The 68,014-nt window shown below is 55.5% G+C and overlaps 8 protein-coding genes across 8 annotated transcripts; 3 read left to right on the top strand and 5 right to left on the bottom strand.

Moving 5' to 3' along the window:
• Positions 1-20,689: 20,689 nt before the first annotated feature.
• Positions 20,690-21,949, bottom strand: LOC126159908 (uncharacterized). The gene is made up of 2 exons (XM_049916714.1): positions 21,552-21,949; positions 20,690-21,470 (listed from the first exon to the last, which is right to left on the bottom strand). The coding sequence occupies exons 1-2, from the start codon at positions 21,947-21,949 to the stop codon at positions 20,690-20,692; spliced, it is 1,179 nt and encodes a 392-aa protein (XP_049772671.1).
• Positions 21,950-21,976: 27 nt separating this feature from the next.
• LOC126159907 (G2/mitotic-specific cyclin-B3-like) lies at positions 21,977-23,227 on the bottom strand. The gene is made up of 2 exons (XM_049916713.1): positions 22,881-23,227; positions 21,977-22,838 (listed from the first exon to the last, which is right to left on the bottom strand). Exons 1-2 carry the CDS (start codon positions 23,225-23,227, stop codon positions 21,977-21,979), a joined length of 1,209 nt encoding a protein of 402 aa, XP_049772670.1.
• A 399-nt stretch (positions 23,228-23,626) lies between these two features.
• On the top strand, positions 23,627-24,133 carry LOC126159906 (60S ribosomal protein L22-like). The gene has a single exon (XM_049916712.1). The coding sequence runs from the start codon at positions 23,627-23,629 to the stop codon at positions 24,131-24,133; it is 507 nt and encodes a 168-aa protein (XP_049772669.1).
• Positions 24,134-29,336: 5,203 nt separating this feature from the next.
• LOC126159905 (G2/mitotic-specific cyclin-B3-like) lies at positions 29,337-30,587 on the bottom strand. The gene is made up of 2 exons (XM_049916711.1): positions 30,241-30,587; positions 29,337-30,198 (listed from the first exon to the last, which is right to left on the bottom strand). Exons 1-2 carry the CDS (start codon positions 30,585-30,587, stop codon positions 29,337-29,339), a joined length of 1,209 nt encoding a protein of 402 aa, XP_049772668.1.
• A 399-nt stretch (positions 30,588-30,986) lies between these two features.
• Positions 30,987-31,493, top strand: LOC126159904 (60S ribosomal protein L22-like). Its single transcript, XM_049916710.1, has one exon. It carries the CDS (start codon positions 30,987-30,989, stop codon positions 31,491-31,493), a length of 507 nt encoding a protein of 168 aa, XP_049772667.1.
• Positions 31,494-40,812: 9,319 nt separating this feature from the next.
• Positions 40,813-43,317, top strand: LOC126159903 (uncharacterized). Its single transcript, XM_049916709.1, has one exon. The coding sequence runs from the start codon at positions 40,813-40,815 to the stop codon at positions 43,315-43,317; it is 2,505 nt and encodes an 834-aa protein (XP_049772666.1).
• LOC126159902 (uncharacterized) lies at positions 43,314-48,494 on the bottom strand. The gene has a single exon (XM_049916708.1). The coding sequence runs from the start codon at positions 48,492-48,494 to the stop codon at positions 43,314-43,316; it is 5,181 nt and encodes a 1,726-aa protein (XP_049772665.1).
• A 3,969-nt stretch (positions 48,495-52,463) lies between these two features.
• LOC126159901 (keratin-associated protein 4-6-like) lies at positions 52,464-53,282 on the bottom strand. Its single transcript, XM_049916706.1, has 2 exons — positions 53,100-53,282; positions 52,464-53,063 (listed from the first exon to the last, which is right to left on the bottom strand). The coding sequence occupies exons 1-2, from the start codon at positions 53,280-53,282 to the stop codon at positions 52,464-52,466; spliced, it is 783 nt and encodes a 260-aa protein (XP_049772663.1).
• Positions 53,283-68,014: the final 14,732 nt, after the last annotated feature.

The raw sequence follows: 68,014 nt of genomic DNA, 5'->3' as shown, positions 1-68,014 counted from the left end.
ACTACGAAACTATATATGATTCTTAAGTGAGAACTAATTCTATGTAAGACATTTTGTCTGGGCGGGTTTTGTGCTCGTACTGGTCGGTGGAGAAAGGAAAGTTTCTTAATCGATGTATGTAATGTGAATGTATAAAGGCTATAAAAAGGAGAGAGAGACAGAGAGAGAGAGAGAGAGAGAGAGAGAGAGAGAGAGAGAGAGATAATTTTCGCGGACAATGACCATATTGTATAAGAAAAGGTAAATGCAAGTGATTCAAAACAAATATCTCTGAAGCGTATCGTACTGTGATTTAAAAAGACTGAAAATTGCGGTGTTTAATCTAAACCTGTCCTGAATGACAGCGAAGAACATTTATGTCATCATATATTTTCTTCGTTTGACCACGGTTGTGATTCGCATGTTACTTTTTGTTACGCGACGTGTTAGGAACATTTTCATTATACGCGCAAAAGCGCACACAGATTTGATCGAACCTGCATCTTTCGGAAACGATAACTCTTAATCAGTACAAGTACGCGAATACCGTCTGAATCGCAACCGTGATCACAAAAGTGTTTCCTGGACCCGATTTTTAGAAATGTGTGGACTTGAAAGCGAACAATATTGCACCGTCGCTGGCTCACAACAATTGAAAGAAAACAAAACAGGGACTGAACAACTTTAAATTTTAAGGCCGTCAGCGTTACGAAATCTGAACGACGTAAGTTAATTAATTAAATATTAACAGGAAGAGAATTATTAAATTTTAAAGATTAAATGATAGCAAGAATTTAAAGCATTTTGGCATCAGTACGTTTCTTTGCATTAGTAGTTGGGTATCAGATACCATCATATCTGTTTAAAAGATAGTGCGTAAATAACATTGCCACCTTTTATAATTATTGTTCTAGCAATTCAACGTGAGACGCTTTCCTATGTAAAGACAGTGTATTGGAGACATATTAAACATTTTATTAGTACACACTAGTTTTAGCTTAGCAACTGTGCTCCCCGGTTTTTAAAAATTATCAACATACACAATGCGTGCCATTTTGTAGTGCGGTTTCCTGGTATGGACTATTGCGACACGTCGGAGAGCGGACACCACACTTCGTACGAGCACCTAGTAATGTCAAATTTCTTCTCTATTCTCATTATGGCAACTTTCATGCTGATTTGATACGTGGATGGAATGTGTAAGAAATCACAGCACTACTTCGCAGAGGAGGAAGCAAACCACAACGAAAACTCTTTGGCAACAAAGGCTGTGCGATCCGATTGTCGATGCAGAAAATAAAGCGATGGAAATTTGTGCGTTTGGAACTTGTAATCCCCGTTTTCCTAACGATCGATTTGATGTGCGGCTTTTATATATTTAGAGAACATATTAAAGCAGTAGCAGAACAGACAGTACACCATTTAAACGCTAAAACTTAATAATAGGACAAATCTTTCGCAATACTAAACGCATCGTCTTAGTGAGAAGACTGTAAGGCCGAGCTCTGTGGAAGGCAGGGGCTGCACGTGTGGCGCTGCAGAGTCGGCCGTAATAAACAGGGCGAGTGTGTCCGTGTTGTGACGTCACGGTTGTGTACCACGTAACGGGGCCTGCCGCGATGGGTACAGAATGTGCGTCCACTTTCCAAAGGAGGTGTCTACATCTGCATATTGTGCGTTTTCCGGGCTGGGTGGACGGCAGTGAATTACCAGCACTGCTTACTGTGCAAGTGCTTGCAGACCGGCACAAACGCACGTGAAACAAAAGTCGTTACAGTCTGCCCAGTGACGGAGCACTGAGTAACGGTTGGACACTCTTCTTTCAAAAGGGAGGATTTTAACCCAACTGGCTCCACAAGCTACGCACCAAACCTGCTTCAGAATCCTTCCATGGGTTGAAAGCAGGGATGCGTGTCGGTCGTCAGGTGTAAAACGCTACGAATGACGAAGATTTTGAGACGACGGGATGTTCATCTCTAACTCGGTATACGGGCGTCCTCCATCAGTAACGTATTCGGTTCTTCACGCTTCATATCTCGATACTGTGTCGCTATCTGTACTGGAGTATGCAGGGACCATAGCCTCTTATTCTGAGTAAATTCGGACATCACAGATGTCAGTTCTTAAAGCATAACAACACACATCACACGTACTCCCGATGAAACGGCCAGAAAACTGTATGCTTCCCGGCAGGCCGATATTTGCTCTTCTGTAGAAGCGGCCAGCTAAAGGAGCCACAGTCCATAGTGAACGGGAATTCTGTCGTTCGTGAAAATAAAGAATTGTCAGGACAGTGTGTGAAACGTTTGCTGTCGTCCCACCTGACCAAACGCAACAAGGAGAGATACCGGATTAGCACTGCGAGTCTTGGGGAAATTAGCTTAACGGAATTGCTACACGTGTGACGCTAATACGACACGGAGATCCGTCGTTGAAATGAGTGCTTAATACTGCAACTGTCGTATCCACCTGGTTTCGAACCTCGACACGGCAAGGATAGATGCACGGTCTAAAGTATGAAACGCTGTGTGTGTCCAAAGTTCCACGTGCGCCAACGAGCGCCGTACAACGCAAACAGGCGCCGTAAAATAAAATAAAGCTTTGGTGGCGTTCGTTCTCGCGTTCGGCGCTGCCCAGACGCGACAGAATAATATCGCTGACGCAAGATTTTTTTTTATTTTTATCAACTTTCCAGTAAATTACTTGTTAGTTTCCATACGGTGCTCCTCTTCACACGAGCAGTGTGTTAGGGCCGATTATAGATCTTTTTCCTTATCCGTTACCAGATACGAATGCAGTCTGTAGAAATACAGAAGGGCAACAGCTGGACACATTGCCACGAAGTAAGACAGGTTCTCACACTGCGATTATGTTCCGCCTCGATGCGAAACAGACGACGCTGTCAACTTGTTTATTAAACCTTCACAATCGATGGGTGCTGACGACATATCTGCTAATCCTGTGTACCTGTTTAAGGTTTCGCCTCGACTCGACAGGAATTTTTCTAGCCATCACACGTCTTCAAAGCCGTGGAGTGTAAATAACTTCCATCCCTTACCGCTACGCATATTCTGCACCACGTGTGTCATTAAAGTGAGCATAATATAAGTAGCACAAGCGGTAACTGGCTTGGATAGAAAGGTTCTGAAGGTATTTTTTGACAATTTCTATACGTGTTTTCCTGAACATTTTCTCACAGAATCGTCTGCTTCTTAGGAGTGTAGGATACCATCAGCTGGACGCAGCTGAGACACAAGTCCATCCATGTAGGTGCGGTGTGCGAAAGAGCACACTTGGAATGCATTACAATGTTACAACTGCCAGCGACTGGGGGTGCGACTCACGTGTCGGAATGGACACGCATCTCGCAACTGGACGGCTACGCCAGCCTCTGATGCTCGTAAATATTAAAAATTAAGTCGCTGTGCCAATTATGGATTCACTCTCGATCAGATGATGCATATACATTTTTCTCCCGTTTTCGTATGTTTCAGAAAACCGCCATTACTTAATTTTGAAATCGTTCCGCGTGGTAGCAGCAACAATCAGTCGCTGAGGCAGCGACAAAGCTCTGTCGGTTGCAGGACGCGGAAGACTAACGGAAAAAGAAATTCATCTTACACATTACTGCTATCTGCATTTGTGATTAACGTTTAAATATGCACATAATCGGTACAGTGTAATTACGCGGATCTGATACTGGTTTCGTGATTTTATGTGTCGCGTGCTAGCGTTCTAGTGACGCGGCAGAATATGGGTGGCAGTCACCCAGCGTTCGTAAAAAAAGAAAAATTTAAGCTGTTGTGATTCAGCGAAGTTTGCCATCCGGCGTGGTCATACAGGGTGCATAGAAACAATCTGAGCAAAAGTGTATCGTGGAAACGCAGCATGAAACACAAAAATTTGAGTATAGCAACTAGGCTTCGCGATTGAATATTTTCGGCGGCACCGGATCGTAATTAAAATCCCACACACGAGCGTCTTGGCTCTAAATGATTGGTAGTTTACAGAAAATGTATACGTAAACACAGGCTGTGTGAACTAACCAACCGCCACCATGAGAACAAGAGAAATTTAAAGCGCCACTTACACGTGTATCGCACTTGGCTGACTTAGGACACTGCACGTTTTTAGAGATGAAGAGAATCAGATGTCCATGTCTCATGTTTCAATATGTCTTAAAAAGGTGAAAATGAGTAAAAAACGATCCGCCACTTATTATAAGTATGTCATAGCAAAAGTGACCACAGTTGCCATGTTGGCATAGCACCCGAAATATTCAACTGACACTTGCAATACCGAAATTCCTTCATTTGATGCTGCCTTCTTGCTCTGCACTTTCGGTCAAATTGTTTTTCCCCACCCTGTTTCTTCTTGACGTGACGCGACAGTAATGGTCGAATTCTCAGCCATCCAATACACTTCGTCTATGGTAGAAAGTGCTAAATACGGCAAAATGACGGAATGCGTTACGAGCGATTTATAACTTTGATGTTCAGTACACAGTAACTACGTAAAAGCCCATGTGATTCATTTACCCAAACCGTTACGAAGCAAGATTTAAATACGTTTCCTGATTAGAATGGGCAATGATTTCTGAAGAGTATGTAGATACACAAATCGTGCCAATCTGTGGTACAACTGTGCAATTTCGGTCATTTAAACGCGACGGATAGCACACTTCACAAGAAGAAATAAAAATGATAATCTCGTTTTTCGTAGTACAAAAAAAAAAAAAAAAAAAAAAAATTGCGGTATTTTTTTAACGTACAGCAAAAATGTGAAACAGACTACTGTAGAATTTCGAGGTGGAAGACGTGACGGGAACAATGTCAGCATGTTGTCAACAGAGGACAGGAGATTCGTTTGTCGAGGCGAAGACGATGCCTTAAAAAAGTATTTTTGCGCTTATCGCCCAGTCGAACAGATATCCGCCATTTCCACGTTTTCAAACTGTTTTACACTTACAGTAGAACAAATTTGAGACGCTTTGAAATAGCGAAGAATTTACTTTTTTCAAAAAACCATAATGTGTCAGAGCACTCACTGTATTATTTTAGTGAAGAGAATGTGAGGCCAGCCACACTGCATTACAGAGCTAGCATATGTGGCAGTGCAGAGCCATTCGTAATGAATGAGTCGCGTGTGTGGATGTTATGACGTCACCATAGTGTATCAGCAAGAGGCGCCTGCCCTGATCTTTAGATAATAAAGTACTGTCGCAAAGAAACTGCATAGGTACTCACTAAGCTCTTGATAGTACGAGACACAATAAGAACTACTTTCTCTTTTCCATCATCATTGTCATCAGGACAATCATAACAGTCTCTTAATATGTGGCCGGAATATGTAAAGGGCCACAGCCCCACTTCGCAATGGAAAATGCTGTAATAAGGAAAACATGTCACCAGTCAGCTAGTAGAAACACGGGTAAGGCGAGAAAAATAATATGTAAGGTGCAGAGATGCAAACGGTTACACATACACGACTAAATGTTTTTATGGCGTTTTAAAGCTAGAGCCAAACAAAAAGTGCGCCCTTGACATTCCCTAAGTTCCTAAACAGACAGAATTTTTCGAGTGCTAATTTTATTTTCTTAGTGTGGCCAATACCAGAGTAAGCTGTGTAGGTTCCAGAATACATGTAAACTCTCGTAAGTAGCTACCTTTCCAGGTACGGAAATTCGTCTCCGATGCCGGTTTGACAACGATCAGTTTTCTGCGCTGGTAATGATGCATTTGCTTGCCGACGACCACAAGCACATACGAAAACAGTTAAGGTATTACGAAACCTGTATAGATTTAAGATGAGTATGGTTCAAATGGCTCTGAGCACTATGGGACTCAACTGCTGAGGTCATTAGTCCCCTAGAACTTAGAACTAGTTAAACCTAACTAACCTAAGGACATCACAAACATCCATGCCCGAGGCAGGATTCGAACCTGCGACCGTAGCGGCCTTGCGGTTCCAGACTGCAGCGCCTTTAACCGCACGGCCACTTCGGCTGGCTTAACATGAGTAATGCGAAAAAGCAGTTACTAGTAACTGTAAATATTGGCTGTGGTGTTGTACGCAAAAATAGTTACGTTACTTATATTCACGTAATACCGAGCCCCATCACTTGTGTGAAAAGACAGGCCGCAGAGAGGAGAATGTACAGCAGCAACTTGTAGCCGCACGGCGGCTGTTGCCGTAGCATCGTCAGATGACAGAGGAGTCTCAGACTCGTTTACGTTTTAAGCACGGGGGAAGCAGCGTCGCAGACGTCGACACCTCGTTTGGCAGCACGGCTGGTGTCAGCTGGTCCAGGAAGAGGCGGTGGAGACATTCATCCGAACCTCGATTTGTTACTAACGTCTAAGCCGGCCAAGAACGCCGGAAGTGTGTGTCGGAAGAATGTCGCTGCGACACACTCCGTCCACAGTCGTAACGGAATTTTCGGCGCAGTGCTGTTTCAGTGGCATTTCGTAAATATCTCGTCTTTGAAACTGTTGCTTTATGTATTGCTGAAGAACTGAAAACCCTTGAACTAAGAAGAATGCAATTATCAGTTGCCGAAACATTTAGCTATGGAAAGAGAACGGTTACGGAAATTACTGTCGCTTTTATAAATAAGTACTGTTTTCTAGAGACGAATACGATAGTTAACTCATGTTCGGATGAACGACGAGTTTGGTGATTCGGTTTCGACATGTGCTGTTTGATGACACTAAATCATCATCTCTCCGTGTGAGCAAACCGGTGGTCGACGCTCACATAACATATGTGAATACTGACGTGATAATTAAGAGGACCAAAGGTGACAGCTTTGAGTATCTCCTAAATTACTATTGCGGAAATATTGAAGTGCTTCTACATCGGACAGAATGTGTAATAGAGCTCACAGCCGTTTATTGTAGTGAGGTAGAAGTGTTATGAAGACATTACGCCACAAGTGATTAGTGGAAGTCAGTGGCATTTTTCATCGAAGAATACGATGCGTAATTTCGTTTGGACATAACGGTAACTTTTGCGACATTGTGCGTGGAAGGCCCAACTCTGAATGTGGATTTATGCAATAACGGTTATGTGTGCCCCATTGTCGTAATTTTTGGCTTAAGGCTTTGCTCGCCTATAACTTCGCTAAACGTTACGTTTGACTGGTGGTTTTGCAATTATTATCATTTTCCTCCGTTTTCATTTACTTAATAAAATCGACATTACTAGCTAGAAAGTTTAACTGCCGACGTTGCAGATGGCTAGCACCAACAATCAATGGCTGGGGCACTGGCAAAGCTCTGTGGGCTGCAGAAGAGGGAGAATCAACAGAAAAATACATTCGGCCTCTACGTTACTAAGATCTGCAAGCGTAATTAAATGCGTTCAAAGTGAATACAATGTCAGTATTTGGCGATTTCGTGTAACCAGTGCTGGTATTCGAGTCACGTGGCGGAACATGGGGGGACGACCCGTTTGGAAGTCATCCAGAGACGTATGTGCCACGCATGTGAAAGAAGGCATAACTTAAGCAGTGCTGTTTAAGCGAGATTTTGTCATCGTGCACCGTCGTTCACGCCAGAGATGAGCCGACTTGAGCGCCCTAAACCGATATGATAGTGTTTACATGACGAACCACAAGTGGTGGTGGAGGATCGGTTTGTGAGAAACACACTTGGTAGACATATGTAGAACTGCTAAGGAATGTTTTACTTTTTGTTTCACGCAATGAAAGTAAATATTAACATACCTTCCCTGTTACAAAACGGAAACACAGAGAAGCAAAGATTTTATTTTTACGCTTAACATTTCTCCCGCTTTCGATATTTACAATTCTCAACTAAAGGCTATCAGAATTTTCGTGTGCACTATTATATACAATGTCCTTGATCGCCGCGTGTCACAAGATGCCCAATAGATATGTTACTCTTTTCCGTGCTGTTTATTTCTTTTTAGCATCTTATTGTTTATATCACTGTCGGACACTGCAAGTCGCCTACTGCCATCTGTCGACCAACGGCTGCACTGCGTCCTCGAAACTCCTTTCGCAGTCAACGTCTTCCGCCACGCGAGGCGCCAATAGAACGTGTCTTTCCATATCGCTGGTTCGGCGCGAATCACGCATTTTCGTGAAATCAAAAAAAAAAAAAAAAATAATTAGAAATCTGTTTTTGTGTGCGTGGAGAGAAGGCTGCGGTCTTTTCGCATGAAAGGAGGTAACACGAAATATGAAATAACTGTGAGCGAACAAGACTGCCACGTCACAGAGACAGGCGGCTGCGATTTCAAATCCGTCAGCACACAGCGCCAGAGAGTATCGCATAACGCAGTCTGGCGGTGTGGAATAAACTTTGGATTGCCTTCGTACGACCGTAGCGATGGCCAGCGCTTTCAAATAAATTTGTATTACAGATATGGGATAAGTTGATTTTTTTGTACTGCCTTTCTAGAGAATGGAAATAAATAGATTCCTTTTTTCGTCACAGCTTTCAACACTACACAGAACATTTTTTTTCGTCCGAGGTAAACTCTGAATTGAATATCGGGTTCGAAGCTACTCGCTAAGAACTGTTACTTCCAAGAGTTTAAAATAATAGTCTACGTTGCATTAATTTTCATTTAGCTCTTCGGAATGCAGATAACCATTCATGGCACGGAGTAACAAGAGGCATCAGTCATTAGAACCAACATTGGAAGATACGTCATGTGACTGGAAAAGGAGCTAAGTTCACAATCGGCGGCAGACTACAAAGAAAGCGGTCGTGAAACACGGACTGGGAGCGACTGCCATTTGGCAAACCTTGAAACGGAAAGTTTAAAATACATAAACGGGATATAAAAGCCGTGCACGTTCTGTAATAATCTGTGGACGGCGAAACAGCTCAGTCTGGACAGATTACAATGGCGTAACTGATCAGTGACTACTGGGCGCGCACGTTGCAATCGGCAGTATATGCGGGGATGAGCTATGGGCGGAGTTTCGGACATACGTTCGCCGCTTCAAGTAGGGAGAGATTCCGACGCGTATCTTAAACAGAGATAAGGATTGACGTCTGTCTTTTTCGTAGAAGATTAAGTTCTGCGTGTAAATTACAAAGACATGTTATGTACCTAATACTTCTAGAGATGTACCTGGTAAAAAGGTCCAAGTTTCGAAGGTACGCGTGATTTGCTTGACGCTAACTGAGCGTAGAAAGAGGAAATGGGGTAACTAGCAAATAAGCTATTGATAAAAATTGAATGTAAAATTGTTAATAGTAATGCCCCTCGTAGGGGAGTATTATACAACACGTTTCATTTTTTTTATACCGATCACAAAAAAAAACTTACTAACGTTTCAGGTATGAGCAAATAGTGAATTGATCAAATGTAGCGAAACACGTTGTGGGTGGTCAACCGAGACAGGGGTGCCGTGTGACGTCACACCTCAGTGTGGGCTGCTGTGCGGCTGCTACGGCTGTAGACGCGCCTCAGCCGCTGTGGTCACGGCCAGGGTTTCATGAACCACTCGGCTGCAACGGTAGCTCTGTGTTGCCACTATTCTACAGCCAAATCTCGGCACTGACTGGTTGTTTGTTGTTGTTGCCACCAAAATTGCAGCAATTATTCACACTGTGCAGTATGTAATTCGGTTGGCCCTCTTACTAAACATTGAGTTCATAAAGTTACAGATGAATTCCATATAGAAGTAATCACAAAATCATTCCTATGCCGCAACAGAAAATGCTCTGACTGTAGAAATTGTATCCTGGATGATTGCATGCTAAACGCAAAACTGCTATTTTGCTCGTTCTTTACCTAAGAAAGATACGATAGTAGTAATACAAACAGACAACTTCGACATGAGTTATGGCCTCAGTTCAGTTCATAAGAGGTAGTCACAATCAGTTGTCTGTAAAATGAGAAGTGGAAAGGACGAAAACTTTAATCAGTTTGTCCATCGAGGGTATATTGCAGATTTCTGTGATAGCTCTTAGTTCCACTGCATAGTTTATTGTTTAAAATTGTCATAGCATTAAACCACCAGGATCGTTGAGTTTGACTGCTAGTTGCCGCTTTCGTTACTTCTTTCCATTTTCATTTATATCGTAGAATCCCTTATACTTGGAGGAAATTTGAATTTTAACTGCCATCATTCCGTGGCGGCAACAATCGACCGCTGATGCAGCGATAGAGCTCTGTGGGTCGCACAGTACGGGAAACGACCGGACAAACGAGACGAGACATATTCATTGCTGCTTTCTGCAATTGCGGTTAATATCGAAAGTAGCACACGATTAATACAATAGCTTTACAAGAATGTGATGCATGTATCGTAATCAAAGTCTTAACTGTATTGTTCGCCGAAACTTTCAAAAATGACCATTCTACGTGAATCTATTGTGAAACGAATCAAAATTATATACACCTCTTAACCGAGCCAGTCAATTTACTTCCTCGCATCGTCAGTCAGGATGACCATGTGTGTCTTTGCATTAAGCTTTTGGAAGATGTTCACTACAACAACAACTTGCAATGTCATTTTACTTACGAAATTTATATTATCTCAGCAAACAAGAAGTGAATGATGTCGATGTGTGTAGGTTACCTGGCCCCATAAACTGAGTAGCTCTGACGTAAAGTCTTTATGTTATCTCGTTATATGCATACGACAGAGTAACGAATCTGCCCCTTGGATGGGACAGTGTACCGATACGAATTGTTAAGCTCTGTCTGTGGAAACAAATAATCGCTTTTAGTTACTCCTGACCAGAGACTACTTTCATTCTACTTACTAACAATGACAACAATATCGGAAGGTGGTAAATGTTTCCCATTTTCCTTAATGTAGGTGAGCGACAAGAATAAAATACTTGCTGTAAGTTACACGATGGCGATATCGGGACATCAGTATGAACCATGCAACAGAATTCTTTGCGGAGGTTTAAAACACATGGTGGCATTACACTAGGCCCTGAATCACAGCTATCGAACTGATTCGGTCAATTTAAGAGTTTCACATGTGTGTGTGTGCACGATTTTCGCTGGATGCTTACTAAGATTGCAAGGGGGGGGGGGGCGGGAATGGTCACCTCATCCAAACCAAGCGACAGAGGTGGATACGTATGTGACACTTATCCATAGCTTTCATACTGACTGCATGCGATGAAAGAGTAGAGTTTATAAAATGTGATACATTATGAATCCATAAACAGCATAGGGAGCTCCCTAAAAGCAAGTAGGTTGAAAGACTTTATGTATGAGGCAAACACTGATATTATTCTAGTTACAGAAGTAAAGGATACTGCACTACACGATGTATTGGGATATAGTGCTGTAATTAATGCTGGAACTGGAGATGAATTAGAGACCGTGATACTCGCGAAAGAGGGCATAATAGTGGATCACGTTGAAAACTCACATGTAATACAGTTGTAGCTTGTACTGTTTACAACACCTGGCTATTTAATATATATGTTCCACCTGGTAGCAGTAAACGAGGTAAACGAGCAGAGTTTCTTTAAATACGAAATTGTCCCTCTCTTCAGATTTCATTAAGGTAATATCATTTTGGCAGAAGATTTCAAAGGCGCCCGTCCATTGTCTTCTGCTTTTCTAGTGTTTCCAGCCTTTCAGTGTGTGCTGCCTATCCACATTGTGACACTTTACAGTGTGTTGTTATTTCATTGTATGCTTGCTTCCCAGTGAGTGCTGGCTTTCCAGTGTGCAGTACCTTGCCATTGTGTGATGCCTTTCCAATATGTGCTGAGTTTTCAGTTTGTGCTGCATTTCTCAGCGTGGGCTGCCTTTGCAGTGTGTGCTGCCTAGTATTGTGCGCCGCCTTTGTAGCATGTGCTGCCTTCGTAGTGTGTGCTGCCATTGCAGCATGTGCTGCTGTTGCAGCATTTGCACCCTTTGCATGGTGTGCAGCCTTTGTGGCCTATCCAGCCTTTTTGGCATATGCAGCCATTGCAGCATGTGCTGCCTTTGCAGCTTGTGCTGCCATTCCATTGTGTGCTGTTTTATAGTGCATATTGCCTTTATAGTGCATGCTGCCTTTCCAAGACAGCGAAGACAGTACGATTTCCAAAGGCAGTACACCGTGTGAAGATAGCACACCTTGTGTAGACAGCACGACTTGCAAAGATGGCACACCTTGTGAGGACAGCATGTCTTGCCAAGACAGCATGTCATGGCAACACAGCACGACTTGCATTGGCAGCACAACTGGTAAAGGCAGCATGACTTACAAAATCAGCTCACCTTATGAGGACAGCACACCTTGCGAATGCAGAACTCCAGAACTCGTAGTGACAAAGCTCGCCTTGTGAAGACAAATAGCCTTACAAAGGCAGCGCGGCTTGGAAAGACAGCGCGCCTTGTGATGGAGGAACGCTTAGCAAAAGCAGGACTCCGTGTCAAGGCAGCCAACCTCAAGAAGGCAGCATACCTTGCGAAGGCAGCACGCCTTGCGAAGGCAGCACGTCATATGAAGGCAGCACACCTTGCGAAGGCAGCACACCTTGCGAAGGAAGGACGCCTTTTAAAGACAGCATGCCTTGTGAATTCATCATGCCTTGTAGGGCAGCATGCCATGTGAAGGCAGCACTGCTTGTGAAGGCAGCACATCTTGCAAAAACAGCACACCTTGCAAAGAAAGCACGCCTTGCAAAGACAGCACACGTTTCAAAGATAGCATGCATTGCAGAGACAGCAGAATTTAAAGAGACGGCACGACTTGCAAAGACAGAACAACTTGCAAAGACAGCAAACCATGCAAATACAGCATGCCTTGCAAAGAATTCACAGCTTGCAAAGAATTCACACCTTGCAAAGATGGCACACATTTGAAAGATGGCACACCTTGCCAAGATGGAACACAATTCCCAGACAAAACACCTTGCATAGCCAGAACAGCATGCCTTGACAAGGCAGGACACCTTGACAAGACAGCATGCCTTGAGAAGACAGCACGCATTGCCAAAACAGCACACCTTGCCAAGAAAGCATGCCTTGCCAAGACAGCATGCATTGCCAAGACAGCACACCTTGCCGAGACAGCATGCCTTGACAAGACAGCACATGTTGCGAAGCATGACTTGCAATGATGGCACACCTTGTGAAGACAGCTCACTTTGCGAAGACAGAACACCTTACGAAGAGAGCATGCCTTGCCAAGACAGCACGCCTTGCCAAGACAGCATGCCTTGCCAAGACAGCACACCTTGCGAAGCATGACTTGCAATGATGGCACACCTTGTGAAGACAGCTCATCTTGCGAAGACAGCACACCTTATGAAGAGAGCACGCCTTGTCAAGACAGCACGCCTTGCTAAGACAGCATGCCTTGCCAAGACAGCACACCTTGCTAAGAAAGCATGCCTTGGTAAGAGATCATGGCTTGCTAAAACAGCACGGCTTTCTAAGACAGCAAACCTTGAGAAAACAGCACACCTTGTGAAAACAGTATGCCTTGCCAAGACAGCATGCCTTGCCAAGACATCACAACTTGCTAAAGCAGCATGCCTTGTGAAAACAGGATGGCTAGCGAAGACAGCACGCCGTCAAAAGATGCCATGGCATGCGAAAGCAGCATGCCTTGTGAAGACAGCACACCTTGTGTAGACAGCACGCCTTTTGCAGACAGCCATCCTTAAGTAGACAGCTCGCCTTGTGTAGGCAGCATGTCTTATGTAGACAGCACACCTTGTGTAGACAGAACACATTGTGTAGACAGAATGTCTTCCAAAGACATATGTAGACAGTACGCCATGTGTAGACAGCATGTCATGTGTAGACTGAACGAAATCTGCAGCCAGCATGCCATGTGTAGATAGCACGCCATCTGTAGAAAGCACACAATGTGTAGACAGCACGCCTTGATAAGACAGTATGCGTAGCGAAGATATTATGCATAGCCAAGACAGCACACCTTGCCCAGAGAGCACACATAGCCAAGAAAGCATGCCTTGCCAAGACAGCACGCCTTGCTGAGAAAGCATGCCTTGCTGAGACAGCAGGCCTTAATAAATCAGCACTCCTTGCAAAGGCAGCACACCTTGCCAAGACAGCAAACCTTGCCAAGACAGCAAACCTTGCCAAGACAGCACACCTTGCCAAGACAGCACACCTTGCCAAGATGGCACACCTTGCCAAGACAGCACAACCTTGCCAAGACAGCACACCTTGCCAAGACTGCATACCTTGCCAAGAGAGCACACCTTGCCAACACAGCACTCCTTGCAAAGACTGCACCCCTTGCACAGACAGAAGGCTTGCAAAGACACCACGGCTTGTCAAGACAGTACGACTCGCGAAGACAGCATGCCTTGCCAAAACAGCATGGCTTGCAAAGACAGCATGCCATACCAAGGCAGCATGCCTTGCAGAAACTGGATGGCTTGCAAAGACAGCATGTTTTGAAAAGATGGCATGGCATGTGAAGGCAGCATGCCTTGCGAAGACAGCACCTCTTGTTTAGACTGCACGCCTTTTTCAGACAGTAATCATTGTGTAGATAGCTCGCCTTGTGTATATAGCATGCCTCGTGTAGGCAGGATGCCTTGTGTAGACAACTCGCCGAGTGTAGATAGATCACATTGTATAGAGAGCACATCTTCCATAAATGAAACGATCGTAAGGCATTGTTGGCTGGGAGGCCGCATTCGGGGAAGTTCGGCCGCCGTATTAAAAGTCCTTTTTAGTTGGCGCCACTTAGGCGACTTCCGAGTCAATGATGATGAAATGATGATGAAAGAGACACAACACCGAGTCATCACGAGGCAGAGAAAATCCCTAACCCCACCGGGAATCGAACCCGGGACCTCATGCGCAGGAAGCGAGAACGCTACCACACGACCAAGAGCTGTGGACACATCTTCCATAGACATGTACAGACAGTATGCCATGTGTATATAGTATGCCATGTGTAGACAGCATGTCATGTGTAGACTGCACGAAATCTGCAGACAGCACGACATGTTTAGATACCACGCCATGTGTAGAAAGAGCACCATGAGTAGACAGCATGAATTGCCAAGACAGCACGCTTCACCATGACAGCACCCCTTACCAAGACAGCACACCTTGCCAAGACAGCACACCTTGCCAAGACAGCACTCCTTGCAAAGACAGCACGCCTTGCCAAGGCAGCACACCTTGCGAAGACAGCACACCTTGCCAAGACAGCACGCCTTGACAAGACAGCATGCCTTGACAAGAATGTACACCTTGACAAGACAGCATGCATTGCCATGACAGCACGCCTCGCCAAAACTACACGCCTTGCGAAGACAGCACACCTTGTGAAGAACACACGCCTTGCCAAGACAGCACACTTTGCCAAGACAGCATTCCTTGTGAAGACAGCACTCCTTGTGAAGACAGGACGCCTTGCGAAGACACCACACCTTGCCAAGACAGCACGCCCTGATAAGGCAGCACGCTTTGCAAAGATGGCATGCTTTGCAGAGACAGCATGTGTGAAGGCAGCTGCCATTGCGAATACAACTCGCCTTGCGAAGACAGCACGCCTTGTGAACACAGCACGCCTTGTGAAGACAGCACGCCTTGCAAAGTCAGCACACCTTGTGGAGACAGCATGCCTTCCCGAGACAGCATGCCTTGTGGATACAGCACGCCTTGCGAAGGCAGCATGGCTTGGGAAGACAACACGGCTTGATAGGACAGTACTTCTTGCAAAAACAGGATGCCTTGCAAAGACAGTAGGCTTGCAAAGACACCACAGATAGCCAAGACAGTAAAACTTGCCAAAACAGCATGCCTTGCCAAGAGAGCACGCCTTGCAAAGACGGCACGCCTTGCGAAAACAGGACTATTTGCGAAGACAGCACGTCTTGAAATGGTGGCATGGCATGCGAAGGCAGAATGCCTTGCAAAGACAGCACCTCTTTTGTAGACTGCACGCCCTTTTGAGACAGCATCCACTGTGTAGGCAACTCGCCTTGGGTAGACAGCACGCCTTGTGTAGGCAGGATGCTTTGTGTAGACAGCGCGCCTTGTGTAGATAGAACACATTGTATAGACAGTATGCCATGTGTAGATAGTATGCCATGTGGAGGCAGCACATGTTGCCAAGACAACTCATCTTGCCAACACAGCACAACTTTCCAAGACAGCACACTTCGTGAAGACAGCACGCCCTGCCAAGACAGCGCAACCTACAAAGACAGCACACCTTGCCAAGACAGCACGACTTGCCAAGGCAGCATGCCTTCCCAAGACAGCACGCGTAGCCGAGGCAGCACACCTTGCCAATGCAGCATGTCTTGCCAGGACACCATGCATTGCCGAGACAGCACACCTAGCCAAGACAGCACAACTAGCCAAGACAGCACGCCTTACCAACACAGCATGCCTTCCCAAGACAGCACGCCTAGCCAAGACAGCACGCCTTGCCAAGACAGCATGCCTTGCTGAGCACACCTTGCCAAGGAAGCACACCTTGCCAAGACAGCACACCTTGCCAAGACAGCACGCCTTGCCAAGACAGATCGCCTTGCCAAGACAGATCGCCTTGCCAAGGCAGGACGCCTTGCCAAGACAGCATGACTTGTAAAGCCAGGATGCATTCCCAAGAAAACGCCTTGCCAAGACAGCACGCCTTGTCAAGACCGCACGACTTGCCAAGACAGCACACCTTGCCAAGGCAACACGCATTTCCCAGACAGTAGGCACTGCCAGGAAAACACTCCTTGCCAAGACAGCACTCCTTGCAAAGACAGCACACCTTGCGAAGGCTGCACGCCTTGCAAAGACAGCATGCCTTGCGAAGACAGATGGCTAGAAATGACAGCACACCTTGCAAAGAAAGAAGGCTTGCAAAGACAGCATGCCTTGCGAAGGCAGACGGCTTGAAAAGACAGCACACCTTGCAAAGAAAGAAGGCTTGTGAAGACAGCACGCCTCGCCAAGGCAGCGCGCCTTGCCATGGCACCACCTCGCCAAGACAGAAGGATTGTCCAAGATGGCATGAATTGCCAAGATGATGAGCCTCGCCTATACAGCATGTCTTGCCAAGACAGCATGTCTTGCCAAGATGGCACACGTACCCAAAACAGCACATTATGTCAAGACAGCACACCTTGCAAACGCAGCACACCTTGCAAAGGTAGCACACTATGCCAAGAGGGTACACCTACCCAAAACAGCACACCTTGTGAAGACAGCACACCTTGCAAAGGCAGCACGCTTTGCCACAACAGCACACCTTAACAAGACAGCACACCCTATCAATACAGCACGCCTTGTAAAGACAGCACACCTTGCGAAGACAGCACACCTGAAGACAGCATGCCTTGCGAAGGCAGCACGCCTTGCAAAGACAGCATGCCTTGCAAAGACAGCACACCTTGCAAAGACAGACAGCTTACTAAGACAGCAAACCTTGCAAAGAAAGAAGGCTTGTGAAGACAGCACACCTTGCAAAGAATGAAGGATTGCGAAGACAGCACTGCTTGTTAAGGCAGCACACCAAGCGAAGACAGCATGCCTTGCCAAGACAGCACACCTTGCGAAGACAGCGCGCCTTGTGAAGACAGCCTGCCTTGTGATGACATCACGCCGTCTCAAGACAGGACGCCCTGTCAAGACAGCGAGCTCTGTCAAGATAGCAGCCTTGCCAAGAAAGAACGACATACCTAGACAGCACGCCTTGCCAAGACAGCTTCCCTTGCCGAGACAGCAAGCCTTGCAAAGATGGCACGTGTTGCCAAGACGGCATGCCTTGCGTTAGCAGCACACCTTGCAAATACAGCATGCCTTATGAAGACAGCACACCTTACAATGACAGCACGCCTTGCAAAGACAGCATATCTTTCTAAGTCAGCGTGCCTTGAAAAGAGAGAAGGCAAGCGAAGACAGAATACCTTACCAAGGCACCACGCCTTGCCAAGACAGCATCCCTTGCCGAGACAGCACACCTTGCCATGACAGCACGCATTGTCAAGACAGAACGCATTACAATGACAGGACGCCTTGCCAAGACAGCACGCCCTGCGAAGACAGCACGCCTTGTGAAGACAGCACGCCTTGCGAAGAAAGCAACCATTCTCAAGACAGCAAGCATTGTCAAGATAGCACGCACTGTCGAGACAGTATGCCTTGTAAAGACAGCACGCCTTGCCAAGACAGCACGCATTGTGAACACAGCACATCTTTCCAAGACAGCACGCCTAGCGAACGCACCACACCTTGCCAAGACAGCACGCCTTGCCAAGACAGCACACCTTGCCAAAACAGCATTCGTTGTAAAGGCAGCACAGCTTGCGAAGATAGCACGCCTGGTGAAGATGGCACGCCTTGCTAAGGAAGCATGGCTTGCTAAGACAGCACACCTTGCCAAGACAGAACGCCCTGCCAAGGATGCAGACATTGCCAAAACAGCACGCATTAAGAAAGCAGCACAGCTTGCAAAGACAGCTCACCTTGAAAAGACAGCACACCTTCAAAGACCGCACGCCTTGCCAAGACAGCACGCTTTGCCGAAACAGCACGACTTGATAAGTGAGCACGCCTTGCAAAGACAACACACATTGCAAAGACAGCGAAGGCAGCACTCCTTGCAAAGACAGCACCCCGTGCGAAAGCTGCACTCCTTGCGAAGGAAGCACTCCTTGCGAAGGCAGCACTCCTTGCGAAGGCAGCACTCCTTGCGAAGGCTGCACTCCGTGCGAAGGCTGCACTCCGTGCTAAGGCTGCACTCCTTGGGAAGGCTGCACTCCTTGCGAAGGCAGCACTCCGTGCGAAGGCAGCACTCCTTGCGAAGGATGCACTCCGTGCGAAGGCAGCACTCCTTGCGAAGGCAGCACTCCTTGCGAAGGCAGCACTCCTTGCGAAGGCAGCACTCCTTGCGAAGGCAGCACTCCTTGCGAAGGCAGCACTCCTTGCGAAGGCAGCACTCCTTGCGAAGGCTGCACTCCTTGCGAAGGCTGCACTCCTTGCGAAGGCTGCACTCCTTGCGAAGGCTGCACTCCTTGCGAAGGCTGAACTCCTTGCGAAGACTGCACTCCTTGCGAAGGCTGCACTCCTTGCGAAGGCTGCACTCCTTGCGAAGGCTGCACACCTTGCAAAGGCTGTATTCCGTGTGAAGGCTGCATTCCATGCGAATGCTGCACTCCTTGCGAAGGCTGCACTCCTTGCGAAGGCAGCACTCTTTGCGAAGGCTGCACTCCTTGCGAAGGCTGCACTCCTTGCGAAGGCTGCACTCCTTGCGAAGGCTGCACTCCTTGTGAAGGATGCACTCCTTGCGAAGGCTGCACTCCTTGCGAAGGCTGCATTCCTTGCGAAGGCTGCACTCCTTGCGAAGGCTGCACTCCTTGCGAAGGCTGCACTCCTTGCGAAGGCTGCACTCCTTGCGAAGGCTGCACACCTTGCGAAGGCTACACTCCTTGCGAAGGCTGCACTCCTTGCAAAGGCTGCACCCCTTGCGAAGGCTGCACTCCTTGCGAAGGCTGCACTCCGTGCGAAGGCTGCACTCCGTGCGAAGGCTGCACTCCGTGCGACGGCTGCACTCCGTGCGAAGGCTGCACTCCGTGCGAAGGCTGCACTCCTTGCGAAGGCTGCACTCCTTGCGAAGGCTGCACTCCTTGCGAAGGCTGCACTCCTTGCGAAGGCTGCACTCCTTGCGAAGGCTGCACTCCTTGCGAAGGCTGCACTCCTTGCGAAGGCTGTACTCCTTGCGAGGGCTGCACTCCTTGCGAAGGCTGCACTACTTGCGAAGGCTGCACTCCTTGCGAAGGCTCTACTCCTTGCGAAGGCTGCACTCCTTGCAAAGGCTGCATTCCTTGCGAAGGCTGCACTCCTTGCGAAGGCTGCACTCCTTGCGAAGGCTGCTCTCCTTGCGAAGGCTGCACTCCTTGCGAAGGCTGCACTCCTTGCGAAGGCTGCACTCCTTGCGAAGGCTGCACTCCTTGCGAAGGCTGCACTCCTTGCGAAGGCTGCACTCATTGCGAAGGCTGCACTCCTTGCGAAGGCTGCACTCCTTGCGAAGGCTGAACTCCTTGCGAGGGCTGCACTCCTTGCGAAGGCTGCTCTCCATGCGAAGGCTGCACCCCATGCGAAGGCTGCACTCCATGCGAAGGCTGCACTCCTTGCGATGGCTGCACTTCGTGGGATGGCTGCACTCCTTGCGAAGGCAGCACTCCTTGCGAAGGCAGCACTCTTTGCGAAGGCAGCACTCCTTGCTAAGGCAGCACTCCTTGCGAAGGGCGCACTCCTTGCGAAGGCAGCACTGCCTGCAAAGGCAGCACTCCGTGCGAAGGCAGTGCTACGTGCGAAGGATGCACTCCATGCTAAGGCTGCACTCCTTGCGAAAGCTGCACTCCTTGCGGAGGCACCACCCATTGCTAAGGCAGCACTCCTTGCGAAAGCAGCGCTCCTAGCAAAGGCTGCACCCTTTGTGAAGGCAGCACTTCTTACGAAGGCAGCATTCCCTGTGAAGGCAGCACTCTGTGCGAAGGCATCACTACTTGCGAAGGCAGCATTCCTTGCGAAGGCACCTCCCATTGGGAAGGCAGCACTCCCTGCGAAGACAGCACCCCTAGCGAAGGCAGCACTCCCTGCGACGCCAGCAGTCTGTGCTTAGGCAGCACTCCGTGCGAAGGCAGCACAACGTGTGAAGGCTGCACTGCATGCGAAGGCAGCAATCCTTGCCAAGGCAGTAACCCTTGCGAAGGCAGCAACCCTTGCGAAGGCAGCACTCCTTGCGAAGGAAGCACTCCTTGCGAAGGAAGCACTACGTGCGAAGGCTGCACTCTGTGCGAAGGCAGCACTCCGTGCGAAGGCAGCACTCCTTGCGAATGATGCACTCTGTGCGAAGGCAGCACTCCGTGCGAAGGCAGCACTCCTTGCGAAGGATGCACTCCATGTGAAGGCAGCACTCCGTGCAAAGGCAGCACCCCTTGCGAAAGCAGCACTCCTTGCGTAGGCACTTGCGAAGGAAGTAATCTTTGCGAATGCAGCACTCCTTGCGAATGCAGCACTCCTTGCGAAGGTAGCACTCCTTGCGAAGGCAGCACTCCATGTGAAGGCAGCACTCCATGAAAAGGCAGCACACCATGCAAAGGCAGCACTCCATGCAAAGGCAGCACTCCATGCGAAGGCAGCACTCCTTGCGAAGGATGCACTCCATGCGAAGGCAGCACTCCATGCGAAGGCAGCACTCCATGCGAAGGCAGCACTCCATGCGAAGGCAGCACTCCTTGCGAAGGCAGCACTCCTTGCGAAGGCAGCACTCCTTGCGGAGGCAGCACTCCTTGCGGAGGCAGCACTCCTTGCGAAGGCAGCAATCCTTGCGAAGGCAGCACTCCTTGCGAAGGATGCACTCCTTGCTTAGGCTGCACTCCTTGCGAAGGCTGCACTCCTTGCGAAGGCTGCACACCTTGCGAAGGCTGCACTCCTTGCGAAGGCTGCACTCCTTGCGAAGGCTGCACTCCTTGCGAAGGCTGCACTCCTTGCGAAGGCTGCACTCCTTGCGAAGGCTGCACCCCTTGCGAAGGCTGCACTCCTTGCGAAGGCTGCACACCTTGCGAAGGCTGCACTCCTTGTGAAGGCTGTACTCCTTGCGAGGGCTGCACTCCTTGCGAAGGCTGCACTACTTGCGAAGGCTGCACTCCTTGCGAAGGCTCCACTCCTTGCGAAGGCTGCAGTCCTTGCGAAGGCTGCATTCCTTGCGAAGGCTGAACTCCTTGCGAAGGCTGCACTCCGAGCGAAGGCTGCACTCCTTGCGAAGGCTGCACTCTTTGCGAAGGCTGCACTCCTTGCGGAGGCTGCACTCCTTGCGAAGGTTGCACTCCTTGCGAAGGCTGCACTCCTTGCGAAGGCTGCACTCCTTGCGAAGGCTGCACTCCTTGCGAAGGCTGCACTCCTTGCGAAGGCTGCACTCCATGCGAAGGCTGCACTCCATGCGAAGGCTGCACTCCATGCGAAGGCTGCACGCCATGCGAAGGCTGCACTCCATGCGAAGGCTGCTCTCCATGCGAAGGCTGCACTCCATGCGAAGGCTGCCCTCCTCGCAAAGGCTTCACTCTGTTCGAAGGCTGCACTCCATGCGAAGGCTGAACTCCTTGCGAAGGCTGCACTCCTTGCCAAGGCTGCACACCTTGCGAAGGCTGCAATAATTGCGAAGGCTGCACTCCTTGCGAAGGCTGCACTCCTTGCGAAGGCTGCACTCCTTGCGAAGGTTGCACTCCTTGCGACGGCTGCACTCCTTGCGAAGGCTGCACTCCTTGCTTAGGCTGCACTCCTTGCGAAGGCTGCACTCCTTGCGAACGCTGCACACCTTGCGAAGGCTGCACTCCTTGCGAAGGCTGCACTCCTTGCGAAGGCTGCACTCCTTGCGAAGGCTGCACTCCTTGCGAAGGCTGCACTCCTTGCGAAGGCTGCACTCCTTGCGAAGGCTGCTCTCCTTGCGAAGGCTGCACTCCTTGCGAAGGATGCACTCCTTGCGAAGGCTGCACTCCTTGCAAAGGCTGCATTCCTTGTGAAGACTGCACTCCTTGCGAAGGCTGCACTCCTTGCGAAGGCTGCACTCCTTGCGAAGGCTGCACTCCTTGCGAAGGCTGCACTCCTTGCGAAGGCTGCACTCCTTGCGAAGGCTGCACACCTTGCGAAGGCTACACTCCTTGCGAAGGCTGCACTCCATGCAAAGGCTGCACTCCTTGCGAAGACTGCCCTCCTTGCGAAGGCTGCACCCCTTGCGAAGGCTGCACCCCTTGCGAAGGCTGCACTCCTTGCGAAGGCTGCACTCCTTGCGAAAACTGCACTCCTTGCGAAGGCTGCACTCCTTGCGAAGGCTGCACTCCTTGCGAAGGCTGCACTCCTTGCGAAGGCTGCACTCCTTGCGAAGGCTGTACTCGTTGTGAAGGCTGCACTCCTTGCGAATCCTGCACTACTTGCGAAGGCTGCACTCCTTGCGAAGGCTCTACTCCTTGCGAAGGCTGCACTCTTTGCGAAGACTGCACTCGTTGCGAAGGCTGCACTCCTTGCGAAGGCTGCACTCCTTGCGAAGGCTGCACTCCTTGCGAAGGCTGCACTCCTTGCGAAGGCTGCTCTCCTTGCGAAGGCTGCACTCCTTGCGAAGGCTGCACTCCTTCCGAAGGCTGCACTCCTTGCGAAGGCTGCACTCCTTGCGAAGGCTGCACTCATTGCGAAGGCTGCACTCATAGCGAAGGCTGCACTCCTTGCGAAGGTTGCACTCCTTGCGAAGGCTGAACTCCTTGCGAAGGCTGCACTCCTTGCGAAGGCTGCTCTCCATGCGAAGGCTGCACCCCATGCGAAGGCTGCACTCCATGCGAAGGCTGCACTCCATGCGAAGGCTGCCCTCCTCGCAAAGGCTTCACCCTGTTCGAAGGCTGCACTCCTTGCAAAGGCTATATTCCGTGTGAATGCTGCACCCCATTCGAAGGCTACTGTCCTTGCGAATGCAGCACACCTTGCAAAGGCTGTATTCCGTGTGAAGGCTGCATTCCATGCGAATGCTGCACTCCTTGCGAAGGCTGCACTCCTTGCGCAGGCTGCACTCCTTGCGAAGGCTGCACGCCTTGCGAAGGCTGCACTCCTTGCGAAGGCTGCACTCCTTGCGAAGGCTGCACACCTTGCGAAGGCTTCACTCCTTGCGAAGGCTGCACTCCTTGCGAAGGCTGCACTCCTTGCGAGGGCTGCACTCCTTGCGATGGCTGCACTCCTTGCGATGGCTGCACTTCGTGGGATGGCTGCACTCCTTGCGAAGGCAGCACTTTTTGCGAAGGCAGCACTCTTTGCGAAGGCAGCACTCCTTGCTAAGGCAGCACTCCTTGCGAAGGGAGCACTCCTTGCGAAGGCAGCACTGCCTGCAAAGGCAGCACTCCGTGCAAAGGCAGTTCTACGTGCGAAGGATGCACTCCATGCTAAGGCTGCACTCCTTGCGAAAGCTGCACTCCTTGCGGAGGCACCACCCATTGCTAAGGCAGCACTCATTGCGAAAGCAGCGCTCCCAGCAAAGGCTGCACCCTTTGTGAATGCAGCACTTCTTACGAAGGCAGCATTCCCTGTGAAGGCAGCACTCTGTGCGAAGGCAGCACTACTTGCGAAGGCAGCACTCCTTGCGAAGGCACTTCCCATTGGGAAGGCAGCACTCCCTGCGAAGACAGCACCCCTAGCGAAGGCAGCACTCCCTGCGACGCCAGCAGTCTGTGCTTAGGCAGCACTCCGTGCGAGGGCAGCACAACGTGTGAAGGTTGCACTGCATGCGAAGGCAGCAATCCTTGCCAAGGCAGCAACCCTTGCGAAGGCAGCAACCCTTGCGAAGGCAGCACTCCTTGCGAAGGAAGCACTCCTTGCGAAGGAAGCACTACGTGCGAAGTCTGCACTCTGTGCGAAGGCAGCACTCCGTGCGAAGGCAGCACTCCTTGCGAAGGATGCACTCCGTGCGAAGGCAGCACTCCGTGCAAAGGCAGCACCCCTTGCGAAAGCAGCACTCCTTGCGTAGGCACTACTCCTTGCGAAGGAAGTAATCTTTGCGAATGCAGCACTCCTTGCGAATGCAGCACTCCTTGCGAAGGCAGCACTCCTTGAGAAGGCAGCACTCCATGCAAAGGCAGCACTCCATGCAAAGGCAGCACTCCATGCAAAGGCAGCACTCCATGCAAAGGCAGCACTCCATGCAAAGGCAGCACTCCATGCGAAGGCAGCCCTCCATGCGAAGGCAGCACTCCATGCGAAGGCAGCACTCCATGCGAAGGCAGCACTCCATGCGAAGGCAGCACTCCTTGCGAAGGCAGCACTCCTTGCGAAGGCAGCACTCCTTGCGAAGGCAGCACTCCTTGCGGAGGCAGCACTCCTTGCGGAGGCAGCACTCTTTGCGCAGGCAGCACTCCTTGCGAAGGCTGCACTCCTTGCGAAGGCTGCACTCCTTGCGAAGGCTGCACTCCTTGCTTAGGCTGCACTCCTAGCGAAGGCTGCACACCTTGCGAACGCTGCACACCTTGCGAAGGCTGCACTCCTTGCGAAGGCTGCACTCCTTGCGAAGGCTACACTCCTTGCGAAGGCTGCACTCCTTGCGAAGGCTGCACTCCTTGCGAAGGCTGCACTCCTTGCGAAGGCTGCACTCCTTGCGAAGGCTGCACTCCTTGCGAAGGCTGCACTCCTTGCGAAGGCTGCACTCCATGCGAAGGCTGCACTCCATGCGAAGGCTGCCCTTGTCGCAAAGGCCTCACTCTGTTCGAAGGCTGCACTCCTTGCAAAGGCAGTATTCCGTGTGAATGCTGCACCCCATTCGAAGGCTACTGTCCTTGCGAATGGAGCACACCTTGCAAAGGCTGTATTCCGTGTGAAGGCTGCATTCCATGCGAATGCTGCACTCCTTGCGAAGGCTGCACTCCTTGCGAAGGCTGCACACCTTGCGAAGGCTGCACTCCTTGCGAAGGCTCATTCCTTGCGAAGGCTGCACTCCTTGCGAAGGCTGCACTCCTTGCGAAGGCTGCACTCCTTGCGAAGGCTGCACTCCTTGCAAAGGCTGCACTCCTTGCAAAGGCTGCACTCCTTGCGAAGGCTGCACTCCTTGCGAAGGCTGCACTCCATGCGAAGGCTGCACTCCATGCGAAGGCTGCACTCCATGCGAAGGCTGCACTCCATGCGAAGGCTGCACTCCATGCGAAGGCTGCACTCCATGTGAAGGCTGCACTCCATGCGAAGGCTGCACTCCATGCGAAGGCTGCCCTCCTCGCAAAGGCTTCACTCTGTTCGAAGGCTGCACTCCTTGCAAAGGCTGTATTCTGTGTGAATGCTGCACCCCATTCGAAGTCTACTGTCCTTGGGAATGCAGCACACCTTGCGAAGGCAGCACACCTTGCGAAGGAAGCACTCCTTGCGAAGGAAGCACTACGTGCGAAGGCTGCACTCTGTGCGAAGGCAGCACTCCGCGCGAAGGCAGCACTCCTTGCGAAGGCTGCACACCTTGCGAAGGCTGCAATCCTTGCGAAGTCTGCACTCCTTGCGAAGGCTGCACTCCTTGCGAAGGCTGCACTCCTTGCGAAGGCTGCACACCTTGCGAAGGCTGCAATCCTTGCGAAGGCAGCACTCCTTGCGAAGGCAGCACTCCTTGCGGAGGCAGCACTCCTTGCGGAGGCAGCACTCCTTGCGAAGGCAGCACTCCTTGCGAAGGCTGCACTCCTTGCGAAGGCTGCACTCCTTGCGAAGGCTGCACTCCTTGCGAAGGCTGCACACCTTGCGAAGGCTGCAATCCTTGCGAAGTCTGCACTCCTTGCGAAGGCTGCACTCCTTGCGAAGGCTGCACTCCTTGCGACGGCTGCACTCCTTGCGAAGGCTGCACTCCTTGCGAAGGGTGCACTCCTTGCTTAGGCTGCACTCCTTGCGAAGGCTGCACTCCTTGCAAAGGCTGCACACCTTACGAAGGCTGCACTCCTTGCGAAGGCTGCACTCCTTGCGAAGGCTGCACCCCTTGCGAAGGCTGCACTCCTTGCGAAGGCTGCACTCCTTGCGAAGGCTGCACTCCTTGCGAAGGCTGCACTCCTTGCGAAGGCTGCACACCTTGCGAAGGCTGCACTCCTTGCGAAGGCTGTACTCCTAGCGAGGGCTGCACTCCTTGCGAAGGCTGCACTACTTGCGAAGGCTGCACTCCTTGCGAAGGCTCTACTCCTTGCGAAGGCTGCACTCCTTGCGAAGGCTGCACTCCTTGCGAAGGCTGCACTCCTTGCGAAGGCTGCACTCCGTGCGAAGGCTGCACTCCTTGCGAAGGCTGCACTCTTTGCGAAGGCTGCACTCCTTGCGAAGGCTGCACTCCTTGCAAAGGCTGCACTCCTTGCGAAGGCTGCACTCCTTGCGAAGGCTGCACTCCTTGCGAAGGCTGCACTCCTTGCGAAGGCTGCACTCCTTGCGAAGGCTGCACTCCTTGCGAAGGCTGCACTCCTTGCGAAGGCTGCACTCCTTGCGAAGGCTGCACACCTTGCGAAGGCTGCACTCCTTGCGAAGGCTGTACTCCTTGCGAGGGCTGCACTCCTTGCGAAGGCTGCACTACTTGCGAAGGCTGCACTCCTTGCGAAGGCTCTACTCCTTGCGAAGGCTGCACTCCTTGCGAAGTCTGCACTCCTTGCGAAGGCTGCACTCCGTGCGAAGGCTGCACTCCTTGCGAAGGCTGCACTCCTTGCGAAGGCTGCACTCCTTGCGAAGGCTGCACTCTTTGCGAAGGCTGCACTCCTTGCGAAGGCTGCACTCCTTGCGAAGGCTGCACTCCTTGCGAAGGCTGCACTCCTTGTGAAGGCTGCACTCTTTGCGAAGGCTGCACTCCTTGCGAAGGCTGCACTCCTTGCGAAGGCTGCACTCCTTGCGAAGGCTGCACTCCATGCGAAGGCTGCACTCCATGCGAAGGCTGCACTCCATGCGAAGGCTGCACGCCATGTGAAGGCTGCACTCCATGTGAAGGCTGCTCTCCATGCGAAGGCTGCACTACATGCGAAGGCTGCCCTCCTCGCAAAGGCTTCACTCTGTTCGAAGGCTGCACTCCTTGCAAAGGCTGTATTCTGTGTGAATGCTGCACCCCATTTGAAGGCTACTGTCCTTGCGGATGCTGCACACCTTGCGAAGGCAGCACTCGTTGCGAAAGAAGCACTCCTTGCGAAGGAAGCACTATGTGCGAAGGCTGCACTCTGTGCGAAGGCAGCACTCCGTGCGAAGGCAGCACTCGTTGCGAAGGATGCACTCCGTGCGAAGGCTGCACTCCTTGCGAAGGCTGCACACCTTGCGAAGGCTACACTCCTTGCGAAGGAAGCAATCTTTGTGAATGCAGCACTCCTTGCGAATGCAGCACTCCTTACGAAGGCAGCACTCCTTGCGAAGGCAGCACTCCATGCGAAGGCAGCACTCCATGCAAAGGCAGCACTCCATGCGAAGGCAGCACTCCATGCAAAGGCAGCACTCCATGCAAAGGCAGCACTCCATGCGAAGGTAGCACTCCATGCGAAGGCAGCACTCCATGCAAAGGCAGCAATCCATGCGAAGGCAGCACTCCATGCGAAGGCAGCACTATATGCGAAGGCAGCACTCCTTGCGAAGGCTGCACTCCTTGCGAAGGCTGCACTCCTTGCGAAGGCTGCACTCCTTGCGAAGGCAGCACTCCTTGCGGAGGCAGCACTCCTTGCGAAGGCAGCACTCCTTGCGAAGGCTGCACTCCTTGCGAAGGCTCACTCCTTGCGAAGGCTGCACTCCTTGCGAAGGCTGCACACCTTGCGAAGGCTGCAATCCTTGCGAAGTCTGCACTACTTGCGAAGGCTGCACTCCTTGCGAAGGCTGCACTCCTTGCGACGGCTGCACTCCTTGCGAAGGCTGCACTCCTTGCGAAGGGTGCACTCCTTGCTTAGGCTGCACTCCTTGCGAAGGCTGCACTCCTTGCGAACGCTGCACACCTTACGAAGGCTGCACTCCTTGCGAAGGCTGCACTCCTTGCGAAGGCTGCACTCCTTGCGAAGGCTGCACTCCTTGCGAAGGCTGCACTCCTTGCGAAGGCTGCACTCCTTGCGAAGGCTGCACTCCTTGCGAAGGCTGCACACCTTGTGAAGGCTGCACTCCTTGCGAAGGCTGTACTCCTTGCGAGGGCTGCACTCCTTGCGAAGGCTGCACTACTTGCGAAGGCTGCACTCCTTGCGAAGGCTCTACTCCTTGCGAAGGCTGCACTCCTTGCGAAGGCTGCACTCCTTGCGAAGGCTGCACTCCTTGCGAAGGCTGCACACCTTGCGAAGGCTGCACTCCTTGCGAAGGCTGCACTCCTTGCGAAGGCTGCACTCCTTGCGAAGGCTGCACTCCTTGCGAAGGCTGCACTCCTTGCGAAGGCTGCACCCCTTGCGAAGGCTGCACTCCTTGCGAAGGCTGCACACCTTGCGAAGGCTGCACTCCTTGCGAAGGCTGTACTCCTTGCGAGGGCTGCACTCCTTGCGAAGGCTGCACTACTTGCGAAGGCTGCACTCCTTGCGAAGGCTCCACTCCTTGCGAAGGCTGCAGTCCTTGCGAAGGCTGCATTCCTTGCAAAGGCTGAACTCCTTGCGAAGGCTGCACTCCGAGCGAAGGCTGCACTCCTTGCGAAGGCTGCACTCTTTGCGAAGGCTGCACTCCTTGCGAAGGCTGCACTCCTTGCGGAGGCTGCACTCCTTGCGAAGGTTGCACTCCTTGCGAAGGCTGCACTCCTTGCGAAGGCTGCACTCCTTGCGAAGGCTGCACTCCTTGCGAAGGCTGCACTCCTTGCGAAGGCTGCACTCCATGCGAAGGCTGCACTCCATGCGAAGGCTGCACTCCATGCGAAGGCTGCACGCCATGCGAAGGCTGCACTCCATGCGAAGGCTGCTCTCCATGCGAAGGCTGCACTCCATGCGTAGGCTGCCCTCCTCGCAAAGGCTTCACTCTGTTCGAAGGCTGCACTCCATGCGAAGGCTGAACTCCTTGCGAAGGCTGCACTCCTTGCCAAGGCTGCACACCTTGCGAAGGCTGCAATAATTGCGAAGGCTGCACTCCTTGCGAAGGCTGCACTCCTTGCGAAGGCTGCACTCCTTGCGAAGGTTGCACTCCTTGCGACGGCTGCACTCCTTGCGAAGGCTGCACTCCTTGCTTAGGCTGCACTCCTTGCGAAGGCTGCACTCCTTGCGAACGCTGCACACCTTGCGAAGGCTGCACTCCTTGCGAAGGCTGCACTCCTTGCGAAGGCTGCACTCCTTGCGAAGGCTGCACTCCTTGCGAAGGCTGCACTCCTTGCGAAGGCTGCACTCCTTGCGAAGGCTGCTCTCCTTGCGAAGGCTGCACTCCTTGCGAAGGATGCACTCCTTGCGAAGGCTGCACTCCTTGCGAAGGCTGCATTCCTTGTGAAGGCTGCACTCCTTGCGAAGGCTGCACTCCTTGCGAAGGCTGCACTCCTTGCGAAGGCTGCACTCCTTGCGAAGGCTGCACTCCTTGCGAAGGCTGCACTCCTTGCGAAGGCTGCACACCTTGCGAAGGCTACACTCCTTGCGAAGGCTGCACTCCATGCAAAGGCTGCACTCCTTGCGAAGACTGCCCTCCTTGCGAAGGCTGCACCCCTTGCGAAGGCTGCACCCCTTGCGAAGGCTGCACTCCTTGCGAAGGCTGCACTCCTTGCGAAAACTGCACTCCTTGCGAAGGCTGCACTCCTTGCGAAGGCTGCACTCCTTGCGAAGGCTGCACTCCTTGCGAAGGCTGCACTCCTTGCGAAGGCTGTACTCGTTGTGAAGGCTGCACTCCTTGCGAAGGCTGCACTACTTGCGAAGGCTGCACTCCTTGCGAAGGCTCTACTCCTTGCGAAGGCTGCACTCTTTGCGAAGACTGCACTCCTTGCGAAGGCTGCACTCCTTGCGAAGGCTGCACTCCTTGCGAAGGCTGCACTCCTTGCGAAGGCTGCACTCCTTGCGAAGGCAGCTCTCCTTGCGAAGGCTGCACTCCTTGTGAAGGCTGCACTCCTTCCGAAGGCTGCACTCCTTGCGAAGGCTGCACTCCTTGCGAAGGCTGCACTCATTGCGAAGGCTGCACTCATTGCGAAGGCTGCACTCCTTGCGAAGGTTGCACTCCTTGCGAAGGCTGAACTCCTTGCGAAGGCTGCACACCTTGCGAAGGCTGCTCTCCATGCGAAGGCTGCACCCCATGCGAAGGCTGCACTCCATGCGAAGGCTGCACTCCATGCGAAGGCTGCCCTCCTCGCAAAGGCTTCACCCTGTTCGAAGGCTGCACTCCTTGCAAAGGCTATATTCCGTGTGAATGCTGCACCCCATTCGAAGGCTACTGTCCTTGCGAATGCAGCACACCTTGCAAAGGCTGTATTCCGTGTGAAGGCTGCATTCCATGCGAATGCTGCACTCCTTGCGAAGGCTGCACTCCTTGCGAAGGCTGCACTCCTTGCGAAGGCTGCACGCCTTGCGAAGGCTGCACTCCTTGCGAAGGCTGCACTCCTTGCGAAGGCTGCACACCTTGCGAAGGCTTCACTCCTTGCGAAGGCTGCACTCCTTGCGAAGGCTGCACTCCTTGCGAGGGCTGCACTCCTTGCGATGGCTGCACTCCTTGCGATGGCTGCACTTCGTGGGATGGCTGCACTCCTTGCGAAGGCAGCACTTTTTGCGAAGGCAGCACTCTTTGCGAAGGCAGCACTCCTTGCTAAGGCAGCACTCCTTGCGAAGGGAGCTCTCCTTGCGAAGGCAGCACTGCCTGCAAAGGCAGCACTCCGTGCAAAGGCAGTTCTACGTGCGAAGGATGCACTCCATGCTAAGGCTGCACTCCTTGCGAAAGCTGCACTCCTTGCGGAGGCACCACCCATTGCTAAGGCAGCACTCATTGCGAAAGCAGCGCTCCCAGCAAAGGCTGCACCCTTTGTGAATGCAGCACTTCTTACGAAGGCAGCATTCCCTGTGAAGGCAGCACTCTGTGCGAAGGCAGCACTACTTGCGAAGGCAGCACTCCTTGCGAAGGCACTTCCCATTGGGAAGGCAGCACTCCCTGCGAAGACAGCACCCCTAGCGAAGGCAGCACTCCCTGCGACGCCAGCAGTCTGTGCTTAGGCAGCACTCCGTGCGAGGGCAGCACAACGTGTGAAGGTTGCACTGCATGCGAAGGCAGCAATCCTTGCCAAGGCAGCAACCCTTGCGAAGGCAGCAACCCTTGCGAAGGCAGCACTCCTTGCGAAGGAAGCACTCCTTGCGAAGGAAGCACTACGTGCGAAGTCTGCACTCTGTGCGAAGGCAGCACTCCGTGCGAAGGCAGCACTCCTTGCGAAGGATGCACTCCGTGCGAAGGCAGCACTCCGTGCAAAGGCAGCACCCCTTGCGAAAGCAGCACTCCTTGCGTAGGCACTACTCCTTGCGAAGGAAGTAATCTTTGCGAATGCAGCACTCCTTGCGAATGCAGCACTCCTTGCGAAGGCAGCACTCCTTGAGAAGGCAGCACTCCATGCAAAGGCAGCACTCCATGCAAAGGCAGCACTCCATGCAAAGGCAGCACTCCATGCAAAGGCAGCACTCCATGCAAAGGCAGCACTCCATGCGAAGGCAGCCCTCCATGCGAAGGCAGCACTCCATGCGAAGGCAGCACTCCATGCGAAGGCAGCACTCCATGCGAAGGCAGCACTCCTTGCGAAGGCAGCACTCCTTGCGAAGGCAGCACTCCTTGCGAAGGCAGCACTCCTTGCGGAGGCAGCACTCCTTGCGGAGGCAGCACTCTTTGCGCAGGCAGCACTCCTTGCGAAGGCTGCACTCCTTGCGAAGGCTGCACTCCTTGCGAAGGCTGCACTCCTTGCTTAGGCTGCACTCCTAGCGAAGGCTGCACTCCTTGCGAACGCTGCACACCTTGCGAAGGCTGCACTCCTTGCGAAGGCTGCACTCCTTGCGAAGGCTACACTCCTTGCGAAGGCTGCACTCCTTGCGAAGGCTGCACTCCTTGCAAAGGCTGCACTCCTTGCGAAGGCTGCACTCCTTGCGAAGGCTGCACTCCTTGCGAAGGCTGCACTCCTTGCGAAGGCTGCACTCCATGCGAAGGCTGCACTCCATGCGAAGGCTGCCCTCGTCGCAAAGGCCTCACTCTGTTCGAAGGCTGCACTCCTTGCAAAGGCAGTATTCCGTGTGAATGCTGCACCCCATTCGAAGGCTACTGTCCTTGCGAATGGAGCACACCTTGCAAAGGCTGTATTCCGTGTGAAGGCTGCATTCCATGCGAATGCTGCACTCCTTGCGAAGGCTGCACTCCTTGCGAAGGCTGCACACCTTGCGAAGGCTGCACTCCTTGCGAAGGCTCATTCCTTGCGAAGGCTGCACTCCTTGCGAAGGCTGCACTCCTTGCGAAGGCTGTACTCCTTGCGAAGGCTGCACTCCTTGCAAAGGCTGCACTCCTTGCAAAGGCTGCACTCCTTGCGATGGCTGCACTCCTTGCGAAGGCTGCACTCCATGCGAAGGCTGCACTCCATGCGAAGGCTGCACTCCATGCGAAGGCTGCACTCCATGCGAAGGCTGCACTCCATGCGAAGGCTGCACTCCATGTGAAGGCTGCACTCCATGCGAAGGCTGCACTCCATGCGAAGGCTGCCCTCCTCGCAAAGGCTTCACTCTGTTCGAAGGCTGCACTCCTTGCAAAGGCTGTATTCTGTGTGAATGCTGCACCCCATTCGAAGTCTACTGTCCTTGGGAATGCAGCACACCTTGCGAAGGCAGCACACCTTGCGAAGGAAGCACTCCTTGCGAAGGAAGCACTACGTGCGAAGGCTGCACTCTGTGCGAAGGCAGCACTCCGCGCGAAGGCAGCACTCCTTGCGAAGGCTGCACACCTTGCGAAGGCTGCAATCCTTGCGAAGTCTGCACTCCTTGCGAAGGCTGCACTCCTTGCGAAGGCTGCACTCCTTGCGAAGGCTGCACTGCTTGCGAAGGCTGCACACCTTGCGAAGGCTGCAATCCTTGCGAAGGCAGCACTCCTTGCGAAGGCAGCACTCCTTGCGGAGGCAGCACTCCTTGCGGAGGCAGCACTCCTTGCGAAGGCAGCACTCCTTGCGAAGGCTGCACTCCTTGCGAAGGCTGCACTCCTTGCGAAGGCTGCACTCCTTGCGAAGGCTGCACACCTTGCGAAGGCTGCAATCCTTGCGAAGTCTGCACTCCTTGCGAAGGCTGCACTCCTTGCGAAGGCTGCACTCCTTGCGACGGCTGCACTCCTTGCGAAGGCTGCACTCCTTGCGAAGGGTGCACTCCTTGCTTAGGCTGCACTCCTTGCGAAGGCTGCACTCCTTGCGAAGGCTGCACACCTTACGAAGGCTGCACTCCTTGCGAAGGCTGCACTCCTTGCGAAGGCTGCACCCCTTGCGAAGGCTGCACTCCTTGCGAAGGCTGCACTCCTTGCGAAGGCTGCACTCCTTGCGAAGGCTGCACTCCTTGCGAAGGCTGCACACCTTGCGAAGGCTGCACTCCTTGCGAAGGCTGTACTCCTAGCGAGGGCTGCACTCCTTGCGAAGGCTGCACTACTTGCGAAGGCTGCACTCCTTGCGAAGGCTCTACTCCTTGCGAAGGCTGCACTCCTTGCGAAGGCTGCACTCCTTGCGAAGGCTGCACTCCGTGCGAAGGCTGCACTCCTTGTGAAGGCTGCACTCTTTGCGAAGGCTGCACTCCTTGCGAAGGCTGCACTCCTTGCAAAGGCTGCACTCCTTGCGAAGGCTGCACTCCTTGCGAAGGCTGCACTCCTTGCGAAGGCTGCACTCCTTGCGAAGGCTGCACTCCTTGCGAAGGCTGCACTCCTTGCGAAGGCTGCACTCCTTGCGAAGGCTGCACTCCTTGCGAAGGCTGCACACCTTGCGAAGGCTGCACTCCTTGCGAAGGCTGTACTCCTTGCGAGGGCTGCACTCCTTGCGAAGGCTGCACTACTTGCGAAGGCTGCACTCCTTGCGAAGGCTCTACTCCTTGCGAAGGCTGCACTCCTTGCGAAGGCTGCACTCCTTGCGAAGGCTGCACTCCGTGCGAAGGCTGCACTCCTTGCGAAGGCTGCACTCCTTGCGAAGGCTGCACTCCTTGCGAAGGCTGCACTCTTTGCGAAGGCTGCACTCCTTGCGAAGGCTGCACTCCTTGCGAAGGCTGCACTCCTTGCGAAGGCTGCACTCCTTGTGAAGGCTGCACTCCTTGCGAAGGCTGCACTCCTTGCGAAGGCTGCACTCCTTGCGAAGGCTGCACTCCTTGCGATGGCTGCACTCCATGCGAAGGCTGCACTCCATGCGAAGGCTGCACTCCATGCGAAGGCTGCACGCCATGTGAAGGCTGCACTCCATGTGAAGGCTGCTCTCCATGCGAAGGCTGCACTACATGCGAAGGCTGCCCTCCTCGCAAAGGCTTCACTCTGTTCGAAGGCTGCACTCCTTGCAAAGGCTGTATTCTGTGTGAATGCTGCACCCCATTTGAAGGCTACTGTCCTTGCGGATGCTGCACACCTTGCGAAGGCAGCACTCGTTGCGAAAGAAGCACTCCTTGCGAAGGAAGCACTACGTGCGAAGGCTGCACTCTGTGCGAAGGCAGCACTCCGTGCGAAGGCAGCACTCGTTGCGAAGGATGCACTCCGTGCGAAGGCTGCACTCCTTGCGAAGGCTGCACACCTTGCGAAGGCTACACTCCTTGCGAAGGAAGCAATCTTTGTGAATGCAGCACTCCTTGCGAATGCAGCACTCCTTACGAAGGCAGCACTCCTTGCGAAGGCAGCACTCCATGCGAAGGCAGCACTCCATGCAAAGGCAGCACTCCATGCGAAGGCAGCACTCCATGCAAAGGCAGCACTCCATGCAAAGGCAGCACTCCATGCGAAGGTAGCACTCCATGCGAAGGCAGCACTCCATGCAAAGGCAGCAATCCATGCGAAGGCAGCACTCCATGCGAAGGCAGCACTATATGCGAGGGCAGCACTCCTTGCGAAGGCTGCACTCCTTGCGAAGGCTGCACTCCTTGCGAAGGCTGCACTCCTTGCGAAGGCAGCACTCCTTGCGGAGGCAGCACTCCTTGCGAAGGCAGCACTCCTTGCGAAGGCTGCACTCCTTGCGAAGGCTCACTCCTTGCGAAGGCTGCACTCCTTGCGAAGGCTGCACACCTTGCGAAGGCTGCAATCCTTGCGAAGTCTGCATTCCTTGCGAAGGCTGCACTCCTTGCGAAGGCTGCACTCCTTGCGACGGCTGCACTCCTTGCGAAGGCTGCACTCCTTGCGAAGGGTGCACTCCTTGCTTAGGCTGCACTCCTTGCGAAGGCTGCACTCCTTGCGAACGCTGCACACCTTACGAAGGCTGCACCCCTTGCGAAGGCTGCACTCCTTGCGAAGGCTGCACTCCTTGCGAAGGCTGCACTCCTTGCGAAGGCTGCACTCCTTGCGAAGGCTGCACTCCTTGCGAAGGCTGCACTCCTTGCGAAGGCTGCACACTTTGCGAAGGCTGCACTCCTTGCGAAGGCTGTACTCCTTGCGAGGGCTGCATTCCTTGCGTAGGCTGCACTACTTGCGAAGGCTGCACTCCTTGCGAAGGCTCTACTCCTTGCGAAGGCTGCACTCCTTGCGAAGGCTGCACTCCTTGCGAAGGCTGCACTCCTTGCGAAGGCTGCACTCCGTGCGAAGGCTGCACTCCTTGCGAAGGCTGCACTCCTTGCGAAGGCTGCACTCCTTGCGAAGGCTGCACTCCTTGCGAAGGCTGCACTCCTTGCGAAGGCTGCACTCCTTGCGAAGGCTGCACTCCTTGCGAAGGCTGCACTCCTTGCGAAGGCTGCACTCCTTGCGAAGGCTGCACAGCTTGCGAAGGCTACACTCCTTGCGAAGGCTGCACTCCTTGCAAAGGCTGCACTCCTTGCGAAGGCTGCACTCCTTGCGAAGGCTGCACTCCGTGCGAAGGCTGCACTCCGTGCGAAGGCTGCACTCCGTGCGAAGGCTGCACTCCGTGCGAAGGCTGCAGTCCGTGCGAAGGCTGCACTCCGTGCGAAGGCTGCACTCCTTGCGAAAGCTGCACTCCTGGCGACGGCTGCACTCCTTGTGAAGGCTGCACTCCTTGCGAAGACTGCCCTCCTTGCGAAGGCTGCACCCCTTGCGAAGGCTGCACTCCTTGCGAAGGCTGCACTCCTTGCGATGGCTGCACTCCTTGCGAAAACTGCACTCCTTGCGAAGGCTGCACTCCTTGCGAAGGCTGCACTCCTTGCGAAGGCTGCACTCCTTGCGAAGGCTGCACTCCTTGCGAAGGCTGCACTCCTTGCGAAGGCTGCACTCCTTGCGAAGGGTGTACTCCTTGCAAAGGCTGCACTCCTTGCGAAGGCTGCACTACTTGCGAAGGCTGCACTCCTTGCGAAGGCTCTACTCCTTGCGAAGGCTGCACTCCTTGCGAAGGCTGCATTCCTTGCGAAGGCTGCACTCCTTGCGAAGGCTGCACTCCTTGCGAAGGCTGCACTCCTTGAGAAGGCTGCACTCCTTGCGAAGGCTGCTCTCCTTGCGAAGGCTGCACTCCTTGCGAAGGCTGCACTCCTTGCAAAGGCTGCACTCCTTGTGAAGGCTGCACTCCTTGCGAAGGCTGCACTCCTTGCGAAGGCTGCACTCCTTGCGAAGGCTGCACTCATTGCGAAGGCTGCACTCCTTGCGAAGGCTGCACTCCTTGCGAAGGCTGAACACCTTGTGAAGGCTGCACTCCTTGCGAAGGCTGCTGTCCATGCGAAGGCTGCACCCCATGCGAAGGCTGCACTCCATGCGAAGGCTGCACTCCATGCGAAGGCTGCCCTCCTCGCAAAGGCTTCACCCTGTTCGAAGGCTGCACTCCTTGCAAAGGCTGTATTCCGTGTGAATGCTGCACCCCATTCGAAGGCTACTGTCCTTGCGAATGCAGCACACCTTGCAAAGGCTGTATTCCGTGTGAAGGCTGCATTCCATGCGAATGCTGCACTCCTTGCGAAGGCTGCAATCCTTGCGAAGGCTGCACTCCTTGCGAAGGCTGCACGCCTTGCGAAGGCTGCACTCCTTGCGAAGGCTGCACTCCTTGCGAAGGCTGCACACCTTGCGAAGGCTTCACTCCTTGCGAAGGCTGCACTCCTTGCGAAGGCTGCACTCCTTGAGAGGGCTGCACTCCTTGCGATGGCTGAGCTCCTTGCGATGGCTGCAACTCGTGGGATGGCTGCACTCCTTGCGAAGGCAGCACTCCTTGCGAAGGCAGCACTCTTTGCGAAGGCAGCACTCCTTGCTAAGGCAGCACTCCTTGCGAAGGGAGCACTCCTTGCGAAGGCAGCACTGCCTGCAAAGGCAGCACTCAGTGCAAAGGCAGTTCTACGTGCTAAGGATGCACTCCATGCTAAGGCTGCTTTCCTTGCGAAAGCTGCACTCCTTGCGGAGGCACCACCCATTGCTAAGGCAGCACTCCTTGCGAAAGCAGCGCTCCTAGCAAAGGCTGCACCCTTTGTGAAGGCAGCACTTCTTACGAAGGCAGCATTCCCTGTGAAGGCAGGACTCTGTGCGAACGCAGCACTACTAGCGATGGCAGCACTCCTTGCGAAGGCACCTCCCCTTGGGAAGGCAGCACTCCCTGCGAAGACAGCACCCCTAGCGAAGGCAGCACTCCCTGCGACGCCAGCAGTCTGTGCTTAGGCAGCACTCCATGCGAAGGCAGCAGAACGTGTGAAGGTTGCACTGCATGCGAAGGCAGCAATCCTTGCCAAGGCAGCAACCCTTGCCAAGGCAGCAACCCTTGCGAAGGCTGCACACTGTGCGAAGGCAGCACTCCGTGCGAAGGCAGCACTCCTTGCGAAGGATGCACTCCGTGCGAAGGCAGCACTCCGTGCAGAGGCAGCACCCCTTGCGAAAGCAGCATTCCTTGCGTATGCACTACTCCTTGTGAAGGAAGTAATCTTTGCGAATGCAGCACTCCTTGCGAATGCAGCACTCCTTGCGAAGGCAGCACTCCTTGCGAAGGCAGCACTCCATGCGAAGGCAGCACTCCATGCAAAGGCAGCACTCCATGCAAAGGCAGCACTCCATGCAAAGGCAGCACTCCATGCAAAGGCAGCACTCCATGCGAAGGCAGCACTCCATGCGAAGGCAGCACTCCATGCGAAGGCAGCACTCCATGCGAAGGCAGCACTCCATGCGAAGGCAGCACTCCTTGCGAAGGCAGCTCTCCTTGCGAAGGCAGCACTCCTCGCGAAGGCAGCACTCCTTGTGGAGGCAGCACTCCTTGCGGAGGCAGCACTCCTTACAAAGGCAGCACTGCCTGCAAAGGCAGCACTCCGTGCAAAGGCAGCACTCCGTGCGAAGGCAGTGCTACGTGCGAAGGATCCACTCCATGCTAAGGCAGCACTCCTTGCAAAAGCTGCACTCCTTGTGATGGCACCACCCATTGCTAAGGCAGCACTACTTGCGAAAGCAGCGCTCCTAGCGAAGGCTGCACCCTTTGTGAAGGCAGCACTACTTGCGAAGGCAGCACTCCTTGCGAAGGCACCTCCCCTTGGGAAGGCAGCACTCCCTGCGAAGACAGCACCCCTAGCGAAGGCAGCACTCCCTGCGACGCCAGCAGTCTGTGCATAGGCAGCACTCCGTGCGAAGGCAGCACAACGTGTGAAGGCTGCACTGCATGCGAAGGCAGCAATCCTTGAGAAGGCAGCAACCCTTGCGAAGGCAGCAACCCTTGCGAAGGCAGCACTCCTTGCGAAGGAAGCACTCCTTGCGAAGGAAGCACTACGTGCGAAGGCTGCACTCTGTGCGAAGGCAGCACTCCGTGCGAAGGCAGCACTCCTAGCGAAGGATGCACTCCATGCGAAGGCAGCACTGCATGCGAAGGCAGCACTCGTTGCGAAGGAAGCACTCCATGCGAAGGAAGCACTACGTGCGAAGGCTGCACTCTGTGTGAAGGCAGCACTCCGTGCGAAGGCAGCACTCCTTGCGGAGGATGCACTCCGTGCGAAGGCAGCACTCCGTGCAAAGGCAGCACCCCTTGCAAAAGCAGCACTCCTTGCGTAGGCACCACTCCTTGCGAAGGCTGCACTCCTTGTGAAGTCTGCACTCCTTGCGAAGGCTGCACTCCTTGCGATGGCTGCACTCCTTGCGAAGGCTGCACTCCTTGCAAAGGCTGCACTCCTTGCGAAGGCTGCACTCCTTGCGAAGGCTGCACTCCTTGCGAAGGCTGCACTCCTTGCGAAGGCTGCACTCCTTGCAAAGGCTGCACTCCTTGCGAAGGCTGCACTCCTTGCGAAGGCTGCACTCCTTGCGAAGGCTGCACTCCTTGCGAAGGCTGCACTCCTTGCGAAGGCTGCACTCCTTGCGAAGTCTGCTCTCCTTGCGAAGGCTGCACTCCTTGCGAAGGCTGCACTCCTTGCGAAGGCTGCACTCCTAGCGAAGGCTGCACCCCTTGCGAAGGCTGCACTCCTTGCGAAGGCTGCACTCCTTGCGAAGGCTGCAGTCCTTGCGAAGGCTGCACTCCTTGTGAAGGCTGCACTCCTTGCGAAGGCTGCAATCCTTGCGTAGGCTGCACTCCATGCGAAGGCTGCACTCCATGCGAAGGCTGCACTCCATGCAAAGGCTGCACTCCATGCGAAGGCTGCCCTCCTCGCAAAGGCCTCACACTGTTCGAAGGCTGCACTCCTTGCAAAGGCTGTATTCTGTGTGAATGCTGCACCCCATTCGAAGGCTACTGTCCGTGCGAATGCAGCATACCTTGCAAAGGCTGTATTCCGTGTGAAGGCTGCATTCCATGCGAAGGCTGCACTCCTTGCGAAGGCCGCACTCCTTGCGAACGCTGCACTCCTTGCGAGGGCTGCACTCCTTGCGAAGGCTGCACTCCTTGCGAAGGCTGCACTCTTTGCGAAGGCTGCACTCCTTGCGAAGGCTCCACTCCTTGCGAAGGCTGCACTCCTTGCGAAGGCTGCACTCCTTGCGAAGGCTGCACCCCGTGCGAAGGCTGCACTCCTTGCGAAGGCTGCACTCCTTGCGAAGGCTGCACTCCTTGCGAAGGCTGCACTCTTTGCGAAGGCTGCACTCCTTGCGAAGGCTGCACTCCTTGCGAAGGCTGCACTCCTTGCGAAGGCTGCACTCCTTGTGAAGGCTGCACTCCTTGCGAAGGCTGCACTCCTTGCGAAGGCTGCACTCCTTGCGAAGGCTGCACTCCTTGCGAAGGCTGCACTCCATGCGAAGGCTGCACTCCATGCGAAGGCTGCACTCCATGCGAAGGCTGCACGCCATGTGAAGGCTGCACTCCATGTGAAGGCTGCTCTCCATGCGAAGGCTGCACTACATGCGAAGGCTGCCCTCCTCGCAAAGGCTTCACTCTGTTCGAAGGCTGCACTCCTTGCAAAGGCTGTATTCTGTGTGAATACTGCACCCCATTCGAAGGCTACTGTCCTTGCGGATGCTGCACACCTTGCGATGGCAGCACTCGTTGCGAAAGAAGCACTCCTTGCGAAGGAAGCACTACGTGCGAAGGCTGCACTCTGTGCGAAGGCAGCACTCCGTGCGAAGGCAGCACTCGTTGCGAAGGATGCACTCCGTGCGAAGGCTGCACTCCTTGCGAAGGCTGCACACCTTGCGAAGGCTACACTCCTTGCGAAGGAAGCAATCTTTGTGAATGCAGCACTCCTTGCGAATGAAGCACTCCTTACGAAGGCAGCACTCCTTGCGAAGGCAGCACTCCATGCGAAGGCAGCACTCCATGCAAAGGCAGCACTCCATGCGAAGGCAGCACTCCATGCAAAGGCAGCACTCCATGCAAAGGCAGCACTCCATGCGAAGGTAGCACTCCATGCGAAGGCAGCACTCCATGCAAAGGCAGCAATCCATGCGAAGGCAGCACTCCATGCGAAGGCAGCACTATATGCGAAGGCAGCACTCCTTGCGAAGGCTGCACTCCTTGCGAAGGCTGCACTCCTTGCGAAGGCTGCACTCCTTGCGAAGCCTGCACTCCTTGCGAAGGATTCACTCCTTGCGAAGGCCGCACTCCTTGCGAAGGCTGCACTCCTTGCGAAGGCTGCACTCCTTGCGAAGGCTGCACTCCTTGCGAAGGCTGCACTCCTTGCGAAGGCTGCACTCCTTGCGAAGGCTGCACAGCTTGCGAAGGCTACACTCCTTGCGAAGGCTGCACTCCTTGCAAAGGCTGCACTCCTTGCGAAGGCTGCACTCCTTGCGAAGGCTGCACTCCGTGCGAAGGCTGCACTCCGTGCGAAGGCTGCACTCCGTGCGAAGGCTGCACTCCGTGCGAAGGCTGCAGTCCGTGCGAAGGCTGCACTCCGTGCGAAGGCTGCACTCCTTGCGAAAGCTGCACTCCTGGCGACGGCTGCACTCCTTGTGAAGGCTGCACTCCTTGCGAAGACTGCCCTCCTTGCGAAGGCTGCACCCCTTGCGAAGGCTGCACTCCTTGCGAAGGCTGCACTCCTTGCGATGGCTGCACTCCTTGCGAAAACTGCACTCCTTGCGAAGGCTGCACTCCTTGCGAAGGCTGCACTCCTTGCGAAGGCTGCACTCCTTGCGAAGGCTGCACTCCTTGCGAAGGCTGCACTCCTTGCGAAGGCTGCACTCCTTGCGAAGGGTGTACTCCTTGCAAAGGCTGCACTCCTTGCGAAGGCTGCACTACTTGCGAAGGCTGCACTCCTTGCGAAGGCTCTACTCCTTGCGAAGGCTGCACTCCTTGCGAAGGCTGCATTCCTTGCGAAGGCTGCACTCCTTGCGAAGGCTGCACTCCTTGCGAAGGCTGCACTCCTTGAGAAGGCTGCACTCCTTGCGAAGGCTGCTCTCCTTGCGAAGGCTGCACTCCTTGCGAAGGCTGCACTCCTTGCAAAGGCTGCACTCCTTGTGAAGGCTGCACTCCTTGCGAAGGCTGCACTCCTTGCGAAGGCTGCACTCCTTGCGAAGGCTGCACTCATTGCGAAGGCTGCACTCCTTGCGAAGGCTGCACTCCTTGCGAAGGCTGAACACCTTGTGAAGGCTGCACTCCTTGCGAAGGCTGCTGTCCATGCGAAGGCTGCACCCCATGCGAAGGCTGCACTCCATGCGAAGGCTGCACTCCATGCGAAGGCTGCCCTCCTCGCAAAGGCTTCACCCTGTTCGAAGGCTGCACTCCTTGCAAAGGCTGTATTCCGTGTGAATGCTGCACCCCATTCGAAGGCTACTGTCCTTGCGAATGCAGCACACCTTGCAAAGGCTGTATTCCGTGTGAAGGCTGCATTCCATGCGAATGCTGCACTCCTTGCGAAGGCTGCAATCCTTGCAAAGGCTGCACTCCTTGCGAAGGCTGCACGCCTTGCGAAGGCTGCACTCCTTGCGAAGGCTGCACTCCTTGCGAAGGCTGCACACCTTGCGAAGGCTTCACTCCTTGCGAAGGCTGCACTCCTTGCGAAGGCTGCACTCCTTGAGAGGGCTGCACTCCTTGCGATGGCTGAGCTCCTTGCGATGGCTGCAACTCGTGGGATGGCTGCACTCCTTGCGAAGGCAGCACTCCTTGCGAAGGCAGCACTCTTTGCGAAGGCAGCACTCCTTGCTAAGGCAGCACTCCTTGCGAAGGGAGCACTCCTTGCGAAGGCAGCACTGCCTGCAAAGGCAGCACTCAGTGCAAAGGCAGTTCTACGTGCTAAGGATGCACTCCATGCTAAGGCTGCTTTCCTTGCGAAAGCTGCACTCCTTGCGGAGGCACCACCCATTGCTAAGGCAGCACTCCTTGCGAAAGCAGCGCTCCTAGCAAAGGCTGCACCCTTTGTGAAGGCAGCACTTCTTACGAAGGCAGCATTCCCTGTGAAGGCAGGACTCTGTGCGAACGCAGCACTACTAGCGATGGCAGCACTCCTTGCGAAGGCACCTCCCCTTGGGAAGGCAGCACTCCCTGCGAAGACAGCACCCCTAGCGAAGGCAGCACTCCCTGCGACGCCAGCAGTCTGTGCTTAGGCAGCACTCCATGCGAAGGCAGCAGAACGTGTGAAGGTTGCACTGCATGCGAAGGCAGCAATCCTTGCCAAGGCAGCAACCCTTGCCAAGGCAGCAACCCTTGCGAAGGCTGCACACTGTGCGAAGGCAGCACTCCGTGCGAAGGCAGCACTCCTTGCGAAGGATGCACTCCGTGCGAAGGCAGCACTCCGTGCAGAGGCAGCACCCCTTGCGAAAGCAGCATTCCTTGCGTATGCACTACTCCTTGTGAAGGAAGTAATCTTTGCGAATGCAGCACTCCTTGCGAATGCAGCACTCCTTGCGAAGGCAGCACTCCTTGCGAAGGCAGCACTCCATGCGAAGGCAGCACTCCATGCAAAGGCAGCACTCCATGCAAAGGCAGCACTCCATGCAAAGGCAGCACTCCATGCAAAGGCAGCACTCCATGCGAAGGCAGCACTCCATGCGAAGGCAGCACTCCATGCGAAGGCAGCACTCCATGCGAAGGCAGCACTCCATGCGAAGGCAGCACTCCTTGCGAAGGCAGCTCTCCTTGCGAAGGCAGCACTCCTCGCGAAGGCAGCACTCCTTGTGGAGGCAGCACTCCTTGCGGAGGCAGCACTCCTTACAAAGGCAGCACTGCCTGCAAAGGCAGCACTCCGTGCAAAGGCAGCACTCCGTGCGAAGGCAGTGCTACGTGCGAAGGATCCACTCCATGCTAAGGCAGCACTCCTTGCAAAAGCTGCACTCCTTGTGATGGCACCACCCATTGCTAAGGCAGCACTACTTGCGAAAGCAGCGCTCCTAGCGAAGGCTGCACCCTTTGTGAAGGCAGCACTACTTGCGAAGGCAGCACTCCTTGCGAAGGCACCTCCCCTTGGGAAGGCAGCACTCCCTGCGAAGACAGCACCCCTAGCGAAGGCAGCACTCCCTGCGACGCCAGCAGTCTGTGCATAGGCAGCACTCCGTGCGAAGGCAGCACAACGTGTGAAGGCTGCACTGCATGCGAAGGCAGCAATCCTTGAGAAGGCAGCAACCCTTGCGAAGGCAGCAACCCTTGCGAAGGCAGCACTCCTTGCGAAGGAAGCACTCCTTGCGAAGGAAGCACTACGTGCGAAGGCTGCACTCTGTGCGAAGGCAGCACTCCGTGCGAAGGCAGCACTCCTAGCGAAGGATGCACTCCATGCGAAGGCAGCACTGCATGCGAAGGCAGCACTCGTTGCGAAGGAAGCACTCCATGCGAAGGAAGCACTACGTGCGAAGGCTGCACTCTGTGTGAAGGCAGCACTCCGTGCGAAGGCAGCACTCCTTGCGGAGGATGCACTCCGTGCGAAGGCAGCACTCCGTGCAAAGGCAGCACCCCTTGCAAAAGCAGCACTCCTTGCGTAGGCACCACTCCTTGCGAAGGCTGCACTCCTTGTGAAGTCTGCACTCCTTGCGAAGGCTGCACTCCTTGCGATGGCTGCACTCCTTGCGAAGGCTGCACTCCTTGCAAAGGCTGCACTCCTTGCGAAGGCTGCACTCCTTGCGAAGGCTGCACTCCTTGCGAAGGCTGCACTCCTTGCGAAGGCTGCACTCCTTGCAAAGGCTGCACTCCTTGCGAAGGCTGCACTCCTTGCGAAGGCTGCACTCCTTGCGAAGGCTGCACTCCTTGCGAAGGCTGCACTCCTTGCGAAGGCTGCACTCCTTGCGAAGTCTGCTCTCCTTGCGAAGGCTGCACTCCTTGCGAAGGCTGCACTCCTTGCGAAGGCTGCACTCCTAGCGAAGGCTGCACCCCTTGCGAAGGCTGCACTCCTTGCGAAGGCTGCACTCCTTGCGAAGGCTGCAGTCCTTGCGAAGGCTGCACTCCTTGTGAAGGCTGCACTCCTTGCGAAGGCTGCAATCCTTGCGTAGGCTGCACTCCATGCGAAGGCTGCACTCCATGCGAAGGCTGCACTCCATGCAAAGGCTGCACTCCATGTGAAGGCTGCCCTCCTCGCAAAGGCCTCACACTGTTCGAAGGCTGCACTCCTTGCAAAGGCTGTATTCTGTGTGAATGCTGCACCCCATTCGAAGGCTACTGTCCGTGCGAATGCAGCATACCTTGCAAAGGCTGTATTCCGTGTGAAGGCTGCATTCCATGCGAAGGCTGCACTCCTTGCGAAGGCCGCACTCCTTGCGAAGGCTGCACTCCTTGCGAGGGCTGCACTCCTTGCGAAGGCTGCACTCCTTGCGAAGGCTGCACTCTTTGCGAAGGCTGCACTCCTTGCGAAGGCTCCACTCCTTGCGAAGGCTGCACTCCTTGCGAAGGCTGCACTCCTTGCGAAGGCTGCACTCCTTGTGAAGGCTGCACTCCTTGCGAAGGCTGCACTCCATGCGAAGGCTGCACTCCATGCGAAGGCTGCACTCCATGCGAAGGCTGCACGCCATGCGAAGGCTGCACTCCATGTGAAGGCTGCTCTCCATGCGAAGGCTGCACTCCATGCGAAGGCTGCCCTCCTCGCAAAGGCTTCACTCTGTTCGAAGGCTGCACTCCTTGCAAAGGCTGTATTCCGTGTGAATGCTGCACCCCATTCGAAGGCTACTGTCCTTGCGAATGCAGCACACCTTGCGAAGGCAGCACTCGATGCGAAGGAAGCACTCCTTGCGAAGGAAGCACTACGTGCGAAGGCTGCACTCTGTGCGAAGGCAGCACTCCATGCAAAGGCAGCACTCCATGCAAAGGCAGCACTCCATGCAAAGGCAGCACTCCATGCAAAGGCAGCACTCCATGCAAAGGCAGCACTCCATGCGAAGGTAGCACTCCATGTGAAAGCAGCACCCCATGCAAAGGCAGCAATCCATGCGAAGGCAGCACTCCATGCGAAGGCAGCACTCCATGCGAAGGCTGCACTCCTTGCGAAGGCAGCACTCCTTGCGAAGGCTGCACTCCTTGCGAAGGCTGCACTCCTTGCGAAGGCTGCACTCCTTGCGAAGCCTGCACTCCTTGCGAAGGCTGCAGTCCTTGCGAAGGCTGCACTCCTTGCGAAGGCTGCACTCCTTGCGAAGGCTGCTTTCCTTGCGAAGGCTGCAGTCCTTGCGAAGGCAGCACTCCTTGTGAAGGCTGCACTCCTTGCGAAGCCTGCAATCCTTGCGAAGGCTGCACTCCATGCGAAGGCTGCACTCCATGCGAAGGCTGCACTCCATGCAAAGGCTGCACTCCATGCGAAGGCTGCCCTCCTCGCAAAGGCCTCACTCTGTTCGAAGGCTGCACTCCTTGCAAAGGCTGTATTCTGTGTGAATGCTGCACCGCATTCGAAGGCTACTGTCCTTGCGAATGCAGCACACCTTGCAAAGGCTGTATTCCGTGTGAAGGCTGCATTCCATGCGAAGGCTGCACTCCTTGCGAAGGCTGCACTCCTTGCGAAGGCTGCACTCCTTGCGAAGGCTGCACTCCTTGCGAAGGCTGCACTAGTTGCGAAGGCTGCACTCCTTGCGAAGGCTGCACTCCTTGTGTAGGCTGTACTCCTTGCGAAGGCTGCACTCCTTGCGAAGGCTGCACTCCCTGCGATGGCTGCACTCCTTGCGAAGGCTGTACTCCTTGCGAAGGCTGCACTCCATGCGAAGGCTGCACGCCATGCGAAGGCTGCACTCCATGCGAAGGCTGCACGCCATGCGAAGGCTGCACTCCATGTGAAGGCTGCTCTCCATGCGAAGGCTGCACTCCATGCGAAGGCTGCCCTCCTCGCAAAGGCTTCACTCTGTTCGAAGGCTGCACTCCTTGCAAAGTCTGTATTCCGTGTGAATGCTGCACCCCATTCGAAGGCTACACTATTTGCGAATGCAGCACACCTTGCGAAGGCAGCACTCGTTGCGAAGGAAGCACTCCTTGCGACGGAAGCACTACATGTGAAGGCTGCACTCTGTGCGAAGGCAGCACTCCGTGCGAAGGCAGCACTCGTTGCGAAGGATGCACTCCGTGCGAAGGCAGCACTCCGTGCAAAGGCAGCACCCCTTGCGAAAGCAGCACTCCTTGCGAAGGCACCACTCCTTGCGAAGGAAGCAATCTTTGTGAATGCAGCACTCCTTGCGAATGCAGCACTCCTTACGAAGGCAGCACTCCTTGCGAAGGCAGCACTCCATGCGAAGGCAGCACTCCATGCGAAGGCAGCACTCCATGCCAAGGCAGCACTCCATGCAAAGGCAGCACTCCATGCAAAGGCAGCACTCCATGCAAAGGCAGCACTCCATGCGAAGGTAGCACTCCATGCGAAGGCAGCACTCCATGCGAAGGCAGCAATCCATGCGAAGGCAGCACTCCTTGCGAAGGCTGCACTCCTTGCGAAGGCTGCACTCCTTGCGAAGGCTGCACTCCTTGCGAAGGCTGCACTCCTTGCGAAGGCTGCACTCCTTGCGAAGGATGCACTCCTTGCGAAGGCTGCACTCCTTGCGAAGGCTGCATTCCTTGCGAAGGCTGCACTCCTTGCGAAGGCTGCACTCCTTGCGAAGGCTGCACTCCTTGCGAAGGCTGCACTCCTTGCGAAGGCTGCACTCCTTGCGAAGGCTGCACTCCTTGCGAAGGCTGCACACCTTGCGAAGGCTCCACTCCTTGCGAAGGCTGCACTCCTTGCAAAGGCTGCACTCCTTGCGAAGGCTGCACTCCTTGCGAAGGCTGCACTCCGTGCGAAGGCTGCACTCCGTGCGAAGGCTGCACTCCGTGCGAAGGCTGCACTCCGTGCGAAGGCTGCACTCCGTGCGAAGGCTGCACTCCGTGCGAAGGCTGCACTCCTTGCGAAGGCTGCACTCCTTGCGAAGGCTGCACTCCTTGCGAAAACTGCACTCCTTGCGAAGGCTGCACTCCTTGCGAAGGCTGCACTCCTTGCGAAGGCTGCACTCCTTGCGAAGGCTGCACTCCTTGCGAAGGCTGTACTCCTTGCGAGGGCTACACTCCTTGCGAAGGCTGCACTACTTGCGAAGGCTGCACTCCTTGCGAAGGCTCTACTCCTTGCGAAGGCTGCACTCCTTGCAAAGGCTGCATTCCTTGCGAAGGCTGCACTCCTTGCGAAGGCTGCACTCCTTGCGAAGGCTGCACTCCTTGAGAAGGCTGCACTCCTTGCGAAGGCTGCTCTCCTTGTGAAGGCTGCACTCCTTGCGAAGGCTGCACTCCTTGCGAAGGCTGCACTCCTTGCGAAGGCTGCACTCCTTGCGAAGGCTGCACTCCTTGCGAAGGCTGCACTCATTGCGAAGGCTGCACTCCTTGCGTAGGCTGCACTCCTTGCGAAGGCTGAACTCCTTGCGAAGGCTGCACTCCTTGCGAAGGCTGCTCTCCATGCGAAGGCTGCACCCCATGCGAAGGCTGCACTCCATGCGAAGGCTGCACTCCTTGCGATGGCTGCACTTCGTGGGATGGCTGCACTCCTTGCAAAGGCAGCACTCCTTGCGAAGGCAGCACTCCTTGCGAAGGCAGCACTCTTTGCGAAGGCAGCACTCCTTGCTAAGGCAGCACTCCTTGCGAAGGGAGCACTCCTTGCGAAGGCAGCACTGCCTGCAAAGGCAGCACTCCGTGCGAAGGCAGTGCTACGTGCGAAGGATGCACTCCATGCTAAGGCTGCACTCCTTGCGAAAGCTGCACTCCTTGCGGGGGCACCACCCATTGCTAAGGCAGCACTCCTTGCGAAAGCAGCGCTCCTAGCAAAGGCTGCACCCTTTGTGAAGGCAGCACTTCTTACGAAGGCAGCATTCCCTGTGAAGGCAGCACTCTGTGCGAAGGCATCACTACTTGCGAAGGCAGCACTCCTTGCGAAGGCACCTCCCCTTGGGAAGGCAGCACTCCCTGCGAAGACAGCACCCCTAGCGAAGGCAGCATTCCCTGCGACGCCAGCAGTCTGTGCTTAGGCAGCACTCCGTGCGAAGGCAGTACAACGTGTGAAGGCTGCACTGCATGCGAAGGCAGCAATCCTTGCCAAGGCAGTAACCCTTGCGAAGGCAGCAACCCTTGCGAAGGCAGCACTCCTTGCGAAGGAAGCACTCCTTGCGAAGGAAGCACTACGTGCGAAGGCTGCACTCTGTGCGAAGGCAGCACTCCGTGCGAAGGCAGCACTCCTTGCGAAGAATGCACTCCATGCGAAGGCAGCACTCCGTGCAAAGGCAGCACCCCTTGCGAAAGCAGCACTCCTTGCGTAGGCACTACTTCTTGCGAAGGAAGTAATCTTTGCGAATGCAACACTCCTTGCGAATGCAGCACTCCTTGCGAAGGCAGCACTCCTTGCGAAGGCAGCACTCCATGCGAAGGCAGCACTCCATGCAAAGGCAGCACACCATGCAAAGGCAGCACTCCATGCAAAGGCAGCACTCCATGCAAAGGCAGCACTCCATGCGAAGGCAGCACTCCATGCGAGGGCAGCACTCCATGCGAAGGCAGCACTCCATGGGAAGGCAGCACTCCTTGCGAAGGCAGCACTCCTTGCGAAGGAGCACTCCTTGCGGAGGCAGAACTCCTTGCAGAGGCAGCACTCCTTGCGAAGGCAGCACTCCTTGCGAAGGGTGCACTCCTTGCTTAGGCTGCACTCCTTGCTTAGGCTGCACTCCTTGCGAAGGCTGCACTCCTTGCGAAGGCTCCACACCTTGCGAAGGCTGCACTCCTTGCGAAGGCTGCACTCCTTGCGAAGGCTGCACTCCTTGCGAAGGCTGCACTCCATGCGAAGGCTGCACCCCTTGCGAAGGCTGCACCCCTTGCGAAGGCTGCACTCCTTGCGAAGGCTGCACACCTTGCGAAGGCTGCACTCCTTGCGAAGGCTGTACTCCTTGCGAGGGCTGCACTCCTTGCGAAGGCTGCACTACTTGCGAAGGCTCCACTCCTTGCGAAGGCTGCAGTCCTTGCGAAGGCTGCATTCCTTGCGAAGGCTGCACTCCTTGCGAAGGCTGCACACCATGCGAAGGCTGCACCCCATGCGAAGGCTGCACTCCATGCGAAGGCTGCACGCCATGCGAAGGCTGCACTCCATGTGAAGGCTGCTCTCCATGCGAAGGCTGCACTTCATGCGAAGGCTGCCCTCCTCGCAAAGGCTTCACTCTGTTCGAAGGCTGCACTCCATGCGAAGGCTGAACTCCTTGCGAAGGCTGCACTCCTTGCGAAGGCTGCACTCCTTGCGAAGGCTGCACTCCTTGCGAAGGATGCACTCCTTGCGAAGGCTGCACTCCTTGCGAAGGCTGCATTCCTTGTGAAGGCTGCACTCCTTGCGAAGGCAGCACTCCTTGCGAAGGCTGCACTCCTTGCGAAGGCTGCACTCCTTGCGAAGGCTGCACTCCTTGCGAAGGCTGCACTCCTTGCGAAGGCTGCACACCTTGCGAAGGCTACACTCCTTGCGAAGGCTGCACTCCATGCAAAGGCTGCACTCCTTGCGAAGACTGCCCTCCTTGCGAAGGCTGCACCCCTTGCGAAGGCTGCACTCCTTGCGAAGGCTGCACTCCTTGCGAAGGCTGCACTCCTTGCGAAAACTGCACTCCTTGCGAAGGCTGCACTCCTTGCGAAGGCTGCACTCCTTGCGAAGGCTGCACTCCTTGCGAAGGCTGCACTCCTTGCGAAGGCTGTACTCCTTGCGAAGGCTGCACTCCTTGCGAAGGCTGCACTACTTGCGAAGGCTGCACTCCTTGCGAAGGCTCTACTCCTTGCGAAGGCTGCACTCCTTGCGAAGGCTGCATTCCTTGCGAAGGCTGCACTCCTTGCGAAGGCTGCACTCCTTGCGAAGGCTGCACTCCTTGAGAAGGCTGCACTCCTTGCGAAGGCTGCTCTCCTTGCGAAGGCTGCACTCCTTGCGAAGGCTGCACTCCTTGCGAAGGCTGCACTCCTTCCGAAGGCTGCAATCCTTGCGAAGGCTGCACTCCTTGCGAAGGCTGCACTCATTGCGAAGGCTGCACTCCTTGCGAAGGTTGCACTCCTTGCGAAGGCTGAACTCCTTGCGAAGGCTGCACTCCTTGCGAAGGCTGCTCTCCATGCGAAGGCTGCACCCCATGCGAAGGCTGCACTCCATGCGAAGGCTGCACTCCATGCGAAGGCTGCCCTCCTCGCAAAGGCTTCACCCTGTTCAAAGGCTGCACTCCTTGCAAAGGCTGTATTCCGTGTGAATGCTGCACCCCATTCGAAGGCTACTGTCCTTGCGAATGCAGCACACCTTGCAAAGGCTGTATTCCGTGTGAAGGCTGCATTCCATGCGAATGCTGCACTCCTTGCGAAGGCTGCACTCCTTGCGAAGGCTGCACTCCTTGCGAAGGCTGCACGCCTTGCGAAGGCTGCACTCCTTGCGATGGCTGCACTCCTTGCGAAGGCTGCACACCTTGCGAAGGCTTCACTCCTTGCGAAGGCTGCACTCCTTGCGAAGGCTGCACTCCTTGCGAGGGCTGCACTCCTTGCGATGGCTGCACTCCTTGCGATGGCTGCACTTCGTGGGATGGCTGCACTCCTTGCGAAGGCAGCACTCCTTGCGAAGGCAGCACTCTTTGCGAAGGCAGCACTCCTTGCTAAGGCAGCACTCCTTGCGAAGGGAGCACTCCTTGCGAAGGCGGCACTGCCTGCAAAGGCAGCACTCCGTGCAAAGGCAGTTCTACGTGTGAAGGATGCACTCCATGCTAAGGCTGCACTCCTTGCGAAAGCTGCACTCCTTGCGGAGGCACCACCCATTGCTAAGGCAGCACTCATTGCGGAAGCAGCGCTCCTAGCAAAGGCTGCACCCTTTGTGAAGGCAGCACTTCTTACGAAGGCAGCATTCCCTGTCAAGGCAGCACTCTGTGCGAAGGCAGCACTACTTGCGAAGGCAGCACTCCTTGCGAAGGCACTTCCCATTGGGAAGGCAGCACTCCCTGCGAAGACAGCACCCCTAGCGAAGGCAGCACTCCCTGCGACGCCAGCAGTCTGTGCTTAGGCAGCACTCCGTGCGAAGGCAGCACAACGTGTGAAGGTTGCACTGCATGCGAAGGCAGCAATCCTTGCCAAGGCAGCAACCCTGGCGAAGGCAGCAACCCTTGCGAAGGCAGCACTCCTTGCGAAGGAAGCACTCCTTGCGAAGGAAGCACTACGCGCGAAGTCTGCACTATGTGCGAAGGCAGCACTACGTGCGAAGGCAGTACTCCTTGCGAAGGATGCACTCCGTGCGAAGGCAGCACTCCGTGCAAAGGCAGCACCCCTTGCGAAAGCAGCACTCCTTGCGTAGGCACTACTCCTTGCGAAGGAAGTAATCTTTGCGAATGCAGCACTCCTTGCGAATGCAGCACTCCTTGCGAAGGCAGCACTCCTTGCGAAGGCAGCACTCCATGCAAAGGCAGCACTCCATACAAAGGCAGCACTCCATGCAAAGGCAGCACTCCATGCAAAGGCAGCACTCCATGCAAAGGCAGCACTCCATGCGAAGGCAGCACTCCATGCCAAGGCAGCACTCCATGCGAAGGCAGCACTCCATGCGAAGGCAGCACTCCATGCGAAGGCAGCACTCCTTGCGAAGGCAGCACTCCTTGCGAAGGCAGCACTCCTTGCGAAGGCAGCACTCCTTGCGGAGGCAGCACTCCTTGTGGAGGCAGCACTCCTTGCGAAGGCAGCACTCCTTGCGAAGGCTGCACTCCTTGCGAAGGCTGCACTCCTTGCGAAAGCTGCACTCCTTGCGAAGGCTGCACACCTTGCGAAGGCTGCAATAATTGCGAAGGCTGCACTCCTTGTGAAGGCTGCACTCCTTGCGAAGGCTGCACTCCTTGCGAAGGTTGCACTCCTTGCGACGGCTGCACTCCTTGCGAAGGCTGCACTCCCTGCTTAGGCTGCACTCCTAGCGAAGGTTGCACTCCTTGCGAACGCTGCACACCTTGCGAAGGCTGCACTCCTTGCGAAGGCTGCACTCCTTGCGAAGGCTGCACTCCTTGCGAAGGCTGCACTCCTTGCGAAGGCTGCACTCCTTGCGAAGGCTGCACTCCTTGCGAAGGCTGCACTCCTTGCGAAGGCTGCACTCCTTGCGAAGGCTGCACTCCATGCGAAGGCTGCACTCCATGCGAAGGCTGCCCTCGTCGCAAAGGCCTCACTCTGTTCGAAGGCTGCACTCCTTGCAAAGGCAGTATTCCGTGTGAATGCAGCACCCCATTCGAAAGCTACTGTCCTTGCGAATGGAGCACACCTTGCAAAGGCTGTATTCCGTGTGAAGGCTGCATTCCATGCGAATGCTGCACTCCTTGCGAAGGCTGCACTCCTTGCGAAGGCTGCACACCTTGCGAAGGCTGCACTCCTTGCGAAGGCTCATTCCTTGCGAAGGCTGCACTCCTTGCGAAGGCTGCACTCCTTGCGAAGGCTGCACTCCTTGCGAAGGCTGCACTCCTTGCAAAGGCTGCACTCCTTGCAAAGGCTGCACTCCTTGCGAAGGCTGCACTCCTTGCGAAGGCTGCACTCCATGCGAAGGCTGCACTCCATGCGAAGGCTGCACTCCATGCGAAGGCTGCACTCAATGCGAAGGCTGCACTCCATGCGAAGGCTGCACTCCATGTGAAGGCTGCACTCCATGCGAAGGCTGCACTCCATGCGAAGTCTGCCCTCCTCGCAAAGGCTTCACTCTGTTCGAAGGCTGCACTCCTTGCAAAGGCTGTATTCTGTGTGAATGCTGCACCCCATTCGAAGTCTACTGTCCTTGCGAATGCAGCACACCTTGCGAAGGCAGCACTCCTTGCGAAGGAAGCACTCCTTGCGAAGGAAGCACTACGTGCGAAGGCTGCACTCTGTGCGAAGGCAGCACTCCGCGCGAAGGCAGCACCCCTTGCGAAAGCAGCACTCCTTGCGTAGGCACCACTCCTTGCGAAGGAAGCAATCTTTGTGAATGCAGCACTCCTTGCGAATGCAGCACTCCTTACGAAGGCAGCACTCCTTGTGAAGGCAGCACTCCATGCGAAGGCAGCACTCCATGCAAAGGCAGCACTCCATGCAAAGGCAGCACCCCATGCAATGGCAGCACTCCATGCAAAGGCAGCACTCCATGCAAAGGCAGCACTCCATGCGAAGGCAGCACTCCATCCGAAGGCAGCACTCCATGCAAAGGCAGCACTCCATGCAAAGGCAGCAATCCATGCAAAGGCAGCTCCTTATGCGAAGGCAGCACTCCATGCGAAGGCAGCACTCCTTGCGAAGGCTGCACTCCTTGCAAAGGCTGCACTCCTTGCGAAGGCTGCACTCCTTGCGAAGGCTGCACTCCATGCGAACGCAGCACTCCATGCGAAGGCAGCACTCCTTGCGAAGGCAGCACTCCTTGCGGAGGCAGCACTCCTTGCGGAGGCAGCACTCCTTGCGGAGGCAGCACTCCTTGCGGAGGCAGCACTCCTTGCGAAGGCAGCACTCCTTGCGAAGGCAGCACTCCTTGGGAAGGCTGCACTCCTTGCGAAGGCTGCACTCCTTGCAAAGGCTGCAAACCTTGCGAAGGCTGCAATCCTTGCGAAGGCTGCACTCCTTGCGAAGGCTGCACTCCTTGCGAAGGCTGCACTCCTTGCGAAGGTTGCACTCCTTGCGAAGGCTGCACACCTTGGGAAGGCTGCACTCCTTGCGAAGGCTGTACTCCTTGCGAGGGCTGCACTCCTTGCGAAGGCTGCACTACTTGCGAAGGCTGCACTCCTTGCGAAGGCTGCACTCCTTGCGAAGGCTGCACTCCTTGCGAAGGCTGCACTCCTTGCGAAGGCTGCACACCGTGCGAAGGCTGCACTCCTTGCGAAGGCTGCACTCCTTGCGAAGGCTGCACTCCTTGCGAAGGCTGCACTCTTTGCGAAGGCTGCACTCTTTGCGAAGGCTGCACTCTTTGCGAAGGCTGCACTCTTTGCGAAGGCTGCACTCCTTGCGAAGGCTGCACTCCTTGCGAAGGCTGCACTCCTTGCGAAGGCTGCACTCCTTGCGAAGGCTGCACTCCTTGCGAAGGCTGCACTCCTTGCGAAGGCTGCACTCCTTGCGAAGGCTGCACTCCTTGCGAAGGCTGCACACCTTGCGAGGGCTGCACTCCTTGCGAAGGCTGCACTCCTTGCGAGGGCTGCACTCCTTGCGAAGGCTGCACTACTTGCGAAGGCTGCACTCCTTGCGAAGGCTGCACTCCTTGCGAAGGCTGCACTCCTTGCGAAGGCTGCACTCCTTGCGAAGGCTGCACTCCTTGCGAAGGCTGCACTCCTTGCGAAGGCTGCACTCCTTGCGAAGGCTGCACTCCTTGCGAAGGCTGCACTCCTTGCGAAGGCTGCACTCCATGGGAAGGCTGCACTCCATGCGAAGGCTGCACTCCATGCGAAGGCTGCACGCCATGCGAAGGCTGCACTCCATGTGAAGGCTGCTCTCCATGCGAAGGCTGCACTACATGTGAAGGCTGCCCTCCTCGCAAAGGCTTCACTCTGTTCGAAGGCTGCACTCCTTGCAAAGGCTGTATTCCGTGTGAATGCTGCACCCCATTCGAAGGCTACTGTCCTTGCGGATGCAGCACACCTTGCGAAGGCAGCACTCGATGCGAAAGAAGCACTCCTTGCGAAGGAAGCACTACGTGCGAAGGCTGCACTCTGTGCGAAGGCAGCACTCCGTGCGAAGGCAGCACTCGTTGCGAAGGATGCACTCCGTGCGAAGGCAGCACTCCGTGCAAAGGCAGCACCCCTTGCGTAAGCAGCACTCCTTGCGTAGGCACCACTCCTTGCGAAGGAAGCAATCTTTTTGAATGCAGCACTCCTTGCGAATGCAGCACTCCTTACGAGGGCAGCACTCCTTGTGAAGGCAGCACTCCATGCGAAGGCAGCACTCCATGCAAAGGCAGCACTCCATGCAAAGGCAGCACTCCATGCAAAGGCAGCACTCCATGCGAAGGTAGCACTCCATGCGAAGGCAGCACTCCATGCAAAGGCAGCAATCCATGCGAAGGCAGCACTCCATGCGAAGGCAGCACTCCATGCGAAGGCAGCACTCCATGCGAAGGCAGCACTCCTTGCGAAGGCTGCACTCCTTGCGTAGGCTGCACTCCTTGCGAAGGCTGCACTCCTTGCGAAGGCTGCACTCCTTGCGAAGGCTGCACTCCTTGCGAAGGATGCACTCCTTGCGAAGGCTGCACTCCTTGCGAAGGATGCACTCCTTGCGAAGGATGCACTCCTTGCGAAGTCAGCACTCCTTGCGAAGGCTGCACTGCTTGCGAAGGCTCCACTCCTTGCGAAGGCTGCACTCCTGGCGAAGGCTGCACTCCTTGCGAAGGCTGCACTCCTCGCGAAGGCTGCACACCTTGCGAAGGCTACACTCCTTGCTAAGGCCGCACTCCTTGCGAAGGCCGCGCTCCTTGCGAAGGCTGCACTCCTTGCGAAGGCTGCACTCCGTGCGAAGGCTGCACTCCGTGCGAAGGCTGCACTCCGTGCGAAGGCTGCACTCCGTGCGAAGGCTGCACTCCGTGCGAAGGCTGCACTCCGTGCGAAGGCTGCACTCCTCGCGAAGGCTGCACTCCTCGCGAAGGCTGCACTCCTCGCGAAGGCTGCACTCCTTGCGAAGACTGCCCTCCTTGCGAAGGCTGCACCCCTTTCGAAGGCTGCACTCCTTGCGAAAACTGCACTCCTTGCGAAGGCTGCACTCCTTGCGAAAACTGCACTCCTTGCGAAGGCTGCACTCCTTGCGAAGGCTGCACTCCTTGCGAAGGCTGCACTCCTTGCGAAGGCTGCACTCCTTGCGAAGGCTGTACTCCTTGCAAAGGCTGCACTCCTTGCGAAGGCTGCACTACTTGCGAAGGCTGCACTCCTTGCGAAGGCTCTACTCCTTGCAAAGGCTGCACTCCTTGCGAAGGCTGCATTCCTTGCGAAGGCTGCACTCCTTGCGAAGGCTGTACTCCTTGCGAAGGCTGCACTCCTTGAGAAGGCTGCACTCCTTGCGAAGGCTGCTCTCCTTGCGAAGGCTGCACTCCTTGCGAAGGATGCACTCCTTGCGAAGGCTGCACTCCTTGCAAAGGCTGCACTCCTTGCGAAGGCTGCAATCCTTGCGAAGGCTGCACTCCTTGCGAAGGCTGCACTCATTGCGAAGGCTGCACTCCTTGCGAAGGCTGCACTCCTTGCGAAGGCTGAACTCCTTGTGAAGGCTGCACTCCTTGCGAAGGCTGCTGTCCATGCGAAGGCTGCACCCCATGCGAAGGCTGCACTCCATGTGAAGGCTGCACTCCATGCGAAGGCTGCCCTCCTCGCAAAGGCTTCACCCTGTTCGAAGGCTGCACTCCTTGCAAAGGCTGTATTCCGTGTGAATGCTGCACCCCATTCGAAGGCTACTGTCCTTGCGAATGCAGCACACCTTGCAAAGGCTGTATTCCGTGTGAAGGCTGCATTCCATGCGAATGCTGCACTCCTTGCGAAGGCTGCACTCCTTGCGAAGGCTGCACTCCTTGTGAAGGCTGCACGCCTTGCGAAGGCTGCACTCCTTGCGAAGGCTGCACTCCTTGCGAAGGCTGCACACCTTGCGAAGGCTTCACTCCTTGCAAAGGCTGCACTCATTGCGAAGGCTGCAGTCCTTGCGAGGGCTGCACTCCTTGCGATGGCTGCACTCCTTGCGATGGCTGCACTTCGTGGGATGGCTGCACTCCTTGCGAAGGCAGCACTCCTTGCGAAGGCAGCTTTCTTTGCGAAGGCAGCACTCTTTGCGAAGGCAGCACTCCTTGCTAAGGCAGCACTCCTTGCGGAGGCACCACCCATTGCTAAGGCAGCACTCCTTGCGAAAGTTGCGCTCCTAGCAAAGGCTGCACCCTTTGTGAAGGCAGCACTTCTTGCGAAGGCAGCATTCCCTGTGAAGGCAGGACTCTGTGCGAAGGCAGCACTACTTGCGACGGCAGCACTCCTTGCGAAGGCACCTCCCCTTGGGAAGGCAGCACTCCCTGCGAAGACAGCACCCCTAGCGAAGGCAGCACTCCCTGCGACGCCAGCAGTCTGTGCTTAGGCAGCACTCCGTGCGAAGGCAGCAGAACGTGTGAAGGTTGCACTGCATGCGAAGGCAGCAATCCTTGCCAAGGCAGCAACCCTTGCGAAGGCAGCAACCCTTGCGAAGGCAGCACTCCTTGCGAAGGAAGCACTCCTTGCGAAGGAAGCACTCCTTGCGAAGGAAGCACTACGTGCAAAGGCTGCACTCTGTGCGAAGGCAGCACTCCGTGCGAAGGCAGCACTCCTTGCGAAGGATGCACTCCGTGCGAAGGCAGCACTCCGTGCAAAGGCAGCACCCCTTGCGAAAGCAGCACTCCTTGCGTATGCACTACTCCTTGCGAAGGAAGTAATCTTTACGAATGCAGCACTCCTTGCGAATGCAGCACTCCTTGCGAAGGCAGCACTCCTTGCGAAGGCAGAACTCCTTGCGAAGGCAGCACTCCATGCGAAGGCAGCACTCCATGCAAAGGCAGCACTCCATGCAAAGGCAGCACTCCATGCAAAGGCAGCACTCCATGCAGAGGCAGGACTCCATGCGAAGGCAGCACTCCATGCGAAGGCAGCACTCCATGCGAAGGCAGCACTCCATGCGAAGGCAGCACTCCTTGCGAAGGCAGCACTCCTTGCGAAGGCAGCACTCCTTGCGAAGGCAGCACTCCTTGCGGAGGCAGCACTCCTTGCGGAGGCAGCACTCCTTGCGAAGGCAGCACTCCTTGCGAAGGCTGCACTCCTTGCGAAGGCTGCACTCCTTGCGAAGGCTGCACTCCTTGCAAAGGCTGCACACCTTGCGAAGGCTGCAATCCTTGCGAAGGCTGCACTCCTCGCGAAGGCTGCACTCCTCGCGAAGGCTGCACTCCTCGTGAAGGTTGCACTCCTAGCGACGGCTGCACTCCTTGCGTAGGCTGCACTCCTTGCTTAGGCTGCACTCCTTGCGAAGGCTGCACTCCTTGCGAAGGCTGCACACCTTGCGAAGGATGCACTCCTTGCGAAGGCTGCACTCCTTGCGAAGGCTGCACTCCTTGCGAAGGCAGCACTCCTTGCGAAGGCAGCACTCCATGCGAAGGCAGCACTCCATGCGAAGGCAGCACTCCATGCAAAGGCAGCACTCCATGCAAAGGCAGCACTCCATGCAAAGGCAGCACTCCATGCAAAGGCAGCACTCCATGCAAAGGCAGCACTCCATGCAAAGGCAGCACTCCATGCAAAGGCAGCACTCCATGCGAAGGCAGCACTCCATGCGAAGGCAACACTCCATGCGAAGGCAGCACTCCATGCGAAGGCAGCACTCCATGCGAAGGCAGCACTCCTTGCGAAGGCAGCACTCCTTGCGAAGGCAGCACTCCTTGCGGAGGCAGCACTCCTTGCGGAGGCAGCACTCCTTGCGAAGGCAGCACTCCTTGCGAAGGCTGCACTCCTTGCGAAGGCTGCACTCCTTGCGAAGGCTGCACTCCTTGCGAAGGCTGCACTCCTTGCGAAGGCTGCACACCTTGCGAAGGCTGCAATCCTTGCGAAGGCTGCACTCCTTGCGAAGGCTGCACTCCTCGCGAAGGCTGCACTCCTTGCGAAGGTTGCACTCCTAGCGACGGCTGCACTCCTTGCGAAGGCTGCACTCCTTGCTTAGGCTGCACTCCTTGCGAAGGCTGCACTCCTTGCGAAGGCTGCACACCTTGCGAAGAATGCACTCCTTGCGAAGGCTGCACTCTTTGCGAAGGCTGCACTCCTTGCGAAGGCTGCACTCCTTGCGAAGGCTGCACTCCTTGCGAAGGCTGCACTCCTTGCGAAGGCTGCACTCGATGCGAAGGCTGCCCTCGTCGCAAAGGCCTCACTCAGTTCGAAGGCTGCACTCCTTGCAAAGGCAGTATTCCGTGTGAATGCTGCACCCAATTCGAAGGCTACTGTCCTTGCGAATGCAGCACACTTTGCAAAGGCTGTATTCCGTGTGAAGGCTGCATTCCATGCGAATGCTGCACTCCTTGCGAAGGCTGCACTCCTTGCGAAGGCTGCACTCCTTGCAAAGGCTGCACTCCTTGCAAAGGCTGCACTCCTTGCGAAGGCTCATTCCTTGCGAAGGCTGCACTCCTTGCGAAGGCTGCACTCCTTGCGAAGGCTGCACTCCTTGCGAAGGCTGCACTCCTTGCGAAGGCTGCACTCCTTGCGAAGGCTGCTCTCCTTGCGAAGGCTGCACTCCTTGCGAAGGCTGCACTCCTTGCGATGGCTGCACTCCTTGCGAAAACTGCACTCCTTGCGAAGGCTGCACTCCTTGCGAAGGCTGCACTCCTTGCGAAGGCTGCACTCCTTGCGAAGGCTGCACTCCTTGCGAAGGCTGCACTCCTTGCGAAGGCTGCACTCCTTGCGAAGGGTGTACTCCTTGCAAAGGCTGCACTCCTTGCGAAGGCTGCACTACTTGCGAAGGCTGCACTCCTTGCGAAGGCTCTACTCCTTGCGAAGGCTGCACTCCTTGCGAAGGCTGCATTCCTTGCGAAGGCTGCACTCCTTGCGAAGGCTGCACTCCTTGCGAAGGCTGCACTCCTTGAGAAGGCTGCACTCCTTGCGAAGGCTGCTCTCCTTGCGAAGGCTGCACTCCTTGCGAAGGCTGCACTCCTTGCAAAGGCTGCACTCCTTGTGAAGGCTGCACTCCTTGCGAAGGCTGCACTCCTTGCGAAGGCTGCACTCCTTGCGAAGGCTGCACTCATTGCGAAGGCTGCACTCCTTGCGAAGGCTGCACTCCTTGCGAAGGCTGAACACCTTGTGAAGGCTGCACTCCTTGCGAAGGCTGCTGTCCATGCGAAGGCTGCACCCCATGCGAAGGCTGCACTCCATGCGAAGGCTGCACTCCATGCGAAGGCTGCCCTCCTCGCAAAGGCTTCACCCTGTTCGAAGGCTGCACTCCTTGCAAAGGCTGTATTCCGTGTGAATGCTGCACCCCATTCGAAGGCTACTGTCCTTGCGAATGCAGCACACCTTGCAAAGGCTGTATTCCGTGTGAAGGCTGCATTCCATGCGAATGCTGCACTCCTTGCGAAGGCTGCAATCCTTGCGAAGGCTGCACTCCTTGCGAAGGCTGCACGCCTTGCGAAGGCTGCACTCCTTGCGAAGGCTGCACTCCTTGCGAAGGCTGCACACCTTGCGAAGGCTTCACTCCTTGCGAAGGCTGCACTCCTTGCGAAGGCTGCACTCCTTGAGAGGGCTGCACTCCTTGCGATGGCTGAGCTCCTTGCGATGGCTGCAACTCGTGGGATGGCTGCACTCCTTGCGAAGGCAGCACTCCTTGCGAAGGCAGCACTCTTTGCGAAGGCAGCACTCCTTGCTAAGGCAGCACTCCTTGCGAAGGGAGCACTCCTTGCGAAGGCAGCACTGCCTGCAAAGGCAGCACTCAGTGCAAAGGCAGTTCTACGTGCTAAGGATGCACTCCATGCTAAGGCTGCTTTCCTTGCGAAAGCTGCACTCCTTGCGGAGGCACCACCCATTGCTAAGGCAGCACTCCTTGCGAAAGCAGCGCTCCTAGCAAAGGCTGCACCCTTTGTGAAGGCAGCACTTCTTACGAAGGCAGCATTCCCTGTGAAGGCAGGACTCTGTGCGAACGCAGCACTACTAGCGATGGCAGCACTCCTTGCGAAGGCACCTCCCCTTGGGAAGGCAGCACTCCCTGCGAAGACAGCACCCCTAGCGAAGGCAGCACTCCCTGCGACGCCAGCAGTCTGTGCTTAGGCAGCACTCCATGCGAAGGCAGCAGAACGTGTGAAGGTTGCACTGCATGCGAAGGCAGCAATCCTTGCCAAGGCAGCAACCCTTGCCAAGGCAGCAACCCTTGCGAAGGCTGCACACTGTGCGAAGGCAGCACTCCGTGCGAAGGCAGCACTCCTTGCGAAGGATGCACTCCGTGCGAAGGCAGCACTCCGTGCAGAGGCAGCACCCCTTGCGAAAGCAGCATTCCTTGCGTATGCACTACTCCTTGTGAAGGAAGTAATCTTTGCGAATGCAGCACTCCTTGCGAATGCAGCACTCCTTGCGAAGGCAGCACTCCTTGCGAAGGCAGCACTCCATGCGAAGGCAGCACTCCATGCAAAGGCAGCACTCCATGCAAAGGCAGCACTCCATGCAAAGGCAGCACTCCATGCAAAGGCAGCACTCCATGCGAAGGCAGCACTCCATGCGAAGGCAGCACTCCATGCGAAGGCAGCACTCCATGCGAAGGCAGCACTCCATGCGAAGGCAGCACTCCTTGCGAAGGCAGCTCTCCTTGCGAAGGCAGCACTCCTCGCGAAGGCAGCACTCCTTGTGGAGGCAGCACTCCTTGCGGAGGCAGCACTCCTTACAAAGGCAGCACTGCCTGCAAAGGCAGCACTCCGTGCAAAGGCAGCACTCCGTGCGAAGGCAGTGCTACGTGCGAAGGATCCACTCCATGCTAAGGCAGCACTCCTTGCAAAAGCTGCACTCCTTGTGATGGCACCACCCATTGCTAAGGCAGCACTACTTGCGAAAGCAGCGCTCCTAGCGAAGGCTGCACCCTTTGTGAAGGCAGCACTACTTGCGAAGGCAGCACTCCTTGCGAAGGCACCTCCCCTTGGGAAGGCAGCACTCCCTGCGAAGACAGCACCCCTAGCGAAGGCAGCACTCCCTGCGACGCCAGCAGTCTGTGCATAGGCAGCACTCCGTGCGAAGGCAGCACAACGTGTGAAGGCTGCACTGCATGCGAAGGCAGCAATCCTTGAGAAGGCAGCAACCCTTGCGAAGGCAGCAACCCTTGCGAAGGCAGCACTCCTTGCGAAGGAAGCACTCCTTGCGAAGGAAGCACTACGTGCGAAGGCTGCACTCTGTGCGAAGGCAGCACTCCGTGCGAAGGCAGCACTCCTAGCGAAGGATGCACTCCATGCGAAGGCAGCACTGCATGCGAAGGCAGCACTCGTTGCGAAGGAAGCACTCCATGCGAAGGAAGCACTACGTGCGAAGGCTGCACTCTGTGTGAAGGCAGCACTCCGTGCGAAGGCAGCACTCCTTGCGGAGGATGCACTCCGTGCGAAGGCAGCACTCCGTGCAAAGGCAGCACCCCTTGCAAAAGCAGCACTCCTTGCGTAGGCACCACTCCTTGCGAAGGCTGCACTCCTTGTGAAGTCTGCACTCCTTGCGAAGGCTGCACTCCTTGCGATGGCTGCACTCCTTGCGAAGGCTGCACTCCTTGCAAAGGCTGCACTCCTTGCGAAGGCTGCACTCCTTGCGAAGGCTGCACTCCTTGCGAAGGCTGCACTCCTTGCGAAGGCTGCACTCCTTGCAAAGGCTGCACTCCTTGCGAAGGCTGCACTCCTTGCGAAGGCTGCACTCCTTGCGAAGGCTGCACTCCTTGCGAAGGCTGCACTCCTTGCGAAGGCTGCACTCCTTGCGAAGTCTGCTCTCCTTGCGAAGGCTGCACTCCTTGCGAAGGCTGCACTCCTTGCGAAGGCTGCACTCCTAGCGAAGGCTGCACCCCTTGCGAAGGCTGCACTCCTTGCGAAGGCTGCACTCCTTGCGAAGGCTGCAGTCCTTGCGAAGGCTGCACTCCTTGTGAAGGCTGCACTCCTTGCGAAGGCTGCAATCCTTGCGTAGGCTGCACTCCATGCGAAGGCTGCACTCCATGCGAAGGCTGCACTCCATGCAAAGGCTGCACTCCATGCGAAGGCTGCCCTCCTCGCAAAGGCCTCACACTGTTCGAAGGCTGCACTCCTTGCAAAGGCTGTATTCTGTGTGAATGCTGCACCCCATTCGAAGGCTACTGTCCGTGCGAATGCAGCATACCTTGCAAAGGCTGTATTCCGTGTGAAGGCTGCATTCCATGCGAAGGCTGCACTCCTTGCGAAGGCCGCACTCCTTGCGAAGGCTGCACTCCTTGCGAGGGCTGCACTCCTTGCGAAGGCTGCACTCCTTGCGAAGGCTGCACTCTTTGCGAAGGCTGCACTCCTTGCGAAGGCTCCACTCCTTGCGAAGGCTGCACTCCTTGCGAAGGCTGCACTCCTTGCGAAGGCTGCACTCCTTGTGAAGGCTGCACTCCTTGCGAAGGCTGCACTCCATGCGAAGGCTGCACTCCATGCGAAGGCTGCACTCCATGCGAAGGCTGCACGCCATGCGAAGGCTGCACTCCATGTGAAGGCTGCTCTCCATGCGAAGGCTGCACTCCATGCGAAGGCTGCCCTCCTCGCAAAGGCTTCACTCTGTTCGAAGGCTGCACTCCTTGCAAAGGCTGTATTCCGTGTGAATGCTGCACCCCATTCGAAGGCTACTGTCCTTGCGAATGCAGCACACCTTGCGAAGGCAGCACTCGATGCGAAGGAAGCACTCCTTGCGAAGGAAGCACTACGTGCGAAGGCTGCACTCTGTGCGAAGGCAGCACTCCATGCAAAGGCAGCACTCCATGCAAAGGCAGCACTCCATGCAAAGGCAGCACTCCATGCAAAGGCAGCACTCCATGCAAAGGCAGCACTCCATGCGAAGGTAGCACTCCATGCGAAAGCAGCACCCCATGCAAAGGCAGCAATCCATGCGAAGGCAGCACTCCATGCGAAGGCAGCACTCCATGCGAAGGCTGCACTCCTTGCGAAGGCAGCACTCCTTGCGAAGGCTGCACTCCTTGCGAAGGCTGCACTCCTTGCGAAGGCTGCACTCCTTGCGAAGCCTGCACTCCTTGCGAAGGCTGCAGTCCTTGCGAAGGCTGCACTCCTTGCGAAGGCTGCACTCCTTGCGAAGGCTGCTTTCCTTGCGAAGGCTGCAGTCCTTGCGAAGGCAGCACTCCTTGTGAAGGCTGCACTCCTTGCGAAGCCTGCAATCCTTGCGAAGGCTGCACTCCATGCGAAGGCTGCACTCCATGCGAAGGCTGCACTCCATGCAAAGGCTGCACTCCATGCGAAGGCTGCCCTCCTCGCAAAAGCCTCACTCTGTTCGAAGGCTGCACTCCTTGCAAAGGCTGTATTCTGTGTGAATGCTGCACCGCATTCGAAGGCTACTGTCCTTGCGAATGCAGCACACCTTGCAAAGGCTGTATTCCGTGTGAAGGCTGCATTCCATGCGAAGGCTGCACTCCTTGCGAAGGCTGCACTCCTTGCGAAGGCTGCACTCCTTGCGAAGGCTGCACTCCTTGCGAAGGCTGCACTAGTTGCGAAGGCTGCACTCCTTGCGAAGGCTGCACTCCTTGTGTAGGCTGTACTCCTTGCGAAGGCTGCACTCCTTGCGAAGGCTGCACTCCCTGCGATGGCTGCACTCCTTGCGAAGGCTGTACTCCTTGCGAAGGCTGCACTCCATGCGAAGGCTGCACGCCATGCGAAGGCTGCACTCCATGCGAAGGCTGCACGCCATGCGAAGGCTGCACTCCATGTGAAGGCTGCTCTCCATGCGAAGGCTGCACTCCATGCGAAGGCTGCCCTCCTCGCAAAGGCTTCACTCTGTTCGAAGGCTGCACTCCTTGCAAAGTCTGTATTCCGTGTGAATGCTGCACCCCATTCGAAGGCTACACTATTTGCGAATGCAGCACACCTTGCGAAGGCAGCAATCGTTGCGAAGGAAGCACTCCTTGCGACGGAAGCACTACATGTGAAGGCTGCACTCTGTGCGAAGGCAGCACTCCGTGCGAAGGCAGCACTCGTTGCGAAGGATGCACTCCGTGCGAAGGCAGCACTCCGTGCAAAGGCAGCACCCCTTGCGAAAGCAGCACTCCTTGCGAAGGCACCACTCCTTGCGAAGGAAGCAATCTTTGTGAATGCAGCACTCCTTGCGAATGCAGCACTCCTTACGAAGGCAGCACTCCTTGCGAAGGCAGCACTCCATGCGAAGGCAGCACTCCATGCGAAGGCAGCACTCCATGCCAAGGCAGCACTCCATGCAAAGGCAGCACTCCATGCAAAGGCAGCACTCCATGCAAAGGCAGCACTCCATGCGAAGGTAGCACTCCATGCGAAGGCAGCACTCCATGCGAAGGCAGCAATCCATGCGAAGGCAGCACTCCTTGCGAAGGCTGCACTCCTTGCGAAGGCTGCACTCCTTGCGAAGGCTGCACTCCTTGCGAAGGCTGCACTCCTTGCGAAGGCTGCACTCCTTGCGAAGGATGCACTCCTTGCGAAGGCTGCACTCCTTGCGAAGGCTGCATTCCTTGCGAAGGCTGCACTCCTTGCGAAGGCTGCACTCCTTGCGAAGGCTGCACTCCTTGCGAAGGCTGCACTCCTTGCGAAGGCTGCACTCCTTGCGAAGGCTGCACTCCTTGCGAAGGCTGCACACCTTGCGAAGGCTCCACTCCTTGCGAAGGCTGCACTCCTTGCAAAGGCTGCACTCCTTGCGAAGGCTGCACTCCTTGCGAAGGCTGCACTCCGTGCGAAGGCTGCACTCCGTGCGAAGGCTGCACTCCGTGCGAAGGCTGCACTCCGTGCGAAGGCTGCACTCCGTGCGAAGGCTGCACTCCGTGCGAAGGCTGCACTCCTTGCGAAGGCTGCACTCCTTGCGAAGGCTGCACTCCTTGCGAAAACTGCACTCCTTGCGAAGGCTGCACTCCTTGCGAAGGCTGCACTCCTTGCGAAGGCTGCACTCCTTGCGAAGGCTGCACTCCTTGCGAAGGCTGTACTCCTTGCGAGGGCTACACTCCTTGCGAAGGCTGCACTACTTGCGAAGGCTGCACTCCTTGCGAAGGCTCTACTCCTTGCGAAGGCTGCACTCCTTGCAAAGGCTGCATTCCTTGCGAAGGCTGCACTCCTTGCGAAGGCTGCACTCCTTGCGAAGGCTGCACTCCTTGAGAAGGCTGCACTCCTTGCGAAGGCTGCTCTCCTTGCGAAGGCTGCACTCCTTGCGAAGGCTGCACTCCTTGCGAAGGCTGCACTCCTTGCGAAGGCTGCACTCCTTGCGAAGGCTGCACTCCTTGCGAAGGCTGCACTCATTGCGAAGGCTGCACTCCTTGCGTAGGCTGCACTCCTTGCGAAGGCTGAACTCCTTGCGAAGGCTGCACTCCTTGCGAAGGCTGCTCTCCATGCGAAGGCTGCACCCCATGCGAAGGCTGCACTCCATGCGAAGGCTGCACTCCTTGCGATGGCTGCACTTCGTGGGATGGCTGCACTCCTTGCGAAGGCAGCACTCCTTGCGAAGGCAGCACTCCTTGCGAAGGCAGCACTCTTTGCGAAGGCAGCACTCCTTGCTAAGGCAGCACTCCTTGCGAAGGGAGCACTCCTTGCGAAGGCAGCACTGCCTGCAAAGGCAGCACTCCGTGCGAAGGCAGTGCTACGTGCGAAGGATGCACTCCATGCTAAGGCTGCACTCCTTGCGAAAGCTGCACTCCTTGCGGGGGCACCACCCATTGCTAAGGCAGCACTCCTTGCGAAAGCAGCGCTCCTAGCAAAGGCTGCACCCTTTGTGAAGGCAGCACTTCTTACGAAGGCAGCATTCCCTGTGAAGGCAGCACTCTGTGCGAAGGCATCACTACTTGCGAAGGCAGCACTCCTTGCGAAGGCACCTCCCCTTGGGAAGGCAGCACTCCCTGCGAAGACAGCACCCCTAGCGAAGGCAGCATTCCCTGCGACGCCAGCAGTCTGTGCTTAGGCAGCACTCCGTGCGAAGGCAGTACAACGTGTGAAGGCTGCACTGCATGCGAAGGCAGCAATCCTTGCCAAGGCAGTAACCCTTGCGAAGGCAGCAACCCTTGCGAAGGCAGCACTCCTTGCGAAGGAAGCACTCCTTGCGAAGGAAGCACTACGTGCGAAGGCTGCACTCTGTGCGAAGGCAGCACTCCGTGCGAAGGCAGCACTCCTTGCGAAGAATGCACTCCATGCGAAGGCAGCACTCCGTGCAAAGGCAGCACCCCTTGCGAAAGCAGCACTCCTTGCGTAGGCACTACTTCTTGCGAAGGAAG

This window comes from Schistocerca cancellata, unplaced genomic scaffold (assembly GCF_023864275.1).
Source record: "Schistocerca cancellata isolate TAMUIC-IGC-003103 unplaced genomic scaffold, iqSchCanc2.1 HiC_scaffold_1150, whole genome shotgun sequence".
NCBI classification, from domain to species: Eukaryota; Metazoa; Arthropoda; class Insecta; order Orthoptera; family Acrididae; genus Schistocerca; species Schistocerca cancellata.
The sequence above is the reverse complement of the archived record's forward strand: the minus strand, read 5'-3'. Positions and strand labels throughout refer to the sequence as shown.

Excerpts from the sequence above, each read along its gene's own strand:
- LOC126159902 (XM_049916708.1), bottom strand. The coding sequence starts at position 48,494 with ATGAGTGCAGCCTTCGCAAGGAGTGCAGCCTTCGCAAGGAGTGCAGCC.
- LOC126159903 (XM_049916709.1), top strand. The coding sequence starts at position 40,813 with ATGGCAGCACTCGTTGCGAAAGAAGCACTCCTTGCGAAGGAAGCACTA.
- LOC126159901 (XM_049916706.1), bottom strand. The coding sequence starts at position 53,282 with ATGGAGTGCAGCCTTCGCATGGAGTGCAGCCTTCGCAAGGAGTGCAGC. Across the intron at positions 53,064-53,099 it reads AGGAGTGCAGCCTTCGCAAG|GAGTGCAGCCTAAGCAGGGA; the intron begins GTGTGCAGCGTT and ends AACCTTCGCTAG.
- LOC126159908 (XM_049916714.1), bottom strand. The coding sequence starts at position 21,949 with ATGGAGTGCAGCCTTCGCATGGAGAGCAGCCTTCGCATGGAGTGCAGC. Across the intron at positions 21,471-21,551 it reads AAGGAGTGCAGCCTTCGCAA|CCTTCGCAAGGAGTGCAGCC; the intron begins GTAGTGCAGCCT and ends CAAGGTGTGCAG.
- LOC126159907 (XM_049916713.1), bottom strand. The coding sequence starts at position 23,227 with ATGGGGTGCAGCCTTCGCATGGAGAGCAGCCTTCGCAAGGAGTGCAGC. Across the intron at positions 22,839-22,880 it reads GAGTGCAGCCTTCGCAAGGA|GATTCGCAAGGAGTGCAGCC; the intron begins GTAGAGCCTTCG and ends CAAGTAGTGCAG.
- LOC126159905 (XM_049916711.1), bottom strand. The coding sequence starts at position 30,587 with ATGGGGTGCAGCCTTCGCATGGAGAGCAGCCTTCGCAAGGTGTGCAGC. Across the intron at positions 30,199-30,240 it reads GAGTGCAGCCTTCGCAAGGA|CCTTCGCAAGGAGTGCAGCC; the intron begins GTAGAGCCTTCG and ends CAAGTAGTGCAG.
- LOC126159904 (XM_049916710.1), top strand. The coding sequence starts at position 30,987 with ATGGCTGCACTCCTTGCGATGGCTGCACTTCGTGGGATGGCTGCACTC.
- LOC126159906 (XM_049916712.1), top strand. The coding sequence starts at position 23,627 with ATGGCTGCACTCCTTGCGATGGCTGCACTTCGTGGGATGGCTGCACTC.